General features: G+C 53.9%; 2 protein-coding genes across 4 annotated transcripts; one reads left to right on the top strand and one right to left on the bottom strand.

Annotated features, from left to right (window-relative positions):
• The first annotated feature begins 5,867 nt into the window (after window positions 1-5,867).
• Window positions 5,868-23,964, top strand: CHST12 (carbohydrate sulfotransferase 12). 3 transcript variants are annotated; one of them, XM_079945782.1, is made up of 2 exons: window positions 5,868-5,943; window positions 22,226-23,964. In XM_079945782.1, the coding sequence occupies exon 2, from the start codon at window positions 22,300-22,302 to the stop codon at window positions 23,566-23,568; it is 1,269 nt and encodes a 422-aa protein (XP_079801908.1). In that variant the 5' UTR covers window positions 5,868-5,943; window positions 22,226-22,299; the 3' UTR covers window positions 23,569-23,964. The 3 variants fall into 3 exon arrangements, with proteins under 3 accessions (XP_079801908.1, XP_079801907.1, XP_079801906.1); XM_079945781.1 differs by having other exon boundaries at window positions 5,869-5,922; XM_079945780.1 differs by lacking the exon at window positions 5,868-5,943 and adding an exon at window positions 21,621-21,827.
• Window positions 23,965-53,551: 29,587 nt separating this feature from the next.
• Window positions 53,552-57,951, bottom strand: GRIFIN (galectin-related inter-fiber protein; the record flags this gene model as incomplete). Its single annotated transcript, XM_079945505.1, has 4 exons — window positions 53,552-53,722; window positions 54,241-54,400; window positions 54,497-54,737; window positions 57,840-57,951. 4 exons carry the CDS (start codon window positions 57,949-57,951, stop codon window positions 53,552-53,554), a joined length of 684 nt encoding a protein of 227 aa, XP_079801631.1.
• Between the last annotated feature and the right edge of the window lie 12,028 nt (window positions 57,952-69,979).

Raw genomic sequence — 69,979 nt, 5'->3', positions numbered from 1 at the left:
TGCCTCGTCACCTTCCTTCGTTGTGCTTCTGGCGCTCGAGGCAGTTTTCAAACTGGCGGCCTCATCCCTCACTTTCAGGAGCCGCCTTGTTTGGAGGTCGTGGGGTCAGCCACACCCCCTGGTGGCAGAGCCACACCCCCTGGTGGCGGGAGCCACACCCCCTGGTGGCGGGAGCCACGCCCCCTGGTGGCAGAGCCACACCCCCTGGTGGCAGGAGCCACCCTGGGCAGAGCACGTCACGGAAGGGAGGTGGCGGCCTTCATGTCTCCTGTCGCTAGTGGGAGGTGGGGCGTCTTTGCCCTTGTGTGCACCTGGCACGTGGCAGGCACCCCACGAGCGTGTGACCTGCACCTAGAAGGCCGCGGCCTGGCCACCTCCTCGTAATGCCTGCTGTCAAGGAAGACGTGTTAGGGGCTTCCTTGAAGCCATGTTTTCCTCACTGGAGGAGTGTGTGGAGGTGGAAACGTGGGTCCCATTTATCTTCAGGGCCTCTGCCGGCTGCTTTCTGCAGATCTGCTGTGTGGGCACCGTCCACTGCCCACTCCCCTCACCTGGAGGGAAGTGCCGAGGCCACCGCGGGGAGGGACGCCTTCTGCTTTCCCGTCCTGGCCCCAGAGCCTGGGAAGAGCAGAAATTGCCGATTGCTCCCTTTTATCTGCTCTCTTTCTTCCGTGATAATAGAACCCCAACTTTTAGCTGGCCACAGCTCCCAAAATACTCTGTCTCCCAGCTTCCTTTGCAGCTGTGTATGGCCCCCTGACTAAGTTCTGATCAACGGGATATAAACCAGAAGTGGCTGCTTCCAGGACTCTTTATCATAAAGGATAATAAGCATGTTCCTCTTACCTCTTTTCTTCTTCACTTCCTCAATCCTGCTGCCTGGAATTTGAATGTGATGGTTGGAACTCTAGCCACCATCTTGGGGCCATGAGGGCAGAGGCCACACCCTACAGAGGATGGAGTGGGAAGTTGGAAGGAGACTGGGTCCTCAGGGAGCAGAGATGTCTCTCAGCATTGTTATTACATCCCACCACCAGACTTTAACCTGAGAGAGAAATAAACATCCATCCAAAGCCACTGTGGTTGGTGCCGCTGATCCCAAGTGACACATAAGGGGAAGCTCAGGCAGTTGGCAAGTCATGGCTGGAGAAGATCCTGGTGCTTTTGTGGAGTGACCGCGGGCGATTAGAGATGGCAGCGTGGTGGCGCAAGGCTGGTCTTTCTACACTCTGTCTTGAGTCAGGTGAGAAAGTTGGCCAAGAAAGAGAGCTGGTGGATCTCGGGAGCAGGGTCTTCACTGTGAAGCTGTGGAGTGGCCCATGCATTAGAAGTTGCAAACTTGTCTTTCCCCAGTTACCAACGCTTGCAAACCTGGGCCCACCATGCCATGCACGCATTTTGGAGCTGTTAGTTCTCTTGACCAAATTTGTGGCATCAAATTGCCTTCAGTGGCCGCACCCAGAGCCTCCTCCTCCCTCGTCCAGCGCACGGTGGGTGCCTGGATGGGCAGCCTCCTTGGCGTGGCCGCCCCGCTCTGCGCTGGGGGCTGTGTCCGCGGCTGCAGCTCTGGAGCCCCTCGCACTGCTCTCTGAGTTTCAGTTTTCTTCAGCTGTACAATGGGGACGCGGTTGAGACTGAGCCCTGCAGCGTGGCAGAGCTGCATCCCATGCTTGCATTACACGTAGGACAAAGCCAGGGGGGCTCGACATTACCCTTGAAAACCTCTCACATCACCTACATGGCGCCGCACTCATTTTGCTTGAAAGGCCGGCCCTTTAAGGTAATGCAGCAAACGTGACTCAGGAAGGCAGCAGAGGAGGTGTGGGTGTTCCGGCAACTTTAAGAGAACTAGCAGGGCTTCCCTGGTGGCGCGGTGGTTGAGAGTCTGCCTGCCGATGCAGGGGACGCGGGTTCGTGCCCTGGTCCGGAAGATCCCACATACCGCGGAGCGGCTGGGCCCGTGAGCCATGGCCGCTGAGCCTGCGCGTCCGAAGCCTGTGCTCCACAACGGGAGAGGCCGCAACAGTGAGAGGCCCGCATACCGCAAAAAAATAAATAAATAAAAAAGAGAGAGAACTAGCAGGTGCTATCGGGCACTGGTGCTTTGACGGAGAACGTGTGATGACCCCTGAACTGCCCCTCACGCCTGTGGCGTGGACCCTATCCTGGGACCTCACCCAGGTCCTGGCATCTTGTACAGGGTAGAGGCTGAACGTGCAAACGAGGTGACTCCACTGGGAATGTCCTGTGATTATCACGGTGGTTGTTCTGAGGCTTCGTTGCAAGAGGAGAGAGATGGGCAAGGAAGCAGAGCCCTTTGGCAAATGGTGGAGAGGACTATGGGCGAGTTTTCCCAGGGAGGAGAGGCAGAAGGTCTGGGTGGCCCAAGTGTAGGGAGTGAGCTCCCCAACTTGGAGGTGTGCAAGCAAGATGAGCCCCCTCGTTAAGAGCATCTTGTTGGTGACAGATGCCACCAGGTGGCAGGAGGTTTAACATCTCCCAGGCTCCTTCCTGAGAACAGCTCATTCTAACTCTGCGAGGAGGCTGGTCCTTTCTGGTTTTGCATAGATCACCCGGACTCAGCCAGTGGCTTCCTCTCCAGGGGTCCCCAGGCTTCCTGTCCGTACCCCCAGGATAGCCTTGAGCACGTCGATTTGGGGGGCTGGGTTTTGCTCTTCCAGCTTCTCAAGCCAGACCAGGGTCCACTCTCCCTTCCCTCTGGGGGCTCTTGCTGCCCCCAGAATGAAATGTAGCCTCTGTGGCATCTGGGCCCTACTGGCCATTCCAGCGGCCAGGAGGGTAAAGCAGGAGGTGGCAGAGAGGGTTTGCCAGGATTGGGGGGTGGGGGAGGTGCAGGGACTTGGCGTGGTGGACCCCTGGGGTGAGGGCACCCACTTACAGCACCTCTGACGCTCCCACCTCCAGCCTGCACCCCTTTTCCTGAGTCCAAGATGCAAACATCCAACTGTTTCCCTGATGTGTGTGCTGTCACTCTGCACGCAGAATACCAGGTTCACAAGATTCGCTCCCCAAGCTGTTCTCCTCTGGGCATAGTGGCACCACCACCCACTCAAATGCCCACCTAGAAATCGGGCATCACACTCGACCCCTCCCTCCCCTTCTCCCTCCATCAGCCTACCCTCTCCGTTCTGTCCGCCCTTTCCCAAATCTCTCTTGATCATCCTTTTGCCCCCACCTCCTTTCCTACCACCATCTGAGCCTAAGGCACCATCATCGACGCCGGGACCGCCGCAGTGCTTCCCAGCCGGTCTCCCAGCAGAAATGCCGTTAGCGGCCAGCACTCTGCACACACCCTTTCTCTCATCATGTGTAAACGCTGTGGGAAACGGGCGGCATTATTTCACGCCTTATACAGATAAGGGAACTGCAGCTCGTGAGAGGCTGGGAGACCTGCCACGTTCACACTGCTGCGTTGTAATCGCCTTAGCATCCGGGGTGGGTTCCGACCACTTCTGCATTACTCCACACCACCCACGAGACGTCTGAAACAGAAACACGGCAGTGAGGCTGGGATAGGGCTGAGGGTGCGTGAGTTCAGATTCATCAGGAAGGTTCACCTGTCCATTCTCCTGGATTATCTTATCACCTGCAAAGGAGGTGAGGGGAATTTGCACTTCTCATACCTCTTCTTCTACTACTTCTTCTTCTTCTTTCCCTAGCTGCCTCTAACGGGAGCAGCTGACATTTCCCGGCCCGAGCCACAGTTACGCCTATCTTCTTCCATTGCAACACTGCTTATGAAAGCAGAAATAGCTGTAGTCGGTACAGGACATCATGATAAACTAAATCATGGAGACTGGGCCAGGCTGTGGTCAGCCCTTGGGAGGCTGTGGCCTTTCCAAAGAGGCCCAGGGGTCCTGAAGGTGGGCCGCAGTCAACGACGTTGCTGTGGGGAAAGATGGCCAGCTGGGGTCCACCAGCTTGAAGCAGCTCGGGGACTGGAAGAGGGGAGACGAAAGTCACAGTGGACGGGAGCTGGTCTGCTCACAAACCCCTCACAGCAGGTGCCCTTTCATCAAGGAGGTCACTGGGGTGCAGTGGAGCTCTGGCTCTGGAGCCCCAAATCTGACTTCCAGTCCCAACTCTGTCACTTACGCAGCTGTGCGTCTTCTGCTAGTTGGTTAACTTCACTGAGCCTCTGCTACCCTCTAGGTAAATGAGGAGGTAATATGTAGCTGTTTCAGAGAGGGTAAGTAAAAATGTAGGTTGCTAATGTAAGAACTGGTTTTTCTTTTAAGGGAGGTGAAATTGACTTAAGATAAAACCAACCCTTTTAAAGTGAACACATCAGTGGCATTCAGGACGTTCGCAGTGTCGTGCAACCACCAACTCTATCTGGTTCTAAAACATTTCATCACCCCAAAAGGGGGCCTGGCCCCATTGTGAACTTGCTCCACCTTCCTTCTCCCCACTCCCAGGGAAGGGTGGTATTTATCTCAGCTCCAGGTCCAGTCAGCTGAGACCCTCACCCGGCTTCCTGACCCTGAGTCCTGGCACACACCCAAACAACCTTGGTGCTCTGTTCACATTCCCAAGAAGGCTTCTGCAGTGTGAGGTTCTGGCTCCTGGGCACCTGAACATCTACTTAATTCAAAGAAGCCTTTACCGACACCCCCAGGGGTTGGGCCTGGGGAATTCACGGGGAAATTCATTACAATTCACAACATGCTTTATCCTGGCAAAGGGTCTGAGAAGTCTGGCTGCAATTAAACATTTAAAACTTTATTTCCTGTGCCCTGCTCTTATTTGACCAGAGAACCCTTTCACCTTATGAAGGGGGCACCCAGAACCTTCTCTGCAGGCCCCCATTTCAGGGTATATGTTGGGAATTGCTGGCCTAGTGGAAACGTTAATTGAGCGCCTCTGAATGCCGTCCTCTGGGTAAATGAGTTCATCTTCATTATGCACCACTTCTTCATAATTAGCAAAATCTTGGCTGGAGGAAATTACATTTTAAAAGTTTTTTTTTTAATGGAGGTGTAATGTATATATAAGCAAAATGCATCCTTTTGAGTGTAGAGTTTTGGGAGTTTTGACAAACATATACAGTCATGTAACCACCACCAACACCACAATCAAGATAACAGAACAGTTCAGTCACAACTGAAATTTCCTCATGGCCCTTGTTAGCTTTCCCTCAGAAGGCAGCCCACCCCCACTGGGAGGAACCATGAACAACTTCACTGACAGAAAAAGTTCTGTGGACAAACAGTGGAAACGGCTGCACAAAATCTGAATGTGCTCAACGCCGCTCGGCACACTTAAAAAGGGTTAAGATGGCAATATGTTACGGGCGTTTTACCACAAGTTAAAAAGCCAGTAAGAACCCCGATGGGAGTGCTGACGACGCATCAGGCTTCACACGCTTCACACGCACCCTCTCACCTGGTGTCACTATAGCTCCCTGCAGGCTGAAGTCACGACCCTACTGATGGACTTGGACACAACCTCAGAGAGGTTCAGCCACTTGCCCAAGGCCACACAGGGCCCGGCAGCAGGATCCTCAGCAGGCAGTCGGTGCTCGCGAACGGGTCGTGTAGACAGCAGGTGCTGCCTAAGTGCTGGCCCGCCGGACCCGAAAGGCTGCAACGCCTCGCTGGTCTCGGGCGCCGGGCAGCACAGGATTGGCCGCTGGGAGGGGGCGGGGCTCCCCGCGGCCGGGGGCGGGGCCGTTCCCGGCCGTAAATACGGCGCCACATGGCACTGGTTGGGGAGGCCCGGGGCGGTGCGGAGGGCGCAGGCGCACTGAGGGGGTGATCCTCGGCCTCCGTGGCCTCTCCGTGGGCCACGATTTCTCGCGAGAAGAGGGGCGGGGGGCGGGGCCGGTGGAGGGGCGGCCTCGAGACGGTCCGCCGTTCGTGAGGTGGTGGAGGCGCGAGCTGCGGTGCGAGGTCAGGGAAGGTGAGGCGAGGGGCGCGCGAGGTGAGGCGAGGGGCGCGCGAGGTGAGGCGAGGGACGCGGGGCGAGATGAGGGGCGCGCGGTGAGGTGAGGTGAGGCGAGGGGCGCGGGGCGGGGGTCCCGGCGGCGCGGCGGGTCCTGCCTCCTCAGCCGCCTGGGCGGGTCCGGCGCGGCTCCGGGCCGAGTCCCCGCGCCGTCGCTGTGTGACCTTGGCCGGGCTCGCACCGTCTCTGAGCCCCGGTCCTGTGGGGATGAGGGAGACCTGGACGGGGCGTGGGGCGCCCGGCGCGCCGCCCATCCGCGGTGGGGCTCGCGGCTGTGGTCAGCTGCCGCCGTCGGGGCTGGTCCCCGCCCGTTTCTGGCCGCCCGGCATCTGCCCTGCAGGGGGGGCGGCGGCGGGGCGGGGATCCTCCTTGCACGCTTGTCAGCTTCCCCCTTGGGCTGTTCGGGAATGTGGAGGGAGGAGCAGGCGCGCGGGGTTCCGGGGAGCCCTTGGGGGGTCTCCGAGCGCGGGGACCGCGAGTGGACGCCGGGGCGCACGGGTCCCTCCACCAGCCTCGTGCAGGGGGAGCCCCCGCCCCGGTGCCCTGGCTCGCCCGAGGCCGTGGGCACTTCTTCGTCCCGCTGACCGCGGACCTGTGACTGCGGACCCGGCGGATGCGGGCGCGTCCTGGAAGAGTACCACTCAGATGACGCTTTGCGCCAGAAGCAGCGAAAGGAAGCCATGTATTAGTCGCTAACAGTAGGACTTATATCTTCCATTTGGGCTCCTAGCCACCAAGACATGTCCCGCAAGCCGTTGGCTGGAGCCGAGGTTCCGTCTGGCGCGGAGCACAACAAGCCGTAGTGTTCCCGCGATTATTGAATTATTTATGTTATAATTCGACGCCGGAGAGACTCAGGAGACCCGGGATGAATGACAATGTGGGCTGGGGGCAGAGCGGATGCAAGCGCATCTTTAAGGGTGCTGTCCCCACACGTGTGGGTCCGGGCAGGGGGAAGCTGGGAAACAGCTCGGCTGGTCCTCACCTGCCCCCAAACCAGGGCACAGTTCAGCCCTTCTCTGTGAACACCTGGCTTTGGGAAGGTGACTCAGGGCTGGTGTCAGTGTGAAAAAGGAGCTATTAGGAAAACTTTTTTTTTTTTTAGTGGTTTGAGAGGCGGCAATTTTATTTATTTATTTGTCTGCCTTGGGCCTTCGTTACTGCGTGCGGGCTTACTCTAGTTGCAGCGAGCACTCTTCATTGCGGTGTGCGGGCTTCTCATTGCGGTGGCTTCTCCAGTTGTGGAGCACGGGCTCTAGGCGTGCAGGCTTCAGTAGTTGTGGCACGTGGGCTCAGTAGTTGTGGCTCGCGGCCTCTAGAGCACAGGCTTAGTAGTTGTGGTGCACGGGCTTAGTTGCTCCACGGCATGTGGGATCTTCCCCGACCAGGGCTCGAACCTGTGTCCCCTGCATCAGCAGGGGGATTCTTAACCACTGCACCACCAGGGAAGTCCGGGAAAACTTTAAAAAATTGAAGTATAATTGATTAGCGTTGTATAAGTTTAAGATGTGCAAAGTGTTGATTTGATACACATATATTGCAACATGATTACCTCCAAAGTGTCAGCTGACGCCAAGGCAAGTGTTACCTGAAGGTAGCGCTACTGAGAACTTAGAGAGTGCCTGCATGGACACACGTGGATGTTTATTTTTCTTGCCAGATGGTTTGTAAGACTTTGGGCTGTTATTTTCAGGCCAGCAGTACTGTTCACTGTTAGTCAGTGTGCGCCTACTTCATTACCTGAGCAAACGTTGAGCCTCTCATCATTTGTAAGATGCCACGTTGGGCTAGACGCTGGTAGTATGATTAACCTGACTATAATACCATGTGATTAGTGCTGTCATCTAGGTGTTTACAAAGTGTGAAGAAAGAGGGAGCAGCTAAACTTGTTTCTTGGTGTTGTAGAAGTTTCCCATAGTGGAGATGACATATGAATTGGACCTTGAGAGACAAGTGAAGTTTGGGGAGAACATTCCAAGTAGAGGCAGCAGGGTATGTGGAGGCGTGGAAGTGAATGGGACGTTTGGGGGGAGGGAGCAGTGAGTCCCTGTGTTCATTGTGGGTTGGGGTTTGAGGATTGAAATGGAGGCTAAGACCAGAAAGAGGTTTCTGACCAAAGGGCCTTGCATGCCGTGCCGGGGAGTTTGGACTTTTATCCTTCTGGTGAGGAGTAGTCAGGGTTTTGGGTGGGATGTGAGAGATGCGTTTTAGAAGAGTAACACTAGTGAGAACAAGATCCAGGGTATCAGGAGATGGAGACTGAGCTGGGTACGTTTGAAGAGGGTGTGGGTCAGGACAGTGGCTGAGAGTTGAGAAGGGCGTCAGCTTGAAACAAGCAGGAGAATCCACAGTGCGATGGCGCTCTGTGGGATGTGGTGAAAGGGAAAGGAAAACGGCAAAAGTAACCAAGGTTCTCACCTGGGTGCTGAGGACGGGGCTGGTACCTGAGATAAGGAATACTGGAGCAGGTTTGGAGAAGGAAGGGGCTAAAATGCGTTTGATTTTTAGGCTTGTAGAATTTGCAGTATTTGTGGGCCATCCTGGATGAGATGTGCTCGTGCAGAGAGAGAATGTGTCTGGGGATGGAATCCTGGGGAGTCCAGCGGGAAAGCGGTAGATGGCAAAAGAAGAGCATGTTGGATGGCTGATGGTGGGAATGCAGTTTACTGTCATTACCATACAGTCACCAAGGCTAGTGGGTGATTCTCTTCTGGAAGGGTCTCCAGGCTGAGGTGCCATTCCTGGATGAGAGACTGTTACTGATAATGTACTGAAACAAATGCTGCTAGTTTATAATTTGTTTTAAACTTACATCTTTAGTTTCAATTTTGAGATTGTTTCTTTATCTTTTTCTTCAGAAAGTAGTGGTTAGTTTCACGCTTACTTAGTGAGTCTGTGGCTGCAGCCAGGGCTGATGGTTCTCCAGTCATTTGCCAACACATGTGCTTAATGATAACTGACTCAGTAACTCAATACTTCCTGTAGTTAACCAAGGTGGTGGTTTCTGTAACTGTTTAGAGAACTTTAAAAGTATTTCAGAGAGGAATAGGAAGCACCAGGTGCAGCTGAGCGGGGCAGAGGGGCTGGACTGCTGTACTAAACCCAAGCGGATGAAGCGAATGGAGCCTGCTTGGCTCCCAGAACACTGTCAGTTGGTACTTTTCCTTCCAGACAGGACAATGGAAGAGTCTTTGGGGAAAGTGAGTAGTCTGAGAAAGGACCTAAAAATAGTGACATCAGGGGGTCCACAGTAAGGAGGCCCAGTTGGATCACTCACTAATGAAGCTCATAATTAATAACCCCTTACTAGGGTCCAGAGCTTCCAAGTTCTTTTAATCCCCTACCCCTTAAATAGGAATAGATAACCAAAGACAAGTGAAGAAGCCTCTGATTTGGAAGATAGAGATCATAACACACACTTGGAAGCAATAGAGAGCGTGCAGGAAGCACACTTAAAAAGCATACTGTCACTGATACACACATGGAGATAGAAAATATCGCATGCAAGAGACAAGAACAGGATGCTCGTTTTTTTAAAGAAGCATTCAGAAATCCAAAAAGATAACACATGGATATAAAAAATACAGTGGAAGAAATAAAAAACTCAGTAGATGAAAAGGTTGAGAACTCAGGAAATAGAACAGAAAAACAAAGAGATGGAAAATGAGAGAAAAAAGAAAAAGCATCCGATTAGGCGATTGACAGCTGAATAATAACAGTTTCAGCAAGAAATAAAATGGGATAAAATCATCCACAAAATGATAAGGGAAATCCTAGAACCAAAACTTTCTGCCTTTTTGAAGGGGCCCACTGAGTGACCGGCACCATGGATGAAAATGCAGGTATCCTTCACTCACCTGTCTATTCAGCTCCCAGTTTGGATATTCAGAGTGTGGGGGGCAAGTTTGTATAGGGAGGGATACCGAGTTTCTGATAGTGGCTAGTAAGAGTTTGGGAAGCAGGTTTATTTGGAAGTGCATCTGAAGCTGTTTCAGAATTTGCATAGTGAGAGTTCGCATGGAGAGAGAGACGTGCACACTCGCTCCAAGACACGTTGTTGTGAAATTTCAGAACTCTGGACAAAGAAGATCATGCTAGCTTCTCGGAAAGAATAAAGACAGGCCACCAACAGGTCATCACGGGATGAAGCAGAATGGCTCCGAACCCATCTTTAGGAACATTGGAAGCTGGGAGACAAGAGAGCATTACTTTCAAAATTCTGAAGGAAAATATTTTCCACCTTGAATTCTAAACTCAGACAAAGGAGGATATAATAAAGATATGTGCACAGATCCTCCAAAGATTTGTCTCATGTATTTTAAAGAAGTGACTGGCAGGCATACTCTCCCAAAATGAGGTGGTGAATCTGGAAAGACAGGCTAGAGGAGACAGGGTTAGCCTCAGAGGAGAGGTGAGAAGAATCTGCTGGATGAGATGGAGAGGCTGGGATGCCAGCCAGGCCAGGTACCAGGTATGAGAGCAGGTATCTTGGGACCTGAGCCTCGAAGTTTCCTCCAAGAGATTTTTTGGGGAATGTGAAATTGATGGGGCACCTGATGCTCTGGAACATCTGGAGAGGAGATTTAGACAGTTGGCAGAGTTGGGGCTGTATTAGTGATTAAGTACATAGAAAGCAAAGCAAGCGAAAACACAAGACTGTTAACTAGTTCCAGGGAAAATAAGCCGTTGTGCAGGAAAGAAAGATAATTACGGTGTACTGCAAGGCTCAGCTGTGAATAGCCTTTGTGCAATGATAATAATTTATGTAAACATCGAATATTGCTCTAATTAAAATGCTGATGTGCCTGTCTGGAGGAGGCGTGGAGATGAGAAGGGCATGGTTGTTTGGAGGGCCCAGGGGAAGAAAGAGAGACTACCTTTCTGCCAGCTGCCTGCCACTGTTTGAGGAAGTCAGTAGATGACGCTCAAGCTGAACCATCGGTTATCGCCCAGGGCTATTGCTTAGAGGTAGGTGGTGACACCGAAAGATTCAGCTAATAAGAATGAGCGAGAAAGATGGAGGTGGGTAATGAGAAAGAAAGGGACTGGGGACTGTGTGCGTAGTAAACTCCTGGGACAATTTAATCCTTTAGCATACATGCATAATGTTGATCAAAATAAAGAAAAATCAGTAAGCTTCCAACTCTGATGAAGGAAGAGGCCAGACTCTTGCCTGTTGTGTGTGCAGCTGGGCCACTCACCAGGCTGTCTTTCTTATCAGGCAGAGTTTACTTGTTCTTATTTCCTTTCCATTATTGCCATTGTTCTCTGTATCCTGTCTCTTGCCTGTGGTCACATATTGGAGATTTGGTGCTTTCTTTAGCTTTTTCTTTTCTTTTAACTTGTTATAAAGGAATTGTAAAACATATCCAAAAGTAGAGATAATAGGGACTTCTCTGGTGGCGCAGTGGTTAAGAACCTGCCTGCCAACGCAGGGGACACGGGTTTGAGCCCTGGCCCGGGAAGATCCCACATGCCACGGAGCAACTAAGCCCGTGCGCCACAGCTGCTGAGTCTGCGCTCTAGAGCCCGAGAAGCACAGCTACCGAAGCCTGCGCGCCTAGAGCCCGTGCTCCACAACAAGAGAAGCTACCGCAATGAGAAGCCCGCGCACCACGACAAAGAGTAGCCCCAGCTTGACGCAACTAGAGAAAACCTGCGCGCGGCAACAAAGACCCAACGCAGCCAAAAATAAATAAATAAATAATATATTTTAAAAAGTAGAGATAATAGTTTTATGAACTCTTCTTTACCTGTCACCCAGTTTCAGAAATTATGAAATCAGGGTCAGTCATGTTTATCTGTTTTTGTTAGCATAACAACTCTTTATTGAGTACCTACTGTATGCCAAGCACTATTCATAGCCTTGAGGCTACAACTATGACAAACTTTGAAGGGTCAAGTACCTCCCTTCTAAAGTTTATATTCTAGTGCAGATAGACCATAAGCAAGTAAGCCAGTGAATATATAATGTTGGAGGTAATGACAAATGACATGGAGAAAAAACAGCCACGGAGGATGGGGCATGCAGGGTGGGGAGTGATCAGGGAAGCCCTCACTGATGAGGTGAGCTTCAGGTGCAGATCAGGAGGTGCCAGGTTGAGCCACAGGATTCCCTGGGTGTGTGCGGGCCAGGGGGTGGGAGCCTGGTTGGTATAGATGATGAACAACAAGGAGGCCATTGTGGCTAGAGTGGGGCCAGTGACGGGGAGTAAAGGGGATGAGAGTGTGGGATCCCAGTCATATAGGGCTTGTCATGGGCCATTGTAAGGACTGGAAATGGGAAGCTGTTGGACTCCAAAGATTGGAGGGTTTTGAGCAGAGCCATGACATGATCTGACTTTTAGCAGAAGAGCCATGGCTACTGGGTTTAAAGAGGATAGTATGGGCAGGAGAGCGGAGGCGGGAGAACAAGTTGGACGCTGTTGCAGTAACGCAGGTGAGAGCTGGTGGTGGCCTGGGGGGCAGGGTGCACACAGGAGGTAGGGAAGTAGAGGGGTTAGGGTCTGCATATATTTGAAGGTAAAGCCCTAATCAGGTTCTTAAGCTAATCATAGTGAAATTTATTATCTATTTTCCCTTGAAATAATTTCTTTGAATTGACTTAACTCTGGGAAATGAGTTATTTGGATTCCAGAGTCAAATACCATGCAACAAGTGTTTGAGTGTTGTGAGGAATATAGAAGATATAGTAGACGTGATCCCTGTCACCGAAGAACTTGAAATCTAGTTTGGGAATATGGGACTCGTGTGCCTACACTAATACCCTGCCTACTTGTGAAGTACCGACGGGGCTTAGAGACCAGGGACGAAGACGCCAATGTGAGCAGATAGCCAGGTGTGCTGTGGGCCACCTCTGTGGGAAGTTACTTTATTTCAAAGGCCAAGTTTGGGCTCAGTTTTCATTCAGGTCTTCTGGGACGTACATCAACCTTTCATTCTCATCAATGTGCCCATTTATTACTTATTTTTATTTGGATACACTGTCAGATTTAGTTCTCAGGGTTAACCAAATACAAGTGAAGTAATTTTATAAGCAAATAAACCCCCAGTGCTGGTGGCACGGAAGTGAAAATATACCTTACAGTGGGGGTTTTAATCCAACACCAAAGCATCAGTTGCAGGGCTGGGCCATACAGGGTGCAGAGAGTAAATGTTGAGACCACTAACAAACTTTCCAAATTTCTGTTGACTACAGTGATGAGACCCTCAGTGAATTATTTGCCTTTGCAAAGCTGGAAAAGAAGTAGGTAGTTTCTGGTCTCTTTGCCAGTAGCATAAATGAATAAAACTTGAAACATTCTTGGACTTCTTAATGAAGGTCATGCCACTTGATTTAATGCTCAGAAGTTGGTTATTTGGACAAGGAAAAGCAAATTTTCTCAGAAATAAAGGTAATAAAAATTTGAGTGTCTAGAAAAACCAACCAATTCTGCATTAAATATTTACTGTAGAGGCTGGTAGACTGTAGTGTTTGGGAAGGTAGGCTCTCAAATCAGTTGTTCGAATGCCAGCTCTGAACAGTTGTAGCTGTGTACACTTGGGTAAGTTGCTTGGCTGTTTTTGTTTTTGTTTTTGTTTTTGCGGTACGTGGGCCTCTCACTGTTGTGGCCTCTCCCATTGCGGAGCACAGGCTCCGGACGCGCAGGCTCGGCGGCCATGGCCAGCCGCTCCGCGGTATGTGGGACATTCCCAGACTGGGGCACGAACCCGTGTCCCCTGCATCGGCAGGCGGACTCTCAACCACTGCCACCAGGGGAGCCCCTGCCTGGCTGTTTTGCCCCAACTTTATCACAATTACTGTGAGGATTAAATAAGTTAAGATGTGCAAGGCCTATAACAGCACTTTGGAAAACATATTAGCTATTGTTATTATTATAAATTAATTGAAATCATAACATTCTTCTTTGCTGATAACTGGCTATTGGTAGAAAGCATGAGTAATAATAAAAATAATGTTATATTTATATGATACAAATATTTGAGGGCCAGATGAAACAGAACGATAACTAAGGCCAATGGTATAGTCTAAAGAACATGCTTTACTATTTTACAAAACACTTAGCTGATATGTTCTCATTTTCATCCTCTCAGTAGCTCTGGTTAGCAGAAAGACCTTGATTGTTCTTGTTTTATAGGTGAAGAATTGAAACTCACACTTAAAGGGATATCCTAGGCCACTCAGCAGAGACTGGACTTGGCCTCAGAATTCCTTTCCTTTTCTTCCCAATCTCCAGATGTCTGTGTAGGACTTCAGTGCTGGTGTTTTTATCCTGTGTTGTAGAAATCAGTGACAGCTGGTTAGTTCGTAGTGTTTGTGCTGAAGAGAAAAGTTTTAGCTTCTGGTGATTGACTTAATAAGACTGCTCACATATTCTTCCCCTTGAAATCAAATGTATCGAGGTATAATTTACATGCAATGCAATAAAATGCACACATTTTAAGTGTAAAGTTCTGTGAATGTGGACAGATATATCTACCTGTGTAACTGCCACTACAAACAATATAATAGAACATTTCCATCACCCAGATTTCCTCCTGTCCCTTTGCAGTCTATGATTTCTGTCACTATTTTTGCCTTTTATAACCTTTGTATAAATGAAATCATGTGGTATGTACTCTTTTGTGTCTGGGTACTTTTGTTTAGTGTAATATCTGCAGGATTCATCCATGTTGTTGCATGTATTGATGTGTGGGTCCGTGGTTCACTCTTTTTTATTGTTGAGTAGTTTTCCACTGAATGAGTACACCACAGCTTGTTTATTCATTCACTTGTTGATGGACCTCTGGGTTCTTTTCAGTTTGTAGCTATTTTGAGTAAAGCCACAATGAATATTCTTGTACACATCTTTTTGTGGACAGTTATTTCATTCATGGATATCGTCTTTGATGTTGTGTCTAAAAGGCATCACAATACACAAGGTCATTTAGGTTATCTCCTGTGTTACCTTCTAGGAGTTTTATAGTTTTGCATTTTACATTTAGGTCTATTATCCATCTTGAGTTAGTTTTTTTTTTTTGCGGTACGTGGGCCCCTCACTGCTGCGGCCCCCCCCCCCCCCCCCCCCCCCCGCCGCAGAGCACAGGCTCTGGATGCGCAAGCCCAGCGGCCACGGCCCACGGGCCCAGCCGCTCTGTGGCACGCAGGATCCTCCCGGACCGGGGCACGAACCCACGTCCCCCACAGTGGCAGGCGGACTCCCAACCACTGCACCACCAGGGAAGCCCTTGAGTTAGTTTTTTTGAAGGTCTGTGTCTAGATTCTTTCTTTTAATTTTTTTTTTAACGTGATATCCAGTTGTTCCAGTACCATTTGTTGCAGAAACAGGCTGTCTTTGCTCCCTTGTATTGCCTTTGCTCCTTTGTTAAAAATAAGTTGACCATATGGGGGTCTGTTTCTGAGCTATCTGTTCGGTTCCAGTGATCTGCTTCTCCATGCTTTTGCCAATACCACATCATTTTGATTACTGTAGCTTTATGGTAAATCTTGAAGTCGGGCAGCATCAATCTTCCAGCTTTGTTCTTCTCCTTCAATATTGTATTGGCTATTCTGGGTCTTTGGCTCCTACATATAAACTTTAGAAACAGTTTGTTGATATCCACAAAATAACTTGCTATGATTTTGGTTGGGATTAATCTGTAAGTTGGGAAGAATGGATATCTTGACAATATTGAGTCTTCCTATCCTTTAGCACTTTGAACATGGAATATCTCTTCATTTCCTTAGTTCTTCTGATGATTTCATTCATCAGAATTTTGTAGTTTTCCTCATATAGATCTTGTACATATTTTGTTAGACTTATACTAAGTGTTTTTCTTTTGGGGGCTGCTCATAAATGGAATTCTGTTTTTAATTTCAAATTCCACTTGTTCATTGCTGATATGTAGGAAAGTGGTTGACTTTTGTTTATTAACCTTGTGTCCTGCAAACTTGCTATAATCACTTGAGCCCGTAAAATTTTATAATTGGAAAAGTATTGATAATCTAAGATTTATACATCATATTTTGATGGTCAGTTGGGTCTTTAAATAGAGTCCCTAAGCTTTATTACAGAACATCTGCTGTTGTGGATCTTACAGAACCTTCCAGGAGGTTAAAAATCCGCTTGATATTTTTTAATACAATCTTTTTGACTTTTTGAAAGTCTCAGCATAAAAAAAAACTAGTCTGTATGCAAAAAAAGTTGACATTAATTTTTTTCATAATAGCCAAAAAAGGGAGCTAACTCCAAAGTTCATCAGTTGGTAAATGGATAAACAGATAGTGGTATATCCATATAGTGGGGTACTGCCCAGCAATGACACAAGCAACAACTTGGACAGATCTCAAAAGCATCTTCCTAAGTGAAGGAAGCCAAATACAAGAGGCGACTTCCTGTATAATTCCATTTATGTGACATTCTAGAAAGGGCAGAACTATAGAACTATATACTGCCTGGAGCTGGGTGTTGGGGGAGGATAAGGGAACTTTGGGGGATGATGAAGATGTTCTATATCTTAATTATAGTGTACATTTGCCCAAACTCATCAGACTGTACAGTTAAAAAGAGTGCGTTTTATTGTGTATAAATCATACCTCAATAAACCTGACTTAAAAAGGAAAAAAAGCGAGGTGCTAAAGTGATTTAATCAGGAAAGAACCGTCTTTTAAACAAATGGTGCTGGAATAACAGGATATCTCTATGGGAAAAAAATGAATCTCAACCTCTCCCTCTGGAATACTTGTATTGGATAGTGGCTGAAATTCTCTGCATTTAACATTCCTTTCCACCATGGCAGATACACTAATTTCCATTTATTACTACCCACTGTTTAATTCTCACTGGTTTGATCACTTGTATCTATAATATGTAGTAAATACACACACACACACACACACCACACACACACACACACACACACAAACACAGACACCCCAGTCCATATGACAAAATAAATATTGATATATTAGTGAGGGTTCTCCAAGGAAACAGAGCCAATTAGGTATGTGTGTATGTGTAAAGGGATTTATCATGAGGAATTGGCTCACAGGGTTATGGAAGCTGAGTAGTTCAGGCCCCGGAGAGCTGACGGTGTGCTCCAGTCTGAGTCTGAAGGCCTGAGGACCAGGAAGACTGCTGGTGAGAGTTCTAGTACTCGTCCAGGTCTGAAGGCATGAGACCCGTGTCCCGGCTCAAGGACAGTCAGGTGGAGAGAGGGAATTCTCTCTTCCTCTGCCTTTTTGTTCTATTTAGGCTTTCAACAAATTGGATGAGGCTATCCCACACTGGGGAGGGCCATCTGCTTTACGCAGCCTACCGATTCAAACATTAATCTCCTCCAGAAACACCATCACAGACATACCCAGAATGTGTGACCAAACTACCTGGGCAGCCATAGCTCAGTCAAGTTGACACGTAAAACTACCCAGCATATACCACCTGACCTTTTTCTACTGTTGTTGTCAGTTCTGCTATCAAATTTTGGGACGTGCCCTTATACGGGTCTTAGTATGGGTCTGGCCTTGTGGCCCTCTATTCTAGATATGTCAGGATGACACACATCTGAGTGTGAGGGAGGTCAGCCCTCAGCTGCACACCACCCCATCTTCCCGGATTCTTGCCTACTATTGGTGTGAAGGCTCCTTGAGACCAGCAGCCTTATGTGGGCGGCCAGCACTGGGTGCTTGCTTCCTGGGGCTGCCAAGCTGCCCTTGGCATCCTACCCTGCCATGTGTCAGAAGAAATGTTTAACTCCACCTTGAGCTAAGAAACAGCTCTGCCTAGCCACAGTGTTTTGGTTTAAACCCAACCTAACTCTTTCATCAGTAGTGTTTACAAGGGCCTTTGACAAAACCCTTGTAGAAAACCAGCCCCCCAAAGATGAAACTTCTGGATAGACTTTGCTGTCAGTTCTATTGCTGCGGGCAGAAGCCTGAGACTGATACGCAGCGCCAGTCGTAGATCACTTCCTCTGTGAAGGTTCTTCTTGCTCTGCTTCTTCAAAACTTGGGGGGCTTTTTGTTGACTGCGTTTTGAAATAGTGGGAGATTTATGTTCGGAAACAATGCCCTTATTTTTGAATGAAAAATTACTTTATGAGGTCATCGTTATTCCCTGACACGTTTCTGAAGCAGTCTTCGGTTCTCAGCTGGCTTTCCCCACTGTGCTGCTCTCACCCCCAGAAGACAAGGAAGTGTTACCCAGACTGTCCAGCTTGAGCTGCCCCGGCACCTGGACCAGAAATCCCTAGATGTCTTACTCCCTTTTAAAAAGTAAAACTTGTTGCTGGCGATGCTACGTGGTAGTCTTGGCTCTACTCTCCACTCTTCCGAGAAGCTGGGAACTTGTGCTCCATGAATATTTCAAAGGAGCCACAGCCCTTTCTTCTCAAAGGACTCTACTCTCACAGGCCGTTTCATACACTCAGACAGTCTTGTTTCCATGCTGTTTTTGTGGCATGTTTGAGGTTAGAAATGACAACACAAAGGACGGCCCTGTTCCTTGATGTTAAAAATGAACCATGGCCTCAGCTTCATCGGTAAACGCTGCCTCAGCTTGGTGTGTAGGCGCTCATCCCCTTGATTTAGAAAGGCCTGGAAGGGGCTGTGACGTGGCAGAACTCCAGGGCAAGACAAGGCTCTTGGGACCAGTCTCCCCACTGAATAGCCAGACAGGTTTTTGGCTGTCCCAGGGGAAGACCTGTCTTGCTTCTGTGCAACAGCCCCCCAATTATAAATTTTTAAAACTTTGCTTAATAAGCAAATTGCAGGTGAAGTTGGCTTGTGGAGCTTTTGCACAAGGTTGTAAGGGTAGCTTGTGGCTTCGGCAGCTGGCTCCAAATTTAGCCTCTGTACAGCTCTCGACCATATTTAGCTTTGTTTATTTTTTACACACTGTCCTACATTTGCCTTATTCATTCGACAATACCTCTTGGAAATTCCTCCAAGTCCACTGTTACAGCTCTAATTCATTTTTTTCCCTCCAGTTTGTTTTTATTGTGGTAAAATACACGTAACATAAAATTTACCACCTTAAAAAAAAAAAAATTTACCACCTTAACGTTTTTTTTTTGGCGGTACGCGGACCTCTCACTGTCGTAGCCTCTCCCGTTGCGGAGCACAGGCTCCGGACGCGCAGGCTCAGCGGCCATGGCTCACGGGCCCAGCCGCTCCGCGGCACGTGGGATCTTCCTGGACCGGGGCACGAACCCATGTCCCCTGCATCGGCAGACGGACTCTCAACCACTGCGCCACCAGGGAAGCCCAACCTTAACCATTTTTAAGGGTACAGTTCAGTGACATCGAGCACATTCATACTGTTGTGCAACCATCACCACCGTCCATTTCCAGAACTCCTTTTATCTTCCCAAACTGAGCTCTGTCCCCATTAAACACTAACTCCCCATCCCCCTCCACAGCCCCTGGCCCCCACCTTCTACTTTCTGTCTCTATGAATTTGACTCCTCCAGGGACCTCATATAAGTGGAATCACACAGTATTTGTCCTTTTCTGTGACTGAGTTATTTCACTGAGCATCATGTCTTCAAGGTTCATCTATGTTGTAGCAGGCGTCAGAATTTCCTTCCCTTTTAAGGCTGAATAATAATCTGTTGTATGGATGGACCACATTTTGTTTATCCATTCACCCATTGATGGACATGGGTTGCTTCCACCTTTTGGCTACTGTGAGTAATGCTGCTGTGAACATGGGTGTATAAATATCTCTTCAAGACCCTGCTTTCAATTCTTGTGGGTATAGACCCAGAAGTGGAATTGCTGGATCACATGTTAACTTTATACGGCAATTCTATTTCTGATTTTTTGAGGAACCTCTATACTATTTATGCAGTGACTGCAGCATTTTACATTCCCATTAACAGTATACAAGGGTTTCACCACCACCTCATCCTCACCAGTACTTGTTGTTTTCTGGTTTGCGTTTTTTTTGCTTTTGTTTTCAGTAGCCATCTTGGTGGGTGTGAGGTGGTGTCTCCTGTGGCCTTGATTTGCATTTTTCTAATGATTAGTGACATTGAGCATCTTTTCATGTGCTGATTGGCCTCAGTTTCTCAGCTGTAAGAGGATTATGCTGCACCCCCACCCCAGATGGTGTGCAGAGGGCCTGCAGTAACATACGTGTGTAAAACGCGCATCTTAATGCCTGACACACAGGAAGAGGTCGATAAATGGCTGCTGCTATCAAGATGTTATCAATATATAGTAATTCTCCAAAAAATATTTGACCATGTCTTTTCCTTGCAATTAAATTGAATTCTTACTAAATTATTAGTAAAGAGAGTCAGAGTTTTTACAGAATGTTGTAGGCACTGGCATTTATTAATGTGCATATACTACTGCTTGGCTGAAAAGTAAGTCAAGGTATTTAGGCTATCAGGCCAGGTAGTTCTGGTACTTAGCATTATAAGTATGTGGCCGATAGCACGATCCTTGATCTGTGGCTATGCCTGTGTCCACAAGATGTAACTGTGATGCTGCGTCACCTCTACTCTGTTTATTAGTCTTGATCTTAAAATTGAAAACTGATCTCTTAAATCACTCAACATTTTAAGTTACTTTTTCCCTTTGCTGCTTTCTCAGCCTTTGGCAAACTTTTTTTTTTAATATGGTTTCACCTTCATCTTTATAAACTGTTCGCCCTTGCACATCCTTGAGAAGGGATGGTCTTGAAAACTTTAATGACATGGGTGCTTATGATCTAGTTTTAAAAATAGGCTGTAACATTTTGTGATCCTAACCGTTACCATTAAAAGCGTATTAAAACCTGTTGCAGCATTGCTTGTTCTTATTCCACTCACACCCGCGACCCACTCGAAGGAAATGAGCGAAAGTACCAGCAGCAGTTGTGCAAGACACAGCAGGGTATTTCACCTGTAATCCTGTTTCCTAATGTCCATAGTGTGCTCATTACCTTTATAATGTGTAATAATTATATAATAAATATATAACATATAATAAATATCTAGCTGTGTGACTCTAGCACATGGCCGACAGCCCTGAGGGGGTGAGAGGAGGTGTGATCGCCACCCCTCAGGGTAGGGGTCACCAGATTTTTCTGCTCTTCCTTTTTCTGTGGGAGCACGTGACGAGCTCTTAGGGCTCAGGAAACACTACATGAAGGTGACGATGACCAGAGAATGTACTCTTCTCTGTCAGATGGTCGTTGCAGCTCCTTTTGTGTAAAAGCCCACCCCACCCTTTGTCTGCTGAACTGTTTGCCATAAGTATGTATTAATTTTTCCATTCAAAAAAGTGAATTAAGAGTAAACAACAACAAACAAGAGTAAACAACAGCTGCAGAGGTGGATAGAGATTGCACCCAAATTGCTGCCTAATGAACTTTAGGTTCATTTTATGAAAATGCATTAGATACTAGGTACATAGTCGAATGCATACGAGGAATATAGACTCAGAAGTGTACACTGGGAGATGTCCCAGAGGGTGCACAATGCGGACCCTCCCCTAGAACACCCCAAGACGTGCTCCATCTGTCTGTGCCCCGATGCCTGCAGTGATAGAAGTCCTAGTACGGCTTCAAAAACAGCCCGTTCTTAAGTGGTTTTGGCCCACTTATAATTATTAGTGTTCTTTCCTTAGGCTCGACTCAGTCTCTGAGTTGTATCTTCTGAAGCTGCTCTCTCTCCCACGTGACAGCCCTCCAGATAGCTGAAGCCCCGACACGAATGTCACTTCCAGCCTGCACAGCCCCTCCTCGTACAGGTGCTGTGGACCAGGAGGCTGAGAGCCGGCAGCAGCCTGCACCGCTCACAGCACACAGCACGCTGTCGGCCTCACACGGGGGCCCGTCTCAAGTGTTTGTGTGGATGACGTGTGCACAGAAGAAGGGGTTTGGGCGGGAGAAGGGGTGAGTTCAGCATTGCACTGAGCTTTAACTTTCTTGTTACCGTGTTTTGTTTCGCTGCGCCTCTCCTTTCATTCTCACACCCACTCTTCACGAGGGTCTGCGTTCCCGCCCGGGGGCTGGTCTGGGTCCGGCCTCCCCCTTTCAGTGCGGTGGTAAGGGGCCTCCAGTCACCTCTCCAGTCACACTCACCCTCTGGGCCTTCCTAAGCCTCATGGGTCACATCACCTGGAGAAGCTGAAGCTCCCCATCAGGCAGCCCCCAAAGTCCACCTCACAGAGGGTGGAGGAGGGAGGGAAAAGCAGGGCCACTGGGTCTGAGACGGCAGCAGGCACCATCCTCTCAGGACCGCAGGCTGCGAGAGAACCCTAGCCTTTAACTTGGTTTCTGTTGCCTTCCAGCTTCCTCGGAGGGCAGCGTCTGGTCTCTACAGGAAGCTGAAGTGAAAGGATCCGGGGAAGAGGCCCCCGCATCCATGGACACAATGACCAAAAGCCGGTTCTTCCGCCTGTGGCTGGTCTTGGGGTCCGTCTTCATGATCCTCCTGATCATCGTGTACTGGGACAACATGGGCACCGCCCACTTGTACCTGCACACTTCCCTCTCCAGGCCTCACATCCTGCAGCCCTTCCCCAGCCCCAAGCCAGGGGACGGCAAGTATTTCACCGCCAGCATTGAGGAGATTTTGGAGAAGCTCCTCAGTGCTCATGCGAAGCAGAACATCCTTCTGGGTAGAAAGGTGGAGCAGCCCTCCCTGCTGGCCTCCAGCAAGCCTGTGCTCAGCAACATGGAAGAGAGTGTGAGGGGCTACGACTGGTCCAGCCACGACGCCCAGCAGAGCCCGGACCCGGACGGGCGGCAGGCCGAACGGAGGAGCGTGCTGAGGGGGTTCTGCGCCAATGCCAGCTTTGTGTTTCCCGCCAAGGAGCGCTCTTTCGATGACATTCCCAACTATGAGCTGAACCACCTCATCGTGGACGACCGCCACGGGGTCATCTACTGCTACGTGCCCAAGGTGGCCTGCACCAACTGGAAGCGCGTGATGATCGTCCTGAGCCAGAGCCTCTCGGACCAGGGCACGCCCTACCGTGACCCCCTGGACATCCCCCGGGAGTACGTCCACAACTCCAGCACCCACCTGACTTTCAACAAGTTTTGGCGCCGCTATGGGAAGTTCTCCCGCCACCTCATGAAAGTTAAGCTGAAAAAGTACACTAAGTTCCTGTTCGTGCGGGACCCCTTCGTCCGCCTCATCTCGGCCTTCCGCAGCAAGTTCGAGCTGGAGAACGAAGAGTTCTACCAGAAGTTCGCCGTCCCCATGCTGAAGAGGTACTCCAACCACACCAGCCTGCCCAAGTCGGTCAGCGAGGCCTTCAGTGCAGGCCTCAGGGTGTCCTTCGCCAACTTCATCCAGTACCTGCTGGACCCTCACACCGAAAAGCTGGCGCCCTTCAACGAGCACTGGAGGCAGGTGCACCGCCTCTGCCACCCCTGCCAGATAGACTACGACTTTGTGGGGAAACTGGAGACCCTGGACCAGGATGCCACCCAGCTGCTCCGGCTTCTCAAGGTGGACAGGCTGCTCCAGTTCCCCCCAAGTTACCGGAACAGAACTGCCAGCAGCTGGGAGGAAGGCTGGTTTGCCAAAATTCCCCTGGCCTGGAGGCAGCAGCTTTACAAACTCTACGAAGCAGATTTCGTCCTCTTTGGCTACCCGAAGCCTGAAAATCTACTTAGAGACTGAAGGCGTTAGGGGAAAATCCTGAACACCAAAAAAAAAAAAAAAAGTGCTTGTGTTGTTACTTTAAACCTGAACGAAGGGCCTGTGGTACCGCGACCATCTCCCGGAGGATGGAGCAATGCGTTGCCGCATATATTTTTATATGGCTTTGTTTCTCTCCTGGTGTGACACATCGCAGAATTCCACAGTGCTCCTGTTGGCGAGTCAGCTGGAAACACCTGGAATTGACCACACCCACACTCTCGTTTGTAAAATACCCTGCGATTTTGCAGTCTAGACTTGCTGTTTACTCCCTCCCTGTATTCATTGAGTACTGTGTTAATATTGTTTTTTAAGATTAATATATTTCAGATATTTAATATGAAAAGTGGAGAAGGAAATGGTGGAGTAAAAGGTTACATCTGCTCCTTCTGCCTGCGCTTGTGGTTATTTCGTTGGAGCGACAGATGCTCATTCAGGGGCTCCAAGCGGCATAATGGCTGACGCTTAGGCCTCAGAATCTCAATTTCAGGAAGGGAGGGTTCATGGTCGTCTTCAGCAAAAAGGAGGAACTTGAATTTGAGATCAGGCGTTACTGTGTGTTTGTGCAAGGGTGGCAGACAAATCCTTCAAAAGTGAAAGCTCTGTTATTAGGTGATACATGTGAAAAGGGAAGGCTATTAATAAGGGTTTCATACTTGAGATCATATCGAAGGTAAATCGTACATCCAGGTCACAGTCACAGAGGCTGGATTTTAACTCCAGCTGCCTCCTTTAATTTGTCAGTCACGGACGTAAGGATTTGCAGTAGCAGGGACTGAGTTTATCCCTAAAATGCGTCCCCAGCATCAGCAGGGCGAGGCGCAGGTGGGAGTCTCATTGCCAAGCTGGCTGGTTCGATTCAGCTTCAGGGACGTTCCCTCGAGGACATGACTGACACAGGGATCTTCATGTTCGATGGCCCTGCCTTGGTGAAGGTGTCTGCTAGTCCAGGAAGGCTCTTTTTGAACATCTCGTTCAAATTCGTTTGCAGGTTTTGCTCTGAACCCGTAATTGGTGAGAAGCGTGCGGTCATTTTGTGGCGTTTGGGCGTCACATTCGACCGTGTCTTCTTGATCTGTAGCATTTGGTCCTAGACGCCGAGTTCCTGAAGAGCTGGCAGAACACGTGGAAGGCCTCCCCCCGGGTGTCCTTGGCGGGTGGTGGCCCTGCTTTTCCCAGCTGCGAGGTGGTGCTGTGTGTGGCTGGAGCCCGGGCCTCCGGTGCTCACCTTGCAGCTTGGAGCTCCACAGTATTAGAAACCACCACTTCCTTTGGAAGCTTCCCTTGTCTCCGTAAGACAGTCGGCAGCCGGTGCACAGACTTGAGGAGTCCAGTTTCAGAGTGCTTGTCTGAAGAGGCACCTGCCTCTGTGGGGAGTGTTTCACTGAAGTGCGTTCGTTTCGAGAATATTCAGACACATGTCAAAACTCATTGGGTTGTGAGCTTTTTAAGGGCAGGGCCACATCTCCTTCTTTCTATATTCCTGGTTCTTTGCATAGTTACCCAGCAGGTCGGTTTCTCTGGGTGTCGGAGGCATGTTTGCAGGGATGTTGAGGCCCAGGGACTGTTGGAGTGGGTGCCAGCTGCATCCACACAGCCACCCAGATTCCTGTGCCAGGGCCCCAGCTGCTGTCTGCGCCGGGGGGACGACTCAGGATGTGATGGCAGAGAAGGTCCTCCTGGTCTGGGGGTGTGTGCGGGGGGGTGAGACAGGCTCCAGGAGGAGAGGGGAAGCCCGCACCTCGCCTCTTTCTGGGGCGTGAGCCTGAGAACTCATTCCTTCTGTTCTGTGCCATTTCCCTGACCCACACAGTAGTATCTTGTAGAGGAATTGGGCTCCATGTTTTTTTCGGCTAAGATACTATAAAAACTTTTAAATGGATGCTGTACAATTAGACAATTTAACCAAACAGTTCCATAAACTTAAAATTCTTTATTCTGCCTCCGTCTTCCGGCCCTCATCAACACATTTACCCACAGTCCTAATAATACCATGGTTTTGTGGTACAAAATCCTCTCTCGTGTCATCTCTGAACCTCCAGGGCGCTGTGCCTGTTTGCAGTCAGGGAGAGGGCGCAGGAGACTCGCCCAACACGCAAGGCTGTGGGCGTGCGAGCCTGCCCTGGACTTGGGCCTCCTGCGCCTGGTGCTGTGCGTTTTCCACCTCACGCAGGTGTTCAGCACACTTGTTGGGGGCGGGGCGGGGCGGGTCTGTGAGAGGGGTACTGTCGGTCCTCTTTCCTCTAAAAGTGTCTGGTACGCGTTTTCACGCACCGATACGGCATATCCACCTATGGCTTCTAGTGAATATTTAGGCAGTGTTCTGCCGTATTGCTTTTACCATCTATTTTTAAGGAATTTCTACTATTTGGAGAATTTTAGGCTTGTTTCTCAGCAAGGGCTGGGATCTCACTTCTCTCCCCGGTGCAGTTAGTGTCACCTGCATCCATACTTTGGCGAAGGAGGGACTTTAACCCGACTCTGCCGCTAATGGGCAGTGAGAGGGGCTGCCCTGGCCTCCCCAGTGCAGGGGCTGCCCTTGGGCTGGTGAGCAGGGAGCACAGGGCTGGAAGGGGCAGGGCAGGCATTCCCATCCTTGGGATGGGGCAGGAGCCTAAGGGAAGGAGGCCGGGCGTTTTGGGGACAGAGCAAAGCAGCAGCTGTGGGAAGCATGCCTGTCTGGCCCGCCTGCCCTGGGAAGCTCCCTTCTGAAGCACGTGGAGCCCACCTGAGGCTTCCAGGACTGCGCTTCCCTGGGTTTTATTAGAGGCGAATCTCTGCACTCAGACGTGGACACTGCTAACCCCTATCGCAGCTTGAGTCTCCTTCCCATTCATCCCGTGCCTAGAGCAGGGCCTGCACTCTGTGGGCACACGGTAACTGTTTACTGAGTGAGTGAGGAGATGAATGATGCTGCGTGAGCCTCGTTCCGGGCCGCGAGCCAGGACGGCTGCCATCCTTCTCCCCACGTGTTTAATAATAAGGTGGCCAGGGCTGGTGGCGGTTCGGTGACGGACCCTGAGTGGGCTTAGAGCTCACTCCCTGTGACTTCTAGCACTTTCTGAGCGCCGTGTTGTCTGTGGGGCTCATGAGGACAGCTGGCACTATTTCTGGGGAACTAAGTGTTCACCTCTGGTTCAGAGAATAATAACGTGTCTGTATTCCCTTCCTGTATTCTCTCTTTCCTTTGGAGGGTGCTGTCGCTTGCCTTTTCCTCTCAGAGAGAACGAGGATTGCTGTATTCCACGCTTGGCTCCCATGGCCCTCTGCTGAGGGAGGCCTGTGTCCGTCAGGAGTCGGCCAGGCTGCCCCGTCCCTTCCCTGCCCCTCACCCCCTACCCTCTTGTCACCTCGAGAGCCTTCGTGGGCTGGAGACCAGAGTGGAGGAGAGAAGCAGGCTGGTCCGCCCCTGGCGCTGGCTGGGAGCTCGTGGATGTCTCCCTCGTGTGGTTCCAAGCCCCCGCAGGTGAAGCGTGCAGCCTGTGAGCATGCTGTGTCGTTCCCCAACAGGCACGTGTGCCCAGACATCTGCCGCCTTGGCTGCGCCTTTGTGGGGGGGACCTAGCTCTGGACCAGCTGTGCCGGCCCTGTCTATTAAACATGGCACCAGATGGGGTCCCAGCAGCAGGATTTCAGGGGATGCGCCGACATCCCCAGAGCCGCCGCCTTAAGTTTCTCGGGAAGAAGTTCGGTTTCTGGTGGGATTTGCTCCTCAGCCTGTGCTGTCCCCACGTGGACGGTAGAGCGTCTCAGAGGGGTGGCGTGATGCTCTTGACAGAAGGTCCAGGATGGTCTGTTCTCCTCAACGGCCCCATCCTGCAAAGTAACAGGCTCCCAGATATCATGCAGACCCGAGGGGGTCAACTCACCCGAGCACATTATCTGGGGGTAATTATTGCCTATTTATTGATCAACTACACTTCCTTTTCTGCCCACCCCACACTCCAAAACCTAAAAATATGAACAGGTAATACTTGGATAACACAGACATAATTCATCTAAAAATGTGAAGTGCTTCTCCCAAAGGGAAGTTTGGAAGGACTCTTTCTGGTCAACGTCTGTTGTTTTTTGCCGACACAGGTTCCTCCTCCTGGTCAAAGAGCCCATCACTGTCTCCCTCACTCTTAGCCCAGGAGACTTGAGCAAGGCCATCCCCACCCATGCCTTAGCGCTGGCTAGGCTGCCAATGCATTCTGAACCCATCAGTCCCAGTGCCCTCTGCTGGAAACCTCTGGGTGGGGGCTTTACCAGACTGGAGGGACAGAAGCCACTCCTAGAAGAGCTGCACCGAGACTCAGACCGCACGGTGAGGGCACAGGGCTGGGAGGAGTGCGGACGGCCTGGGGGACGTGCCCTGAAGCTGGTCCACCTGCGCTTTGCAGGTGTTGGGGGGGGGGAGTCGTTTCCACTCGCTTAAGCTCATTTGAGCCGGATTTCTGGCATTTAACGTACAGGATCCTGACTCGCTATTTAATCTCTACCCTGGATCCGACAAACGAGGGTTAAAGAGGGCCCGTTAGTGAAGAGAAACCATTGACCTTCTGAGCACCTACTGGCTGTTGTTCATGTAGGTGTGAACAGTTTATCAGCATCACGAAACTTTCTAGACGCTCCCTTACTCTACCAAGACCCAGTGGCTGGCAAAGGGCCCCCCTGGGATGCCAGTTCAAACAGCAGAGAGATGAAGGGACCGCGGGATATTTTTTCTTTGGGGAATTATTTCATCATGCATCATCTGGACGGAAGCTAATGAGGAAGACACCTGCTTTGAACTCATCTCTGCCTTTGCCCTTGGGTGCTTCAGATGCAAACCAAATGTCGTCCGTCAGGCCTGCCCGAAACGATTCAACTTGGCTGTCCTGGGCACCATCTGGAGGGGGTGTGCTCACGGTGACGGCACCATCACGCTGGCGGGCAGGGGTCTGTTGGGTGACTTTGTCGGTGATGAATGAACACGCCCTGTCGTACTGCGTCTGCACCTGACAGATTTTGAGTGTGCGAGCTTGCAGTCCTGGTTGGAGGCTGGCAGGACCGTGAGCATGTGTGCCGGGTCTGAAATGTATAGCTCAGATCTTTGGGGAGTGCTTGACCCAACTCAGAGCCCAGGCATCCAGAACTTTCCTGCTACTTCGGGGACTGAGCACACTTCGGCTGGGTGCAGGTTTGAGCGGGATGGTGCTGACCTTTGAGGGGAAGAAAGCTTCCTCGGAGGGGGAAGGGGACGTGCTGGCCCTGATGGTCAGCGGGGGTGCCTGGAGCAAAGGGAGCTGCAAACTGGTCTGCGAGCGGACTTCTTATAGTCCTTTTCTTGTGTGTGGTGATATATCGACACACAAATGGAAGGTTTTTGTATAATCAAAATGCAAAAGAAGGCCACTGCCGCTCAGGTAGATCTGATAGAATACACCGTTTGACAGAGGCCTGGAGACTGTGCTGCAGTTCTGTGTCTCTTTGTGGCTTTGTGTTGGGCCGGGGGAGCTAACAATACATTTTGCGCTTTCATGGCTACTATCGTGTGAAACTACCACCTCTGAAGCGGTAGTGAGTCTAAACTGCTCTGAATCCTTGCATGAAAGGTGAGGCTCCACCTCTTTCCCTCTCTAAGCACCATCCAAAGCATGAGGTTGGTTAGCAGAGACGTGGCTGCCCTTCCTGGATTCTGGGGCAATATTCTGCTTGTGTCTCAAGAGCTTCCAAGTGCGAGGGCCTGTGCTCAGCGAGTGCCCTGGGCTGGGTCAGCAGAGGCCGCTGGCCGTGCTCGTCTCAAGAATTCCCACAGGCCCAGAGGGAAGACCAGAGCCGGAGGGGAAGAGCGTGTGATGGCCGGGTCAGCATCCAGACCTTCCCAGATGCGAGAGGCAGGATAGCTGCCGCGGGTAGCATGCTCACCCGCGGCCGAGCTCAAGTCCCAGCCCTGCAGGACCCAAAGCCATGTCCAGGGGGCAAGCGAGGGGGCTGGCAGGGACCTTCAGTCTTAGGGCTTCTGCCCTGGGCCAGAGTACATCTTTTAAGCAAGTTTGGAGTAGGAACCTTTAAAATGCTTTTTTCACCCAGTAAAATAATAATGGTGGTAATAAAGCTGTTTATTTTATCATTAGATGGCCGGCCATCCTATTTAGGAAAATGGGTTTCTCAAAAGAAAAGAGAAAGTTGACCTTGTGAATACATTTTCTTGGATGAATTGGGGTGTTGATGTGATGGTTTCAACTGGTGTTAAAATCTTTTAAAAATTGTGGTAAAATACACATAACATAGTATTTACCTTTTTTTTTTTTTTTTTTTTTTGCGGTACGCGGGCCTCTCACTGTTGTGGCCTCGCCCGTTGCGGAGCACAGGCTCCGGACGCGCAGGCTCAGCGGCCATGGCTCACGGGCCCAGCCGCTCCGCGGCATGTGGGATCTTCCCGGACCGGGGCACGAACCCGTGTCCCCTGCATCGGCAGGCGGACTCTCAACCACTGCGTCACCGGGGAAGCCTCCAGTATTTACCTTTTTAAAACCACTTTAAGTGTCCGGTTCAGGGGCATTAAGTTCGTTCCTATTGTTGTGCAGCCATCACCACCATCATCTCCAGAGCACATTTCATCTTCCCAAACTGAGACTCTGTCCCCATTAAACGCTACCCCCCTCCCCCTCCACAGCCCCGGGCACCCACCCTTCTACTTTCTGTCTCTATGAATCTGGCTTCTCCAGGGACCCCATATGAGCAGAATCCTACAGTGTCTGTCCTTCTGTGTCTGGTTTATTTCACTGAGCAGCGTGTCCTCCAGGTTCATCCACGGCAGAATTCCCTTCCTTCACAAGGCTGAATCATATTTCATTGTATGGCTGGACCGCACTTTGTCCATCATTTGTCCATGGAAACTTGAGTTGCTTCTACCTTTTGGCTACTATGAGTAATGCAGCCATGAATGTAGTTGTGCAAATAGCTGTTTGAGTCCTGCTTTTAACTCTTTGGAGTATAGATCCAGAAATGGTAAATCTGTATTTAATTTCTTATAGAACTGCATTTCAATTCTTTTTATTGCCAGAAATGCTTACAGATGATAATACATGAGCGTAGAACATAGTAGGTACTCCACAGTTGGGTTGGCTTCCTTAAGTCCACGTAAAATTACAGTAATTAAGGCAGAGCCGCTGCCGCCGGCCTTGCGTTAGCTCCGATGGGGCGGCCCCGCCGTTCACTGCCTGGCGGGAGGGCAGGTGTGGTGCTGTGAGCGGAACACCGGTCTCATGGCCCAAACCAGGGTGGCTTCTGGTCGTTCGTGCAGAGGTCTCGTCTCTTACCCATCGAACTGCAGGCTGTATGTCTCCTCTGAAGATGGCATCTTTGCTGCCTCATGGGGGAGAGGCCACTCCTGACACACAGATGGCTTGGGAGACCCGACCTGGGTGATGCTGCCACCAGGCTGGGAGTGCCTGGCACACCGGTGGTCTCCTGGCAGAACCGGGAAGTCTCTCCACCCTGAGAGAAAACAGGCGCTGTAGGAACACTGACGGTCAACTCCAGCCCAATGAAAAGCATAAGGAAAGTGGGGTAATTTAAAACCCAGGATGGCGACTACCCTCGGACCGCAGACCTCTCCCCTCGCTAACCAGGGCTCCCACGCGGCCCCCGTACTTCTGTGTGTCCTTCACTGCTCCTCACTCTACATCTGCCTCGGTACCACGAGCTGGGGGAGTGGTGGCAGCAAAGAGCGGAAAATGCAGTCCCCCCAGACCCAGGACACAGTGGTGTTTACTGGGCCTGTCGGAGAAATGAAAACGGTGAAGATGAGAAATCAAGTGACAGTTTCAAGTGTGGGGAGATAGGATTTCTACTACTCATCTCTGCACAGTCCCCGCCTTGCCCACCTGGGACCCATGGTCACTGAGTTCTGGTACTTTGTGCCCCTTCCTCTGGCACCGAGGCTGAACAGCCCACTGGGACGCCAGAAAGGACGAGCCACGGGCTCGTCGAGACAGATTCTGATGCCTGCTTCTGGGATGGGTTTTTCCGCCCCAGTCACTAGAGGAAAACAGTATTGGGCAGAAGATTGCTGGGTGGAGAGTTTGAGAGAGAAGTGGGTAAAGCAGAAGGGCCAAGACTCCTCCCAGGAGCCGACACAGCCCCTGTTTACACCTTGATGTGTGTCCTTAAGGAACAAGCAAGCACTGCTGTGAACTCAGTTCAAACGTCTGAGCTCCTTCCCAGGAAAGGTCTAGCGGAAACTCTGGCTTTGACAAAACCGCTTTTACTTCAAAGCAGTTTACAGAAACTGGGGGCTTAAAAACAAGCCAGATGAAACCGTTCTTGCCATTTTCAATTGGTTTTCTTCCAGAGTATCTTGCTTCCAGGAGGTTTCCAGAATATTTTGGTTTCAAAACTTTGGGGCACAAATTCGAAAAGTGGATTTAAAGTGTCGGGTTTCAAAGTAGGTCGGCTTTGAAAGTGGTCTGGGTTTCTAAAAGGTTTGGTTGAAAAATGTTTTGGTTCTAAAATCTTCCAAAAATGTTTCCCAGAGCACAGAGCTCTCACAGCGCTTTGGGAGGGGGCAGGGGTGTGGAATGGGGACTGTAGTGAGGCATCATGGTGGGTGGACCTGGGTGAGCAGGGCCATCCCGGCCTCGGGAAGTTCTGTTGCTCAGCCCTCAGTCAGGTGGTGGAAGGGGCTGGGCACCCCTGGTCTCATGTCTGGCTCAGAAATCCGCCCCTGTGTGTCATTTCTCCTCCAGCTGTCCCCTGCAGGGCACTCTGCTAATGAGTGCTTGTCTCTTTGTGAGGGGCCCTCTTTCATCCTGACCTCAGGTGGTCCATGGCCATCACACTCCAAGGAGAAAGTTGCCGTGAGACTAGACTTTCCAAGGAAGGAGGACTAATTTGGGAAAAGCCATATTGCTGGAGGTGCTGGGGCTTCGTGCGAGGGTCTTGAAAAGTCGTGGGCTGAACCAGAATCCATAATCATATGCATTATTGGCACTGCTTTCCAGATGGGGAAATGGGGACCCAGCGAGGCTGTGATGACCTGTTCAGGCCCCACAGTTCTCAAGAGCCCAGGTGTTGTGCCCCTAAGGCCCTGCTGAGCCCAGCCCTTATGCGCACTGCTCAGGAGCGCTGCCTGCCATTGAGGCGCTTGGCCCAGGCCCTCCCCCACCTGCCCTGTCCGCATCAGCCATGTGTCAGTCCAGCAGGCCTTGGGGGCTTTGGTGTCAGGCCCAGCCTTTCAGAGAAAGCCAACCTAGGATGAGACAATGGCTGGAAGGAAGGTGACAGGCAGGGCCTTGGGGTGCCTTGGCCCTCAGACTGGTGACGATGGAAGAGTGGGGAGTGGGTGGGAAGGGCACATAGCTGACAGCCAGCCGCAGGTCCTGGTGGTGGAGTGATGTGGGCAACTGAGGGTTGGCAGAGAGGCCCAGAGCAGAGGGGAGGAGAGGAAAAATCCAGCGGAGCGGTCCCACCCTGGGCAGCAGCGCCTGTCTGGGGAGCCCAGAAAGTCTTTTTTTTTTTTTTTTTTTTGCGGTACGTGGGCCTCTCACTGTTGTGGCCTCTCCCGTTGCGGAGCACAGGCTCCGGACGTGCAGGCCCAGTGGCCATGGCTCACGGGCCCAGCCGCTCCGCCGCATGTGGGATATTCCCGGACCGGGGCACGAACCCATGTCCCCTGCATCGGCAGGCGGACTCTCAACCACTGCGCCACCAGGGAAGCCCCAGAAAGTCTTGCTTGAAATGTGTTAATTAATTTTGGGGCCCCTTCCCCGCCAGCAGAGCTCACGCCACTTGGGTGGCAGCCAGGGAGAGCCAGGCGCGCCGTGCTCAGTGTTGCTGGTTCCTTATTTGCCGAGATGACGGGGATGTCTGAGGCCTCCGGCTCTACCTGTGGCCGTGAGCTCCCCCCAGAGCCAGTTCTGATGCCCCTTGAGGGACAGACCTCAAGGGCATAGTCAAAAGGAAGGCAGTCCGGTACAAAGATCTTTGGGCAGTGCCAACCAAGGGAACAGTGGGTGCCCCGCCATGTCCGCTACACCCTTACATCCTCCTGGGAAGTGGGACCCTGTGCCCACAGCCGATGGGAAACCAGGCCGCCCAGACTCTCCATCCCCAGCCCTCCCCTCTCCGAGCTGAACTTCTTCCAGCCTGGCTGATGGACCCACGTAGCATGGTAGTTACCTGGCCTGGCCTGGAGACGGGCCCAGGTGCCAGGTAGAGGTGAGATGCAAGCCTTGAGTCGTGCTGCTAAGATGGCCCAGAGACATGGACTTCCCAAGTTCCTCAAGGCTTCGGGCACGGGGTCAAGAGGGTCCCCACAGGGCCTCCCTGCCGCGGCCCCACATGCTGTGGGTCTGGGGCTCGGCACTGGGCTGCCTCCCCAGGGTTCCTAGGACTCGGCAGAGCAACTCCAGACGGCAGCCGGCGCCTTGCACTGGTTGTGATCAGGGAAGCAGGGAGAACAAGCAGATCCTTTCCTCGGGTATGTGGACAGAGGCTTGGGGAGTCCACATGCAAAGGTGAGTGCGGAGCATCAAGAGACACTGTCAGCTGAGTGAAGACAGCCCACGGAATGCGAGAAAATATTGCAAATCGTGTATCTGATAAGGGAATAATATAGAGAATATATAGAGAACTACAATTCAACACCAAAAAGGAGATCTCATTCAGAAGTGGGCAAATGACTTGAACTGCCATTTCTCCAGAGAAGACACAGGAACGGCCAGTAAGCGCATGAAAGCTGCTTGGCATCACTAAGCCTCAGGGACATGCCAACCGAGACCACGGTGAGGGGCCATCGCACACCCAGTGTCGGCGAGGAGGTGGCGAAGTCGGACCCGTTGTCAGCAGTCAGTGGGAACGTAAGACGGAGCTGGTGGATCCACGCGTGCTGAGCCCAGCAGCCTGGCATCCAGGGCTCAAGAGGGGTGGGCTTCCTGCCCCGCACAGCTCAGCCCTCAGCGGTCGGGCAGGAGGTTTGTCTCTGGCTTCGCCTGTGCCCAGCCCCGCTCTGGAGTGTCTGTGGAGGCCGGCAGGGAGCCGGCGGGGGGGCCCGAGGGGGGCTTTGTCCCCACGCCTGCCTCCAGTAACTCAAGCTGGGGGCCCAGTGCCGCCCACACTCTCCAGGACGTTGTCACCAGGCTGGCTGTACTCGCACTGCCGTGTGCAACGAGGCCAAGAGTGTGCCCGGGGGTAGGGTGAGCGCTGCCACGGAACGCAGGCTTCCTCTCTAGCACTGGCTCGGCCTCCGGCGGACTCTGTGGTCTCACGTGAGGAGACCCTCAAGCCCCAGCTTCTTCACTCGCGGGCTGGCCATCACAGCACGGCCCAAATCCCTAGTGGGAGGGAGGAGGGGAAGGGCTCTGCTGGCACGAGGGGAACTGTGGCTCTAACGCCTTCTGGGAGGGGACACCTCTAGTGCAAGGTTGTGTCTACCTGGAGCGACTCTGCCCCCCCCACCCCCTGGGGCAGCCAAGCTCTCCCCCCCAACTGGCATCAGCTCCCAAGAGTTTGAGTGACAGAGCTGGGATATGGGAGACCGCTGCTGAAACCTGCTGCGGGGAAGGGGTCTGGGAGCTGCCCTGGCCTTCTCTAGATCCTGGCCTTCAAGATGGCACTACCTCCTCCTAGAAGCCTCCCCTGGTTTCTCTCCCTATTCCCCTGACAGCTGGGACCTCACCTTTCCTCGAATCTCCCCACACTTGACCTCCACTCCTCCCCGACTTCAACTTCCACCTGTGGCTTGCCTGCCCCCATGTTGGACAGTTCCAGAACTCACCCAGGCCCAAGTTCTCATGGGGCTCCATCACTTACTTTCTGCCTGGGAGGAAGGTCACTCCCTGCTCTGGCCCCTCTTGGGTGATTCCAGATGTGTGGCTCAGTCTCCTCCAGCCCCTTCTGAGGAATGAAAGCAGCATACAGTTCCTTCTCTTTTTGTGTTACCCAGAGCACGGGGCCAGCAGGATGGGGCTGGACAGGTGGGCTGTGAGAGCAGTGGGGCTGGGCCTCCTGATCTCGGAGGCGGTGTGGCCGTGAGGTGTGCCCAGCCCTCCCTGCTTCCCTTGGGCACAATCCTTGCCGCTGGGCCTGGGGGCACAGAGCCCCGCTGACTCATAGGACAAAAGGAGGCACATGTTCCTCAACTGGTGACTTTGATTCAAGTTTTGTTAAAAAAATGTTTTCATGAAAAGAAGCACAAGAATAGAATTCAGAGTTACTCTGAGTTTTTCAGGTAAAACACAAGATTTTGAAGAAATTCCTCCTTTTAGCGGCCACTCTGTGCTAATAGGAACAGGCTTGGCCACCTTTTATCAAGGTTTACTGGTCACCAGGTACCATCTCGTTGAATCTTCCCAACAACCCTTTGGGCCTCATGTTAGTTTAAAATTTTCTGGTAACCTCCCTAAAAACTAAACAAACAAGAAGTGAAATTAATTTTAGTAATATGTTTGACTCAATATATCCAAAATATTATCATTTCAACTTGTGAATCATATAAAAATTACTTGTAAAATACTTTACAGTCTGAGTGACTGGGTGTTTGTTTTTTGGGGTTTTTTCTTTTTTGTACTGCGGCTTCAAAATCCAGTGTATATTTTACACTTACAGCACATCCCAGTTCCGACTAGCCACCTTTCCAGTGCTCAGATGGCCACAATTGGCCAGTGGCTGCCATACTGGACCACATGACTTTGAGGAGTGGGTTCCGTAGCTATTCCAATTTTACTTCTTCAGATAAGGAAACTGAGGCTAGAGAGAGGTTTGACCAAGGTCGCATGTCCTCGAGGACTCTGCCCAGCACCTACTCCAGGATCGTGGCTCTGTCCCAGGCAGGGGCCTTGCCAGGGGCACTGTCCTGGCCCCTTTGATTTGGGGCCAGGCGCTGAGCCTACCCTGCAGCCCTGGGAGTGGCCCCCAGTGCTTTCCCTGCCCCTGGGGTGGGGACCGGGCTGGTGCCCCCTGTCCCGCTGCCTCTGGGGAGGGGTCCAGTTCTAAATCGGGGCTGCAGCCAAGGCAGCTGGGGTTCCCAGAGGGTCAGCACAGGGCTGGGCTTGCCTGGTTCTCCGCGCCTCCCACCAGGGGGCAGCCTCGGGTCAGGAATACCGCCTACAGGCGGGGCCTTTGCTCGGGAATCCTAGGGCCTTTCCACGAGCGTGTCTGTGCCCAGGACTCACTGGTCAAAGGGCATGGGCAATTCCACGGCCTGGTCAATCTTCCTGCAGTGATGGGCCCAGGCCTTAGGCCGCCTGGGATGAGCAGACGATCTTGAAGTCCTCTGATTGGCCGAGCCTCTATCACAGGTGGTGGCAAGTCTCTATCAGGGGTGGGTGGGATGTGCCCTGCCCAGAAGCCAGGTAAGGAACTGGCCGGTAGTGAGCACAGGAAGCTCAGAGCCCTGGCTGGCTTTGCCACGAAAGCCCGCAGGGACCCAGTGACCCCATTGAGGGTTAGGGGGCTAGTCGCCCAGGCCTCTGATGCCCATACATCCCCCATCTTCACGGTGGATGCTCCGGGGTCCCCCACACCCAGAGCAGAAGCTGGCAGGAGGTGGCCTCCCCCAGGCTGTCTGGAGGGTGGGGTGGCCCTCACCAGGTCCAAGTTCACGTTCAGCTCCATTACTTGTCTCTCTGAGGAAGGTCACTCCCCACCCTGGGCCCCTCCTGGGGGATCCTGGAGATGTGTGGCTTGGCCTGACATGTCCCCAGGACCACCAGGCCCCAGCCTGTCCTCGGGCCTCCTCTATTCTAGAGGTGACCCAGAATACAGACGTGCGCACACGTACGCGATGCTGCCGGGATGGGGCAGGACGGGGCTCCATCCCGCCCTGGGTTGGGGGACTGGGGCCACCCTCCAGCACACACTTGTCCACTCGCGGGGCCTCGAGAGAAGCGTCTCTGTGTCTTTTCCCAGCTACTAGGTAGATTTTTCTCACGTAGAGCTTTGAGGGTCCTTGCACACTCTAGACGTGGGTCCTTTGTAGATGTGTGGCTTTTTGCAAATATTTGCTCCTCTTCTGCAGCTGTCGTTTTGTCCTTTAGGAGGGTCTCTTACAGGCAGAAGTTTCTTTATTTTGATGAGATTCAACTGATTTTTTTCTTTTAGAGACCATGACTTTGGTGTCTAGCCTAAGAACTCTTCACCAAGCCCTGGGTCCCGGAGATTTTCTCCTAAACTATCTTCTAAAAGTTTTGTATTTTACATTTAAATCCGTGGTTCATTTTGAGTTGATTTTAAAAAATAAGTTGTGACGTTTAGATTGAAGTTGACTTTTTTGCTTGTGGATACTCAGTCGTTCCAACGTTGCTTATTGAAAAGGCAATCTTTCTTCCACTGAATCGCGTTTGCACTCTTGTCAAAGCTGGCGGTTCTTAGGCAGGGCTTTTTCTGAGTTCTCTGTTATTCCCTCAATCTGTGTGTCTACCCTCCGCCCACACCATACAGCACTGATCACTGTTGCTGTCTAATAAGGCTTGAAACTGAGCAGAGTAATTCTTCTCACTTTATTCTTCTTTAAAATTGTTTTTTATTCTTCTTTAAACTTAGTGAGTAATTCTTTAAAATTTGAGTTTGTCTTTCCACATAAATTTTAGCATAATCTTGTCTATTTCTACAAAAAATATTGCTGGGATTTTTACAGGAACTGGATGAAGTTTGTGTATCAGTTTGGGGAGAAATGACATCTTTACTATGCTGAGCTTTATAATACACGAACAAGGTCTGTCTCTCCATTATTTAAGTCTTTGATTTCTTTCTTGGGCGTTTTGTAGTTTGCAGTATAAAAGTCCCATACATGTTTTCTTAATTTGCACCTAGATTTTTTTGTTTTTGTTTTTAGTGATTATAAATGGTATTGTGGGTTTTTGGGGGTTTTTTGCGGTACTTGGGCCTCTCACTGTTGTGGCCTCTTCCGTTGCGGAGCACAGGCTCCGGACGTGCAGGCTCAGTGGCCATGGCTCACGGGCCCAGCTGCTCCGCGGCATGTGGGATCTTCCCGGACCGGGGCACGAACCCGTGTCCCCTGCATCAGCAGGCGGACTCTCAACCACTGCGCCACCAGGGAAGCCCTGGTATTGTGTTTTTAACACAATAAAATAATACAACAAACACAGATACAATAATAGCACAAAAATAATAAATGTTTGTTTCTTTAAAAACAGCTTTGTTGATGAAGTAAAATTAACATCGCAGAAAAATTTACCCTTTATAAGTGATTTCTAATAAATTTACAGGGTTATGCAACCATCACCTCAATCAAATTTTGGAACATTTCCGTCATGCCAAAAGTTCCCTCGAGCCCATTTAGCCAATCCCTGCTTCCACTGGAGCCCCAGGCAACTAACTACTGGCCCACCTTCTCTCTCTATTAATCTACCTTTTCTGAGCACTTACAGAGCTGGAGTCATGCAGTATGTAGTCCTGTGTGTCCGGCTCCACGTAGCATCATGTTTCTGAGATTCATTCTTTTATTCCATTGTCTGGATGGACCTCGTCTTGCTTAGCCATTCCCCAGCTGCTGGGCATTCAGATGGTTTCCAGTTGGAGACTATTACGGAGATACCGCTATGAACATCCATGTACCTCTGTGTGTGGACATACGTTTTCATTTCTCTTGGGTAGATTCCTGAGAGTGGAAATTCTGGGTCGTATGGAAGTTTATGTTTAACCTTTTTAAAGAAACTGCCAGACTGTTTTACAGAGTGGTTGCACTGTTTTGCATTGTCTGCGACTACGCATGCGGGCTTCAATTTCCCCGCATCCTCACCTACGCTTGTTAGCGTCTTTCTGATTCTAGCCAGCCTAGTAGGTATGAAATGGTATCTCAGTGTGGCTTTAATTTGCGTTTTCCTAATGACTAATGATGTTGAGCAACCTTTATGTACCTATTATCAATTCACATATCTTTGATGCACTGTCTATGCAGATCTTTTGGCCATTTAAAAATTAGGTTGTCTTCTTATTGAATTGTGTTTGTTATGTATTCTAGGTACTAGACCCTTATCAGATATACTCTCTGCAAATACGTTTTTCCCAGTCTATGCCTTGTCTTCTCGTTTTCTTTTTTTTTTTTTTTTTTGTGGTACGCGGGCCTCTCACTGTTGGGGCCTCTCCTGTTGCGGAGCACAGGCTCCGGACGCACAGGCTCAGCGGCCATGGCTCTCGGGCCCAGCCGCTCCGCCACATGTGGGATCTTCCCGGACCGGGGCACGAACCCGTGTCCCCTGCATCGGTAGGCGGACTCTCAACCACTGCGCCACCAGGGAAGCCCTCGTTTTCTTAATGGTGTCTTTTGAAGAGAAGTGTTTATTTATGATGAAGTCCAGTTTTCAATTTTTCTGTTGTGGATTGTGCTTTTGGTGTCATATCTAACCCAACATCACAGGGATTTTCTCCTATGTTTTCTTGTAGTTTTAGCTGTTACAGAGAGTCCTCTGATGCATTTTGAGTTAATTTTTGTATTGGATTGGTCAAAAAGTTCGTTCAGTTAGTGAATACCTTGTTCAATACAGTTCTTGGTGAAAACGAAAAATGTCTTTTATTTTTGCTTAAAACCAAACGAGCTTTTTGGCCAACGCCATACATGTTGTGAGGTTTTACTGTTGGCTCGTGTTTGCAAAATCCAGTTGTCCTAGCACCATTTGTTGAAGACTGTCCCTTCACCATTGAACTGTCTTTGTACTTTCATTGAAAATCATTCGACCATAAACACAATGCTGATTTCTGGATTCTCAGTTCTGTTCTGTTGATCTCTATTCCTATATGCCACTGTCTTAATTACTGTGGCTTTACAGTAATTTTGAAATTGGGTGTGTAAGTTTGAAATTGGGTCGTATATGTTCTTTTGTTCTCTTTCAAAACTGTTTTGGCTATTCTAGGTCCTTTGACTTTCCATATAAATTTGGGACTGTCAATCTCTACCCAAAAGAGCCTACCGGGATTTTGATAGAGATTGTATTGAATATACAGTTCAATTTGGGTAGAGTTGAACGTGGACTGTCTCTCCATTTACTTAAATCTTCTTTAATTTGTCTCAACCATGTTTTGTCATTTTCAATATACAAGCCTTGCACTTCTTTTGCTACATATGTTCTTAAGCATTTTGTTATTCTTTATGCTACTGTGAATGGAATTGTTTTCTTAATTTCATTTTCAGTATGTTCATTGCTAGTATATAGAAATACAACTGATTTTTGTGTCTTAAATCCTGCTACCTTGCTAAACTCAGTTATTAGTTCTAATAGCTTTGGGGGGAGATTCCTTAGGATTTTATACATACAGGAGTATGTCATCTGTGAACAATGATAGTTTTACTTCTTCCTTTGCAGCCTGAATGCCTTTCATTTATTTCTTTTGTTTTATCTCATTTTAGTTTTGCTTATTCCACTGGCTGGAGCCTTCAGTATAATGTTGAATAACGGTGGTAAGAGCAGATATCCTTCTTTTGTTCTCGGCGTTAGAGGGGAAATGTAGTGTTTCATCATTAAGCATGGTGTTAGCTGTAGCTTTTCATAGATGCCTTTCAGTTTGAGGAAAGTCCCTTCTATTTCTAGTCTGTTGTGAGTTTTTGTGTTAGGTGTTAGATGTTAGACTCTGTCAAATGCTTTTCCTGTATCTATTGAGGCGATCCTGTGGGTTTTGTCTTTTATTCTGTTAATGTGGTATATTACATGAATTGATTTGTGACTGTTAAACCAACTTTGCATTCCTGGAATACATCCCACTTGGTCGTGGGGTATGAGCCTTTTTACGTGGCACTGCATTCAGTTTGCAATATTCTGTTAAGGATTTTTGCATCGTGTCCATGAGGATGTCGGTCTGTAGTTTTCTTGTGATGCCTTTGCTTTGGTGTAGGGTAATGCTGTCCTCAGAGAATGAGCTGGAAAATGTTTCCTCCTTCTTTATATTGTGAAAGATTTGGTTTTATTTCTTCTTTAACTGTTTGGTAGAATTTATCAGTAAGGCCATCTGGGATGGACTTTTATTTGTGGGAAGATTTTAAGTTACTAATTCAATTTCCTTGCTACAGGTCTTTTCCAATTTTCAATTTATTCTTGTCAGTTTTAAAATTTTTAGTCTTTATGAGAATTTGTCCATTTCATCTAAGTTGTTTATTTTGTTGTCATAAAGTTGTTCATAATATTCTCTGATAAGCCTGTATTTCTGTAGGATTGGTGGTATCTCCTCTTTTATTCCTGAATTTGATAGTTTATGTCGTCTGTCCTTTTTTTTGGTCAGTCCAGCTGGAGGTTTATTATTTTTTTTTTTTTTTTTTTTTGCGGTACGCGGACCTCTCACCGTTGTGGCCTCTTCCGTTGCGGAGCACAGGCTCCGGACGCGCAGGCTCAGCGGCCATGGTTCCCGGGCCCAGCCGCTCCACGGCATGTGGGATCTTCCCGGACTGGGGCACGAACCCGCGTCCCCTGCATCGGCAGGCGGACTCTCAACCACTGCGCCACCGGGGAAGCCCTGGAGGTTTATTTTTTTAATTGATATTTTCAAAGAATCAATTTTGGCTTCACTGCTTTTCTTTTTTTTTTTTAATTTTTTAAAAAAATATTTATTTATTTATTTATGGCTGTGTCAGGTCTTAGTTGTGGCACGCGGGATCTTTCGTTGTGGTGTGTGGGCTTCTCTCTAGTTGTGGTGTGCAGGCTCTCCAGTTGTGGCACATGGGCTTCTCTCTAGCTGTGGCGTGCGGGCTCAGTAGTTGCGGGGTGCAGGCTTAGTTGCCCCACGGCATGTGGGATCTTAGTTCCTTAACCAGGGATCGAACCTGTGTCCCCTGCATTGGAAGGTGGATTCTCAACCAATGGACCACCAGGGAAGTCCCTTCATTGATTTTCTCTTCTGTTTTTCTGCTTTCTATCATTGATTTCTGCATTAGTCTTTATTATTTCCTTTCTTCTGCTTTTGCTTTGGGTTTAATTTACTCTTCTCTCTCCAGCTTTTAAGGTGTTTTCTGATCTAGGTGTTCAGAGCTATAATTTCCCTCTAAGCATTGCTTTAGTTGCAGTGCTGGATATGCTGTGTTTTAATTTTCATTTGGTTTAAAATATTCCCTGTTTTCTCTAGCGATTTCTTCTTTGACTATGTTTTCTTGAAACATGTTGTTTATTTTCCAAATATTTGAGGATTTCCCAGATTGTTTTCTGTTGTTTTTTTCTAACTTAATTCTGCTGTGGCTGGAGAATATGCTTTGTGTGTTTTCAGTCCTCTTAAGTATATTGAGACTTGATTTGTGGCCAAGCACATAGTCTATCCTGAGACTGTTTCAGGTGCAGTTGGGAGAGACGTGCTTCTGCCACTGCTGGGTGGAGTGTCTGTACGTGTCAGGTCTAGTTGGCTGCCGTGTTGTTCAAGTCTTCTCTGCCCTTCCTGATTTTCTGACTAGTTGTTCTATTGGTTATCAAGTGTAGGGTATTGAAATCTCCAACTGCATTGTTTAATTTTTTCCTTCTCGTTCTGTCAGTTTTTGCTTCATGAATTTTGAGGCTGTTACGTTAGAGATGCATGCACTTTTAATTGCTATATTATTATTTTTTTTTTACCAATTGCTATATTATTATGAAATGTCTCTAGTAGTATGTCTTATCTTAATGTCTATTTTGTCTGATATTAATACAGCCACCCCAGCTCTTTTATGGACAGATGTTTGCATGTGTACCTTTTTCTGTCCATTTTCTTTCATCTATTTGTGTCTGTGAATCTAAGGTTTAGACAGTATAGCGTTGAATCTTGATTTAAAAAATTTTTTTTGTAATACAGTCTGAAAACATCTGCCTTTTTAAAAATTTATTTGTTTATTTATTTGGCTGAGCCAGGTCTTAGTTGCAGCATGTGGGACCTTTAGTTGCAGCATGTGGGAGCTTTAGTTGTGGCATGTAGGATCTAGTTCCCTGACCAGGGATCGAACCCAGGCCCCCTGCATTGGGAGTGCAGAGTCTTAGCCACTGGACTACCAGGGAAGTCCCTGAAAGCATCTGCCTTTTGATTGGGGTGTTTAGACCCAAATTCACATTTAATGTAATTATTGACATATTTCGTATCTATCAACCTAATTCTCTGATTCTCCTACTCCAGTTGGGTGTACCAAATTCGGTTCGATCCTGACATGAACCACCTGGAGTCACAGACCCACAGGTGAAGTGGACTCCATCCCGTGAGGCTGCCCCCACTTCAGACACCAGTTGCAAGCTCTGGGTCCCCAGGCTGCCCTCACTTCTGTCTGACTTAGCTACACGTTCAGAGGTTCCCACAACCCCTGTCTCAGGTTCAGTAATTCACGAGAATGACTCACAGTACTCAAAAAAGCACAACACTGAGGATTACGGTTATACTCCAGAGGCTGCAACTCAGGAACAGCCAGATGGAAGGATGCACAGGGCAACATACAAAGAGAGTGGGGATGGGGGTGCGGAGCTTCGTGCCTTCTCTGGGTGCACCGTCCTCCAGGCACATCGATGTGCTCACCAGCCTGGAAGCTCCCAAACCCTGCTGTTTGGGCTTTTTAGACGGTGTTCCATTACCTAGGCATGGTTGATTAAATCATTGGCCATCAGTGATTGAACTCACTCTGCGGCCCTTTTCCCCTCCCTGGAGGTTGTGGGGAGGCGGCTGAAAGTTCCAACCCTCTGGTCATGCGGTTGGTTCCTTGGGCGCCCAGCCCCCATCCTGGAGCTGTCCAGGGCACCGCCCCATCAAGGTCCACCTCATTAGCATAACCTCAGATCTGGCCCCGGAGAGCTTATTATGAATAACAAAAGGCACTCTTAACACTCAGGAAATTCCGAGGGTTTTAGGAGCTCTGCGCCAGGAACCAGGGACACAAAACAAGTTTGTGTTTTAGTATTCTACAATTAGGTTTACATTTTTAATTTTGCCATTTATTTTCTATATTTTCCTGACGTTTTTCTTCTTCAGTTCCTCCCTTATTAACTTCTTTTATGTTAAATAACTATTCTTTTAGTGCACCACTTTAATTTCTCCGTTGACTTTTTTAAACTAGATGTTTAGTTATTTTCTTAGTGGTTGCCCTGGGGATTACATATGCATCTTATCAGCATCTCCTTCTGATTAATACGGACTTAATTCCATAAAACTTATAACTCCATCTTGCCCCATTTTTTTGTGTTACTATTGTCATATGTGTTACATCTATATACATCATAAGTACAGTGGTAAAATTATTATATTAAAAATAGTGTTATACTTATTTAGTTATACAATCTTATGTCTTTTAAAGAAGTTAAGAAATCAAAATATATTTACATGGTCTTTTACCTTAATACACATGTTTACCGTCCCAGTGCTTTTCATTTATTTCTATAGATTCGAGTTACCATCTTTTGTCATTTCTTCTCACCCTGAAGGACTTCTTTTAGTATTTATTGTAAGACAGGTCTGCTAGCAATGCTTTTCCTAAGGCTTTTTAAACCTAGAAATATTTTTATTGCGCCTTCATTTTTGATTGTTTTGCTGGATATAGGATTCTGGGTTGATTGCTTTTCCTTTCACCACTTTGAACACGTCCTTCCACTGGCTTCCCTTGGTTCTGTTAAGCAGTGAGCCATCATCCCGCTGTTGCTCCTGTATATGCAAGAGTTGTTTTTCTCTTGCTGCTTTCGTATCTTTTTTAAAGATTTTTAAAAAACAATTAGACATTGGATTTTATTTTTATTTTATTTTATTTTGTGGCATCTTAGTCCCCTGACCAGGGACCCAACCCGTGCCCCCTGCAGTAGCTCAGGGTCTTAACCACTGGACCGCCAGGGAACTCCCTGCTTTCCTATTTCTCTCTTTGTGTTTGATTTAACCTTGTGGCCACCACATTATGGCCGGTGCAAGCAGCAGACCCGTCCTCGCATCCTTCGTTCCAGACCCAAGTCCTGGCGGACGTCGCCAAATGGCCCATCCTTGGCCGTTCCAAGGGGTGAAGAGGGGTCCAGCCAGAAGACCCTCCAGATACCTTCAGCCTCTGAGGTGGGATCTTCTGCACCCCGAGACCACACTGCGCAGGGGAGGGACAAGTCTCCAAAGAGAAGTTGCTGTGTGTTTGGAAAGGGACAAGCGAAGCTTTGTCCCTTCTCGCTGCACGGGCAGGAGTTAAGGAAGGTGACAACTTATAGGGAAGATTTGTGCCCAGGGATAGAATTGGTAGAAGGACATTTAGGCAGAGTGGTCAGTGGGAGCAAAAGCTTGGAGACTTGAGGACGTGCGAGCAGCGCGGACTCTGTCCGCCGGGGAACAGGAACTGGTGAAGCCGCCAGCGTTGGCTTGGATGTGTTCGTGGTCCAAGTCACAGTAATACTGTCCCTTTGCTGACGCTCCCTTGCAAAGCCGGGACACCGCTCCTTGTCTGACTGCCTCAAGCCCTGACTCAGAGCCTCGGCCAAGGCCGGCCCTGACTCCGCAGTGCCCTTCTCCTCCAGGCCTCCCCACCTTCCAAAGCCAGGGCCGCTCACCGCCGCAGGGCTGCTGAGGGGCGGCAGCGTGGGAAAGCACTTGTCAGCGTGCCAGCCCTGGCCCTTGCGTGCTCGCCACACTCTGACTCCCAAACAATGCCAGCCTCTGAGCAGAGCCATGGGTGGGCCGTAACCATGGCGAGGGCCCTGCCAGGCAGCAGAGCCAACTGCCCGTCCAGGGTCAGCCGGGCCTGGGCCCTGGTTACCGCTTTGTCCCGCAGGCTGGAACTGGTCCCGGCTAGCAGGCTCTGAATGGCTGGCTGTCAGGGAGGGCAATGCTCACTGCAAGGAACGAAGCTCTTGGCTGGAGAGAGGGCTGGGCTTGAGGTGACGGTAGCTGAGCTGCCTCCAGGGTCCTGAGACCACAGCCAGGTTCAGGGGGGAGCACGGCCGGGTCACCGTGCTACGGGCAGTGCCTTCCCACAGGCCCCAGGAACACCTCCACCCCTCCCCCGCCGCCACCCTCTGCGCTGCCCCCTCCACAGGCGCAGAGCCTGGTGCCCCCGGAAGGAGGCTGCCCCCTTCTCCAAATTCCGGGATGTGCCGGGCAGCTGGCCAGGGTACGCAGGGTCCCCTCCAGCCTTCCCCTGGGCGCCTTCACAGCCTGGATGCGTCACGGCCACTGGCTCTGCCCGCTTCCCACTACCTGCCTGTCCCAGTGGCTCCCCTCTCCGCCTGGCAGGAACTGGGCATGAGCGTGTGGTCAGAGTCACCCTCCCCAAACTGTGTTTACAAAACCCACATTTGCAAACTCGAGGCCTCATTTTTAAAAAAGGAGTAAGGAGAAAAGCAATACAAATAGCACTGAATATATATATATATTTTTTTTTTCCCCCAACCACACCCACACAAATATCTAAAAGACTCGGGGACCAGATTGCCTGGGTTCAAATCCCAGCTCTGCCAAGGACATGCTGTGTGACCTTAGGCCGATGTCTTCCCCTCTCTGTGTCTGAGATCCCTCATCTATAAAAATCAGCAACGGGACCAATAAGATAAGAGGGGTCAACCTCTAAGCGTTTAGAAAGAACATCTGCTCTGCTGAGTCCCTGGAGGCCTGGCCCCATGACCCAACCTGCACAGTTCTCATACTTTTCATGAGCGAGCCCCCTCTCAGCAAGGTGAGCCCCCGGAGCTGGGCTTCCTTTAACCCCTGAAATCATCGCTAAGACCCCAAGTGGGGAGGGACAGTGAACAGAGAGGGAAAGAGTGTGGGGGGTTGGGAGTGTGGCCCAGACTCTGGAGGAAAGCTGCCCCTCCCCCAGGGAACAGGATGTAACTGTCAGAGGTGCTACCCCCCCCCAAGCTGGGAATGGGACCCTGCCCCACTGGAGGGGCCTCAGAGGAGGGGGGAGGGAGGGCCTCAGGGGGAGGGCTGGGGGGGTGGCCCTTGTCTGTCCCAGTTTATCTGCTCCCTGCTGTTCTCGCCTCTACTTGGAGCCTCCTCAGCCCCCCACCCAGGTGCTCTGGGCTGCTTTGCCCGTCCTGGGGAGGAGTGCTGGGACCCAGGCCCTGCCAGAGGGCCAGGGAGGTCTGGGGAGGGGACTTTCCTCCCATCTGGTCTCCCTACCCACGGGCACCAAAAATGGGGCTGGGGGGTGAGGGCTGCAGCGCAGTGACGCCAGCAGGACCCCCATCTGCAACACAGAGGCAGTGACCCTCACCCAAAACCTGGGCCACGACCCAGACGGGAGGCTGACCCCCTTCTCCGTAGGACCCCACCGCCATGGGCCTCCCATGGGGACAAGCCAGGCCCCCAGGACTTGCCGGGCTACCTGCCAGAGTGGACTCTCCCAGGGTCAGGCACCCCCACCAGCACCTGCTCAACCTCCCACAGGAGAACCAGTGGACCCGGAAGACAGGGCTGTGGGCTCAGTGCCCACTTGAGGAGCCCCACCTCCTACGAGTCAGCTGACGTCCATGAGACACCCTTCAAGGAAGGGCTGCTGCTCATGGGGCTGGGGTGGGGGCTTGACCTTGCCTGGGACCCTCACCCAGGGGGCTGGAGCCGAGGGCCTCTTGGTGCTGAAAAGACAGCTCCAGCCCACGGGGTGGGGAGGCGGTAAGCTCGGGAGGGACACGCCTCTTACCCAAGGCTGTGATACACGGGGACTGGGGGGGTCAGGGGCCCCAGCCAGCGGGGGGAGGGGAGCTGGGACAAGCAACAGGTCTGACCACAGCCTCCCACTAGTGTTAATACCTTGCCCTGCTTCGCCGCTCTCCACGGGCCAAGTGTCCTCCGCCCGGCAGCCCTGGGGCCCCCACAGGCATACAGGGATGGGTGGTTACCCCATTTTGCAGAAGGCAAAACTGAGGCTTCAAGAGAGAAGAGCCCTAAACAAGTAGTGAACTTTAGTTAAGGATGTCCGTGCTGAAGTATCGGGGTGAAGGGCTGGTGTCACCCGTTACCTTGAGATGTATGCGAGTCCAGGACGGACCCATATGCGACAGAGCCGTGGAACAAAACGTTAACTGTCGATTCCAGATAGTGCGTACTTGGGTGTTTGCCGAAAATTAGTTCAACTTTTCCACGTGTTTGAAAATTTTCACGACGAGATGTTGGGGGGAATTAAAAATGAATATTTAAGATGGGTGCTCCAGCCTGCTCCAGCCCAGCAGGTCCCGGTCACCTGCAGCCAGGTTTCCCAAGTCCCTCCAGAGACGGTCAGTCATGTTGAGCATCTGCATAGCTATACTTTTCGTTTCACTGATGTAGCAGACCTTGCCGCATAGGGGCTGCTCCCCTCACTGCTGCAGCCAGCAGCCCTGTGGGACCCTCACACTGTAGGCGAGTCCCTGCGTGGGACCTCTGGCCACAGAGGGCTGCAGGGCCCCCAGTGACAGGCAGCACCCACACCACTGGGACCTACGAGTCACTTCCCTCCTCCTGGGAGCTGCCCTGGGGGTCCAAGGTTTGCCACTCAAGCTCGGCTTCTGCCCTAAGCAGAGAGGAACCGCACTAAGGGTGTCACTGTAGCGCCCTAAGCGTATTGCCCTGGTGGCCCCCAGCCCTCCTGGGTCAGGCTGAGACACACTTGGAGCTCAGAGTCAGCCTCTCCCGGCAGCCCCCGCGCTCGCTGTGGCCGTAAAGGAGCCGTGGCAGCCATTCCTCGGCCAGAGGCAGGAGTCAGGTGAGCCGAGGTACAGGAATTCTGGGGTGTGGTGTGGGAGGAGCCCTCAGCTGTGCCAGGCCAGGCTGGAGACGTCCACGGACCCTGGCAGGGAGCAGCTCCGGCCCGACCCTGTTCTCCTCCATGGGAGGGCCAGGGGTCACGCTGACCGCATCCTGCCGCACTTGGCAGGCCCCACCCACTATGCAGAATTGGAAACTGAGGCTCAGAGAAATTGTAATTTGCTCAAGTCCATCATTCAGCCCAGGACCAGGGCCTGGGTTCTGCAGTCAGTAGGACAGGGAGGGCCTGGCCAGACCTGATTCTCCGTGTCTCAGCATCTGGCCTCGGGCCCAGGCTCTCATTCTGCAGGAACTCAAACCTTGAGCCCAGGAATGCAGACCCCACCCTGTCCCGGCCCTGGAAGTGGGTCTCTGCAACCTGCAGCTGGGGTTGAGGCAAACCCATGCCTGGCGCCCTCTGCTGGTCTGTGTGTTCCTCACGGGGTGGAGAGGCCTTAAGAATGTGCGGAGGGAGGGCAGGAAGGCGGCTCCCCGCCCCAGGTGACCTGTAACCCCGTCCTGACGGGACGACACAGGGCAAAAGTGTTGAACTAGTCACCCCCAGGGCAGCTCGGAGGTTGATACCTTGTTTAGTATACATAGTGGCCAGTATTTAGAAACAGGTTATCGGACAGCAACTTAACTTCAGGTTTTTTTTAAATCAGAATATCTGCCCACTCCGGACCCACGTTTTCCTGTGCGTAATTGGAAGGAGCTGAACACAATGGGGTAAGTCCTTTCCCATTAGCCACAGGCCCCACCAGTCCCTATTGCCCTATCTGCCTCATTTAATCACGTGGCCCCATGCGCATTTGAACTCTCTCCTTGACCATCAGAGAGCCTGGCTCCTTTGGCCAGTCGGTGGTGTTGGAAGCCTGTAGACCTAACTCTCCAAGGCCCAAGCCTTCTCACCAAGGCAGCTGTGACTCCTCAGACAGGCCCAGCCCAGTGGATCTGCCCCTCATACACACTACCCAGAGAACTGAGGGGAGGACAGGTCCTCTGAGAGATTTTATTTGGCTTGCCAGGAGCAGGGGCTGCCTGGGTTCACCTCTTACAGGTCCTTTTGCTGGAACACAGCACCCTGATGATGTCCTTGGATCTCTGTAGGGTGTCAAGGAATGTGTGGGCTCCTTCCGAGGGGCTTCTGCCATGGCACAGGGGAGGGACGGGAATGCATGGGGGGAGGAGGAGAATTTGCTTCCAGTCAGCAGGGAAATGGGCTACTATGGTAGGTAGTGAGCTGCCTGTCCCTAGAAGCGTTCGAGCAGGGTGTGGTTCCATTAATTTAATAGATATTTATTGGTGCCTCCAGTGTGCCAGGCTCTGTTCCAGGCATGAGAAATCCAATGGTGAGCACATAGGCCGGCCAGCCCATGTCCAGGAGCTGACTGTCCGGCTGGCAAACCTGTGAGCAGGTAGATCTGTGAACCATAATTTGCTGCTTGGGAACAAATGCAACAGCGATGGAGAATAAATGCAGCCAGATGCTAGAGGTCCCTCTGCGGAGGCAGCATCTAGAAGAGAGGCCTGTGTAATGAGAAGGAGCCGGCCAGGCTGAGCGCTGGGGAAGAGCGTCTGGGGGAGGTGCCAGTGCAAAGGCCCTGGGGCAGAGACGGCTCAGTGTGTTCCAGGATTGGAAGGAGGCGGACAAACGGGGAGAGCTGGAGCCGGAGGTGCGAGGCCTTCGGGCATGGAGGGGAGGGGTTGGGTTTGCTCTCATCTCCCAAGTGTGGGGACCACCTTAAACAAGGCGGGAGCCTGCAGTAGAGGCCTTGTCGGTCCACAGCCCCTGTTGGGAGGGCCATCGCTAACTTGTTCAAGGCTCGAAGTGGTTTTGTCCACGTCAATCATTCATTTATTCACTTACTTGTTCAGCAAACATTTCTAGAGCTAGATGTGCTCTGGAGCAGCTGGGGCCGGGGGTCTGGAGTGAGACCTGGTCCCCGACTTCCAGAAGAGGCAGTGTGATTAGGGCAGGAGGTAGAGGGAAGCAGAGGTCAAGGAGGGCTTCCCAGAGGAGGTGTCCTCTGAGCCGAGGGAGGAGCCGATGGTTCTGTCGAAGGGGCTGTGGTGCTGAGACGGGGCACAGTTACAGATGGGCACCTCCACTGTGTGCTGAGAGCAGTGAGGTCACGGAAGGGTTACCACATGGCGCGTAGCCCCTGCAGCAGGACCTTCTGAGACCGTAGCTGCCTGCACCCCATTTCGTAGCTGGGGAGACTGAGGCTCAAGGACGCAGTGGGCCTGCGGCCCCTGAGGTCTGATTTGCCCCCAGAAGGACTGATGCGAAGCTGACTCAGCTCAGGGCCAACGTCGAGGGACGGCGTGTGTGTGTGTGTGTGTGTGTGTGCGCGCGCGCTTGAAGCCTGTCAGATATTTGAGCTCCATTCCTCATCTGCTGAGCAACCCTAGGCAAGTCACTTACCCTCTCTAAGCCTGCTTCACATCTGTAAAAGGAGCGTGGCTCTCCATACCCGGCCAAGTGCTTGGGAGATGGTGCTGACCTGGCCCTCGGGTGGAGCCCAGCAAAATTCGGAGTCGGTGTGTCTGCCTCTGAGCCCAGGCTGTCCGCAGGCTCAGCAGCAGCCGCCCCAAACTGAAGAAGATAAAACCTGGCGTGTTCCGTCCTTCCCCCCCTCCCACCTTGCATTGCTACTGGGGAGGCAGAGTTTCACCAGGAGGGGAGCCTTTTGTCTGCAGGGAGACCGGGCCCAGAGAGGGTGAGTAGCCAGCTCAGGTCGCAAAGCAGGGGACCTGCACCACGAGCGGGGAAGCCCCATCGGTGGGCTCGGCGTCCCCAGGGGCAGGAGAAGCCTCGCCCCTTCCCTGCCAACCCAGTCCTTCCCAGGGCCTGGTTGGCTACCCATCCACCAGCCCACCGGCCCCCAGCCCCTCCCGGTTGACACAAAAGGCCAGGCCTCCTGCAGGAGGGGGCGGGAAGGGGCTCCTGGGCCAGCTGGGCCACGGACACAGACGGGGAAGTGAGCGGAGACAGGAAGGAAGCTGCACTGCTGGAGTCTGGGGCCGCCATTGTCTCACCTGGGGGCGGGGGCACCGCCGTCTCCCCTCTGCCCTGCTCAGCTGCCGCCCACCCTGGATGGTTCCTCAGCTCCAGAGGGCACTGGGTCGCTGGGCCCTCCCCTCCGTGGGCCCCACCCTGCTGCTGACTTCTTCCCCGACCCAGCCTCAGTTTCCCCAGCTGTAAAGCTTAGAGGGCAAGATGCTTGGGGCAGATGTGTGTCCTGCCAGGAATCCCACGGCAGGTGATGTCATGACGAGTGCCAGCCACTTCTCTAGCGCTTCTCCTGAATCAGCTCCTGGAGCCTCACCGTTCCCGATGACTTGAGGGCTCTCTTCGTGCCCAGAAGTTCAGGAACTTGGCCAAGGTCGCACATCAGGGCAGCAGAGCTGCAACTCAGACCGAGGCAGCCGGTTCTACACCCCACCCTTCTGTCTGTGATACCACTGACCTGCGACTTTTCTTTAAATAATTCACTTGTAAACGGTGAACACCGGCTAAGCCTCACCCTAAACTGTGACATCACCATTTTAATTGGGATGGACAGAGAGATGGTTGGGTGAGCTGGGCTCGGAAGCCAGGGGCCGGGGGACGCGCAGCTGTGCTCACTGGCCAGGGCTCCCTCCTCCCCCACCACACGTACAGAAGTGGGCAGGGACAGGAATTGCAGGAGGGACCCTTCCGTGTACCCTAGGGGAAGTAGGGCAAAGAGGAATCTTTGGGACCTCTCAGTAGACTGCCCTGGGCTGGGGGCTGAGGGCGGAGCTGGAGGGTATGAGTGTCCTGGGTGAACACCGGCTGGGACCTTCTGGCCTATGGCCAGGAGCCCTCCCCTCCTTGGATCTCATCACCACTCCCCACCTCCAGATAGGGGCCTCCCCACAAGCCTGTCCCAGCATCCCCCAGACCCTCAGTGTCCTGGGGGTGAGGTAAGGGGCTGGACCACCACCAGGACGTAGGTCTCAGGGACCCCTGACCCCTAGCCCTGGGGAGGATGTCCAGGGCTGCTTCGAATGGCCCCACCCCACCCCAGCCCATCACCCTCTCCAAGTAGCCAAGCTCCTGCAGCCTGCTTAAATTTTATTGAAGGTGGAGCTGGAGTGGGGGGCCAGAACCACAGGGCTCTCCCCACAGCTTCCCCAGCGTGGGTTTCACTGGGCGAGGGACGGCCGATGGCCAAGGCTCGATCCTGGGACTTCAGACACAGCTCAGTAGCCCACGTCCCTGCAAGCATCCAGGACACCCGCCTCAGCTCCAGCCCCACCAGATGGGGACAGGGCAAGCCCACAGCCCCCCCCAGGCAAGTGGGGCCCCGGGATAAAGGTGCTCTGGGGCGGGGCGGGAACATTACCCCCAGCTCAGGCCTCTCCTGGCCAGCTCCACCTGGGCCAGGCGGTGGTCACTCAGCACCTGCACCCGGGTGATGGCGGCCAGTGGCCTGTGGCGGTGGGAGAACTGCAGCACCTTGTGCTCCTGGGCGTGGACATGGAAGTGTTCCGCATCCGAGCTGACCTCCATCTGTGGGCGGGAGGCCAGTGACCCACGGCCCACTGGGCCTGCGACCTGCTCCTGCACTGAGCTCCAAGAGCTCTGAGTCCAGGAGGCATAGCCGGGGGGCCCAGGGTTCCCTGAGCACGTGGAACCGCCGTCATGCAGGCCCGCCCCATGGGAGTTCTGAACCCCCAGCTAGGAGTCCCTCCCTCTCTCCTCAGAGAGGTAGCTGGCGGCCAGGGGGTGGGCACCCTGTTGCACCCCCAGACCCAGCAGTGAGACTCCCGCACTGGCCCTTTTACCCGTAAGCATCTCTAATAAGCCCCCTCCCCCAGGGGCTCCCAGTGGGGACAGCAGTGCTGCTGGAAGCCAGGGATACAGGGAGCCCTAGATGCTACACAGCATCCTTCCCACAAAGCAGCAGGTGGCCCTGATGTGTCCACAGGCACCCCAACCCCCGCCTCCCTGCCCCTCCCCCTAGGGCCTCGCCCACCCCACCCCATGGGTTCCCCTGCCTCCCAAGGGCCTTGCCCCACTCCCGTCACCTCAAAGGGCTCCCCGAGCACCAGCGGGAAGACATTGGACACCTCCTCCTGGCCCCAGTGGCCGCCCTGGAAGGTGTTGGCCACGATGGTGGCACTGGAGAACCGGGGCTTGATGTGGAAGACGATGTCCCCTGTCTCAGACAGGAAGTTGATCTCAAACCTGGGGGCATCATGAGGTTCGTGAGAGCAGCGAACGGCTGGGTAGTCACCCACCCAAGGCCAAAGAGGGGACCCTGGGGAGGGCGATGTCCCTTACTTGTCCTCTCCAGAGTCAGAGTGTCCCTGGACTAGCAGGTTCCAGCCCGGGGCCAGGCCCCCTGCATAGAAGGCTTCAAACTGCAGGCAGAAGAGGGGACAGAGGGCCCTGTGTCTGTGGCATCCTCCCCCTCGGGTACTCCACTTGTCCAGGCGTCCCCCAAAGTGCACGCACTTTGCCCGGACCCTGGCCCTCTGAGCAGCATTCCCTCTCAGCCTGGGGGTCTCGTGGGAGGGCAGCTCTGTGGGGGAGGAGCACAGCTGACTGGGGGACCCTCCCCGCTGGCCCTGCTCCCTTCTCCCCAGGTCCAGGTCTCACCCACCTGCAGTGTCATCTCTCCAGCTTCTGCTGGGAGCAGCACAAGCCTGGGGATATAGGCGGGCCGGGCTGGGCGGGGGCTCGGGAGCCGCACCCCAGGGGCGGCTGATGAGGTCACTGTGCCTTTCCCTGCCCCCACCTCTCCCTCTGTCCTCAGCCTCTCGCCCTCCCCCACCAGCAGGTCCTCCATTCAAGCTCCAGGGACAGGGCGGGCGGCCCCTCCGCACCCCCATTGCCTCGGGGCCTGTCTGCCTCTCGAAGTTCACCTCGCTTCTTAGGATCCTTCAGGCTCCTGGGAAAGCAGCTTCTCCCCTATTTTTGCGGGAAGGGCGTGGTTGAGGCAGCCCCCCACCCCGCCTCCAGGATCTCAGGGACTCACACCCTCCCCTGTGGTCAAGCGAGGAGGGGCCGGGGGGACGCCTACCAGGCCTGCCCGGCCTTCGGGCCCTCAGACCACCTGGTGCCTCCGGCCTGTGCCCCCGGCCCAGCGCAGCCCCGCCTCCCCTGCTGCCCTGCTCCAGAGGCTCAGCTGGCCCCACGGGGCAGAGCTGGGATTAGGCTGGGCCGCTGCGGTCAGCACATTCCAGGACGCTGGCGGGTGGACAAGATGGGGGAGGGCCTTTCCCACAGCCCCTCTCCTCTCCTGGCCTGGCTCCTGGGCCCCGGCGCGGGGGAGGGGGCCAGACTGGGGCCCTCGGGGAGCGTGTAGCCGAGACAGGCAGAGTCTCCCCAGGCTTTGGGGACAGCCATGGGGGCCTCTTGGCTGGACAGTCCAGGGGGCCGACCCAGAGAGGAGCCAGGGCAGGCTCAGGGAGCACCGGGGCTGCTGTGCGCGGCGAGCGTGTACGGTGAGCAGGTGGGTGAGTGTGTAAGGGTGCAGGTGACGGGGGTGGTGTGGGGGGGCGCGGGGGTGGCGAGCGTGGGACCGGGCGGCTGGGGAAACGCAGTGTGTGTGACAGTGCGCCCACGGCGGTGGGAGGTGTCACGTTCGAGGTAAGCGCGTGCGCTGCAGGTGCCACTGCTCTTTCCCTGCCCAGCGAGCCTCGGCGGGGTGGGCATGCATCTGGCCCCCCGGGGCCTGAGGGGTGCTCGGCCAGGATTGCCAGCCCTGCGTAACCCCACCACTCCCCTCGGGCCATTCTTCCCTCCAGCCCCTGGTGCGTCCCGCCTGGCCTCTCCACCTGTGCTGGTGACAGGCGTGCGCCTGTCATTTTTGATGAGGGGGGTGATGCGAAGGCCAAGGCCGGGAAGGGCAGTTTCGGCCTCCCCGACAGGCATGGGACAGGGCTGGCCGGGCCTGCAGGGGGCAGCCCTGGGCAGCGGAGGCGAGGCTGCCTGCTATGGCTTCCTGCCTCCGACACCAGCCTGCCTGTATGCACATCCCTGTCCCAACCCAGCGTGGCCGTCCTGGGGACTGAAGTCTGCAGACCCCTCCCCCGTGCCTCCCCCCAATGATCACAGAGAGGGGAGCCCCTGCCACAGTGGCCCAGCAGGAGGGTGAGGCCCCTTGCTGCCTCTGCACATCCCTGTACCGTCTCCTGTCCAGCTGCCAGGTGGAGACGTGGATCCTGGACTCTGGGTACAGCACTGGCCGGTGCCCAGGGCCCAGTGAGGGGCAGAGCACACGGTCAGGGGAGCAGAACGGGCTGCCAGCTGGCTGGGCGACCTGGAGCTAGTAGCCTCTGGGCCGCAGTCGTCCCAGCTGCACGCGACAGTTCTGTTCCCCGTGCCTGTCTCCTGGGCAGGGGAGGGTGGCCTGGGGTGGCCACGGCCCTGGCTGGACGCAGCAACCTGGGCTGTGGTCTCCTGGCTTTGAGGTCAGCAGGGGTTCTGGCGGAGACTCCTTGGGAGTCAGTGGCCTGCAGCCCTAGCTGGGCATCGGGGGCGGGCCCTGGCCTGGGGGGAGGAGCCTGAGGACCCCTGATTCGGGCAGGCCTGTCCCGCTCTAAGCCTCAGCCTCCCAATCAACGGGGGACAATGGGGGCTGTGTTGAGGTAGCCCCTGGGCCGAGCCTGCCTGTTCACTCCAGCCTGGAGACCTCAGAAAGCCCAACTGGGATGATGCAGCTCTGGGCCTCCGCCCACCCCGTGACACCTGTGCCTGGCATGAGCCCACGCCTGGCCAGGGCTGTGGTCTCACCACCCCCTGGCTGTGGCTTTGGAACCTCTCCTACGTGGGGTGGGAGCCAGGAGCCCCCGAAGCTCTCAGCAGTGGGGACGGCCAAGGGCCCAGAAGCCCTCAGCGGGGCTGGGGGGATGGAGAGAGGGACACCTAGGCCGCACGTGGCTGGCCCAGCCCTGCAGGCACGCCCCAGCCAGTCCTCAGGGGCCCCTGAGGCGGGGGCAGTGGGCAGTGCCCCAACCTGGAATTGCTGGCCAGCCAGGGCTATGCTATGCTATGGCTTGGGGCCTGGGAGCAAACAGACCTGCCCAGCCAGACGATGCCCCTCTTCCTCCCGGATGTGCGATTTTGCCCTGGACTGTTGGTTTCCATAGGCTCCAGAGGAGGTAGCAGGGTCTCCACCCAGCTCCACAGAGGATCTTCACCAGCATGGTGGCCTGGGCTCAGAGGCCCGCCCTCAGCCCTGGGGCCACCATCGCCAGGTGGCGCCAGGCATGGGGCTGGTGCTCAGAGATACCCAGAAGAGAAATCCTGCCCCATGGCATAGTGATAACCACCGTCTACCCGGAGCTCACGCTGCTAGGCACTCAGCTAAGCTCTTTACGGGCAGCATCACATGTCCTGCACCGGATATAAGGGCACAGAGAAGTTAAGCAACTTGCCCAAGGTCACACAGCTAGGGAGTGACAACGCCAGATTTTGAACCCAGCAGTCTGCCCCTGGATGTGAAGTCCTTCACCAGACCAGGATGGGAGGTTATCAGGGTCGGCTTCCTGGAGGAGGAGGCAGCTAAAGCGGGTCTTAGGGAATAAGAATTAGAAGGTGGTAGGGAAGAGTGAGAGCAGAGCACCGGGAGGCAGGGCTGTGTAGGAGTCCTGTCAACGCCAGGCAGGGTCTGACACACCTCGGTGCCCCACAGACCTCGGGCACAATTCCCCCGGGACACTGACGAGGACTGCCTCATCTTTTGGGGAGGCCAGCACAGCTTTCATGGGCTTCGTGGAGTCAGGCGTCATTGCGCCGACTTGAGCAATGAGGAAACAGACAGGGGACACCTCCCCAGAGCCCCATGGCAAAGGGTGGCAGCATCAGGACGCGAGGGCTGCCTCCGGACTCCCAGCCCCATGCTCTTTCCAGCCCCCATCCTCTCTTGTCGTGAGCAACCAGCCTGGCCCACCAATGACCGATTCCGGGTCTGGGGGGGTCTCAGGCCGGGCCAGGCTGCCCTAGGAGCCCTCTTCAGATTCCAAGACCCTCCCAGGGCCGACCCCCGCCCCGTCCCCAGCCCAGGTCTGGAACCACTTGCTGACAGGTCAGCATGGAGATTCCCAGCCCCCACTTGGCAGAGAGGCGTAGTGGCTTCCAGGCAGGGGCCACACCTGGCCCGGGACACGCAGCTTCGGGCCAGCTCTCCCCCTGGATGGGCGCTTGGTGGCCTTTGAGCTTAGTGGCTCCCCTCTTCTCCCCCCTGCTGGGGCCACGGCGTGAGCGTGCCCTCTGGGTCAACGGAGAGTGAGGGCAGTTTGAAAACACCGTCCCACACAGGTGGGGAAACCGAGGCCCAGGAGGCGAGGGCTCGCTGAGAGGCAGCCTAGGCGGCAGCAGGGCCCTAAGCTCTGGCCTCTGCTGCCCCTTTGAGGCCCCTCGTAGGACCTTGGCTGTAAGGCCTGTTAAAGGCTGGAGCTGCCAGGGCTGCTTCTGGGAGAGGGCAGCAAGGTCCCGCACTCCTGTTGCTCCCTCCCCTGTCCCCTCTGAATCCTCTAACAGCTTCCCAGCCACCACCTGTCCCCAGTCCCGTTCTCTCAAAGCTTAGTCGAGTCGCTCATAAAAGCTTCCTGGGTCTCTCCCTCCTCTGAATTGCACTCGCTCACTCAGGACAGAAGTCATTTTCAATCCAAGCCATTCACTGAGGCCCTACTGCGTGCCAGGAGCTGCCTCGGACCCTCAGAGATCTATAGGGAAGGAGGCAGGTCTGAGCCTGATCCACGCGGGCACCTCCTCTCCCACCTCCTCCCTGCCTGCCGGTGCCCACGCAGGTCCTGGCACACAGTAGGTGCTCAAGAAAATGCCATGACCATGCGACTTGGGGCAGACAGAGGCCCCAGGCTCAGGGAAGGGAGATATGAGAAAGACCAAGGGAACTCAGCTCATCCTGGCCACGATTGCTATCACTTATCAGCTGAGCCCCTACTATGTGCTCAGTGCTGTGCCAGGTGTTTGTCGTGAATCCGTCTGCTGGGTGGGTTACCATCTGCACATCACAACCAGCTGCCCGTTCAGTTACTGAGCTAATGTTAGCTGAATCCTGCTCTCTGCCAGGCCCTGTGCTATGGGTCACAAGACAGACAGACAGACAAACAGTCTTTGCCCTCATGGAGCTTCCAGTGTCTGAGGAAGGGAGCGAACATTAAATGACAAATCCAACATCACGTTATTGAGTTATTATTACGATAAAAGCTCTGAAGGGAAAATATGGGGAGTGATGATCGTGTACAGGGGGCACTTGTATATGATATGAGCTGGTCAGGGGAGACTTCCTGGAGGAGGTGACATTGGAGCTGAGCCCAGAAGAGAAGGAACTAGCCAGAAGAAGGGGTGGGGGGAAGAGTGTTGCTGGCAAAGGCAACAGCATGTGCTAAGGCCCTGGGGAGGGAGAGGCCAGGATGGGGAAGACAACTCCCCAGCCAACCTCTGAGGCCTGGCTGAAGTCCAGCCCTTCCTGGCCTTCCCTGCCAGGCACCACCGTCCCCTCCCTAATTTGGCCCGGCATTGTCCCTGGCCATTGTCCTCGTCTCATTCTTTCTGCCCCCACATCTCTTATCATCCAGAGAATCTGCTCACTTGGGGACACACGGGGGCTGATAAGGTTTCACTGGAGGCAGTGCTAAGCAGGTGCTGCGAGATCTGACGCCGCCCCTCTCCCGGGCAGGGGGGGCCGGTGGCGGCCCGAAGGACCCTTGGCGTCGGCCTGGCCTTCCTCCCGCGCGGACCCCGCAGGGCCCACCTCTTGGGGCTGCCCCTCCTGCCCTACACCTTTCCCTCCACGCCCCTGCAAAGCAGAGCAGGCCCACCTGCCCCTGACCCCTCCCTGGGCTGCAGTTTCTCCATCTGAGGTCGCCAAGTGGGGCAATGAGCACAGACTGTGAGCTCAGCTGGGGACAGAAGCAAAGCCGGACTTGGCCCAAAGGAGGGACGTGGAGATGGGGCTCTGGGTGGGCCGGGCCACGGAGCCGCCACGCAGGTGGGGGTAAGGCTGGTGTTTCTCCAGACAGAGGCAGGAGCCCCGAGGGGGTGCAGAACGCACCCCGGGGCCAGGCCTTAGCTCCGGCTGGGCAGGGGGAGTGCTCCACCCCCATCCACTTTACCAGGCATTTTATAGGGCGGCGACCAAGGCTCATGGGGAGTTCGAGCTGGCCCAGGTCCACGCAGCCAGTCGCTGGTGGAGCTGCCGTTCTCAGTCACAACCCTGCAGGAGTGGGGCCAGGGTTTAGGGGGTAGGATAGAGGCCCCCCAGCTTCCCTCTGTCATTTCCCAGCTCCCACAGCTACGCTCCTTGCCTCAGCATGTGTTAGCAAGAGCCCCTCCCTTTGCAGTCCTCCAAGTGAGTTCACGTCTGCTCATAGCCCTGCTGGGTGAGGGCTTCCCTTCCCACTTTACAGATGGAGAGACCGAGGCCACTGTGGGCAGCGTGACCACCAGTTTCCCTGGTGAGGCGTTGCTGTGAACGACCGTCGAGGGGTCACTCGGAGCCCTTCAAAAGGATGTGCTTGAGAGACTCCAAAAGCCCTTGGTGGTGCTGCTCTGGGGGGGATGGGGGAGAGGGCTCCCTAATGGCCCTGGTGGGCTGGGACCTGGGTGGACTGTGGGACTTCTTGGGCCTTGGGCCAGTACCAGCCATGAGTTATCCCATGGTGGCAGCCATCGTGGAGGAAGCTCAACTAGTCCAGACACACCTATCAGAAAGGGGGCCACTGGCCGGGCACAACAGCCAATGAGAGGGGCTGGGGGCCAGCCGGGCTCGTCAGGGCAGGGTGGAGCAGCCCGACTGACATCTGGCCTGGAGGGGAGACTGTAAGGCTTCCTCCAGACGGGCTCTGTGCTCCGACAGCCTCCAGGGAAGCATCCTGCCCCAGGTTTATAAACACATGCAGCAGCAGCCTGGATCTGAGGACGGAGGGGCTGGGAATCCTATTAGATGAGACGGTGGCTGGGGGATCCTAGAGCTGGCCTGACGATGGGGCTGCCAGAGCCTCGAGGACCCAGAGAGCCCCGCCCCCAGCACCGGGCCAGACGTGGGGACACAGGACAGCAGGCGTGGGTTCAGGCCCCACTCTGTAGAGAGTGGACCTCCATGTGCTGCTCTGTGACCTGGGGCCACGACCCCTCCCCGGTGAGGGGTGAGGTAAGGGGAGGGGAACCTGACCCAGGCAGCCCTCCATCACTTGCTCCCAAACATTTACAGAGCGCCTGCTGCGTGGAGTTGTGGGGAGAACGACAGAACATGCATTGCGGTGGGAGAGACAGATGATAAACAGCTCAACAAATATTACACGTGGAATATTCTAGATGGTGAGTTGTGCTAGGAAGAAAGTAAAATAGGACAGTAGCATTAAAAAAAAAACTGTACCATCCAGTTCAATAGCCCCTGACTGCACTTCGATGTTGAGCACTTGAGATGTGAGTGTAAAAAAAACACTAGATTGGGAGTTCCCTGGTGGCCTAGTGGTTAGGATTCCGGGCTTTCACTGCCATGGCCTGGGTTCAGTCCCTGGTTGGGGAACAGAGATCCGGCAAGCCGTGCAGCACGGCCAAAAACATCCAGAAAACAAAAAACCCCACTAGACTTACAAGACTTAGTGCAGAGAAATGATGTAAAGTATTTCATTAATAATCTCATACTGATCACTTGTTAAATGATACTATCTTGGGTATACTGGGTTAAATGTACAAGATATTATTAAAATTAATTCTGCCTGTTTTAAAAACTTTTTTAACGTGGCCACTAGAAAATTTTTTTTTTTTTTTTTTTGGCTGTATGAGGGCCTCTCACTGTTGTGGCCTCTCCACGTTGCGGAGCACAGGCTCCGGACGTGCAGGCTCAGCGGCCATGGCTCACGGGCCCAGCCGCTCCGCGGCATGTGGCATCCTCCCGGACCGGGGTACGAACCCGTGTCCCCTGCATCGGCAGGCGGACTCCCAACCACTACGCCACCAGGGAAGCCCTAGAAAAATTTTAAGTTGCATCTGTGCCTGCATTCTGCTTCTCTGGGATGGCGCAAGCTGAGATGGTGGGAGGGGAGGGGTGGGGGCTATTTCAGCTGGAGCAGGAAGGAAGCTCTCAGGGGAGGTGACCACTGCCTTGAGACCTCATGCTGAGAAAGACCCAGCCTGGGAGACCCGGAAAGAATGCCCCAGGCAGAGGGAACTGTAGGTGCAAAGGCCCTGAGGTCAGAGCAGCAAGGGGGCTGGCGTGGCCGGGGTGTCGGGGGCTGGGGCGGTGTGAGGTGACATTGTGGAGATGAGCTGAGGCTACACCTGTGAGAGGGACAGGCTGGGGCTGGACCACGTGAGGAACCTCCGGCGTCCCCCTAAATGCTGGGGGCAGCAGCGTGGGGAATGAGCTGGTCTGGGTCTGCCCCCTCCCTAGAATCCTCCTGGGGCAGCTCTGGCCCAGCACAGCCAGGGAGCCCCAGCCAATGCCCCCGCCCAGGACACCGGGAGGTCAGTGTGGTCACTGTGTCCCCACACCATGCTCCCTGCAGGCCCCCCCGGGCCAGCCGCCACATGCCCCCCACCCGCTCAGGCTGACCTCCTCGAACGCTCTCGCCAAGATCATTGGGAAAGGCCCAGGGGAGCCGCCAGCTCCCAAAATAACCTCCCACCAGTTCCAGGACATCTGTGGGGGGCGGAGTCCCAGAACCCCAAGCTGAGAGCCCCGTGCAGGGTGGAGGCTGGGAATGGGGACACGGGTGGGGGCCAGGGAGGGAGAGAGAGGGACAGGGAGAGAAGAGGAGATGGACAGAGACCAGTAGAGACGCATGGAGGAACGGGGCCAGGGAAGGGGGCAGAGGCGGTGCGTGGAGCGTGGGGCACCGGCCAGCACTCGTCTCAGGCTGGGCAGCCCCCAGCCCCTTTAGAAGGGCGGGCCACGTGGGCCTCCAGAGGAGGGAGCGGCTGCACCCCTGAGATGAGGGCTGGCTGGGGGGCAGCTGAGCAGAAGGTGGATGTTGGGTGGATGAGCGGTGTCGGGAGCGGGGCCCTCACAGCCCAGCAGCCCCGTCTGACAGGTTGGGCCCCACAGGGCCTCAGAGGCTCCGAAGGAATCCTCTCTTAGGCTCTCTATTTTCCCAGGGGGAAACTGAGGCTCAGAGAGGCTGAGTATCTTGTCTGAGGACCACAGCACGCGAGAGGCAGGCGAGGACTCTTTCCCCTCTGTGTCCTTCATGTACTTGCTCCCCACTCCCCCAGCTGGCAAGCTTCCCCTGCCCTGGGTCACTCGGGGTTGGGGACTGTCCCCTGAGCAGTGTGGCCAGAACTAGCTGAACTTGTGGAATTCCCCAGCTCGAGGAGCAGCAGGGCGGGCGAGAGCCCCGGTGGGCCGGCACCTGGGGGTGGGGGAGAGACTGTGGCGGAGGGGGCTGCCCAGGGAGCCCGGCCCTCCCCGACCCAGGGCGCAGCCTGGAATTCTGGGAAGTGGGAACTGCGGGGTGGTTTCTTGACATTAAAGGGTCTTTACTGCAAGACCCCTAGTCTGGTCCGCACGGTCCATCCATCCATCCATCCATCATTCATTCAACAAACATTTAGTACATGCTCATTGTGTGGGGGGAGCCGGGTGGCCGCAGTGGGTGAGGGGAACAGTCTCGGTGGAAGACTGAGGCCAGAGCAGGTGGACCCTGAGGCCACCTGGACGCAGTGGGGGCCCGTGTGGGTGCACGGGGAAGTGGGCAGCCGTGGGCTGCTCTGGGGTCTGCAAGGTAAGGTCAGGGTCGGGACTCTGCAGGGTCTGGGGTGCCCCCAGCCCACACATCCTGGAGAGGGGTCGTGGTGTTTTCTACCCAAAACCAAGACTGTCCATTAAATGACCCCACCTCCACCCCACGCCATCAAGGTCCTGCTTGTTTTGTGATGGTGGGAATTTTGCAACGTATTTCTTGGACTAGAAAAGAATAACCACTTGTGTGTCTAACTCCAGTGGTGCTGGAGGGCCTTCTGTGCGATGGGGAAGCCTAGCAAGGGTCAAGTTCAAGAAGGGAGTGCCTAGCAGGTCCCTGAGGGGGCAGCGGACCAGGGGAGGGGCAGATCGACCCAAGGCAGGTGCCCACCTGTCCCTCGGGCCACAGCACGATGCTCTGGAGGAGGCCAGGGTGGGCGGGACTCCGGGGCCCAGGACAGAGGCCAGGCCACCCTCAGGGGACGGGAGAGGGCGCGGGGGAATGGTGCAGAGCGGAGGGCATGGTCGGCTGATCTCCCCATTGAAATGGTGGGAGAGGCCCCTGAGAGGGGCCCCAGCTTGGGCTTAGCCACAGGAGGCCTGGGGGAGGCAGAGGGCAAGGCCGAGTGGGCGGGGAGGAAGTGGAGACCCTTGCACTCCCCTTGCCTCCTTTCACTTCCTTGGCCTCTCCCCTCCCCCGCCCCTCCCCGCGGAGACACAGGCTCGGGGCCTGGGTGCAGCACGCCAGCTCACCCCGGCCACCCGGCCACCAGGGCCCCTCCACCCCGTCCCCTCTCTGACTGCTGCTCCCACTTCCCCAGGCTGGGACGGGACACGAGATTCTTTCAAAAACATTTCCTTTGCAAAATAATCCTTCGAAATATGTTTTTGGAAATGAACTCCTGATCAGAACAGGAAGAAGTTAATTACAGCCCCTCCCCAGAGGGGCGCGGGGAAGGAAGCCTGGTGGTCAGAAACACAAGTAAGGGCCAGGTTGGCGGCTCTGACGCCCCACCCACGCGTGGCCTCAGGCCCCCTTCCCCACTACCCTGCTGGCCCCTGGCCCCCCTCTCCCCTCAGCGCACAGATGGGGAGACGGAGACCCAGAGAGGCCCAGGGGCGTGGCCAGGGTCACAGGTTCAAGGCAGAGCAGGTCAGAGCCCCCTCCCCCTGCCACCACGTGGCGTCCATGTGAGAGTGCTGGTAGGCGTGTGCATACGCGTGTCCGTGTGCCTGTGCATGTGGACAGGAAGGTGAGCCGGGGCGTGCCTCATTGAGGTGGGCTGAGGAAAGCCTGCAGGTCTGCAGTGCTGGCTTAGCTGGAGCTGGGCCTCTGCGGGCCCCACTTCCTCATGGCCCCAGGCCCCCTTTCCAGGTGCAGAGGTGCTGGACTAGGGCCACAGGAGGAAGGAGATGGGGGCTGCTTTTCCGTGCCCCTGACCTTCAACCCTGAGCACCCTCCAAACAAGGGCCATCTGGGTTCCCCTAGGACCTAGACCAGGGCCCACTATGGACTGCCTCTGGGTGTTGCTACGTTCCTCTCCGTAAGCTCTGATGCTCACGTTCTGGGTTATGTCTTACAGGTACTAGGGCTCTGGTTATCTTGGAAGTTTGGGGCGTCTAAACCCTAACCTTTGCTTAGCCATTCGGCCAGGGGTCTCACCACCCAGCCCTCAGCACCAGGGTTCATTTAAGTGTAACTCTAAGGAATGAGCCCTGGGGGCCATTCTTCCACACACCCACCTGCCCATCCATTTATCTTATGTCCTTCTGTCCATCTGTATTAGCTTCCTGTTGATGTTGTAATAAATTACAGCAAACTTAGTGGCTTAAAACAACACAATTTATCATCTTACTGTTCTGTGGGTCAGAGATGGGTCTTGCAGGTTAAAATCAAGATGTGGACAGGGCTGCGTCCCTTCTGGAGGCTCTAGGAGAGAATCAGTTTTCTGGCCTTTTCCAGTTTCCAGAGGCGGCCTGCATTCCTTGGCTGGAGGCCGTGGCCCCCGTCTTCAGAGCCAGCAGTGATGTCACTCAGCCTCTACTTCAATCTTCACAGCACCTCCGCCTCCCCTTTTCATTTATAAAACCCTGGTGACTACACTGGGTCCATCTGCGTGGCCCAGGATAATCTCTCCGCCTCAAGATTCTTCACTTATCACATCATCAAAGTCTCTTTTGCCGCGTAAGGCAACGTATTCACCGGTTTCAGGGGTTAGGACGTGGGAGTCTTTCGTGGGGGAGGCGCTATTCTACCTGCCATCTCATCCTTCCATGTATCTGAGCATCTGTTCATTCACCCATTCATCCTCCTGCCATCTACCCACCTATGCACTATCTATCCATTGGTCCAGCCAGCCAGCCAGCCCGGCATTTATCCACCTGTCCTTCTTTCCTTCTTTCTATCCACCTATCTATCCTTTTGTCTATCTGCCGCCCCCATCCATTCATCTGATCATTCGTCCACCATCCATCTCTCCATCCCTCAGTCCTAACTTTGGTCTTTCCTTTCCATCCTGTGTCCGTCCATCCATCCATCCACTCACATGCACATCTGTCCATCTGTCTGTCCAGATGGGGCAGGATGCCAAAGGAGGGTCAGAGAATCACGGAGGATGTGGTGGGGACAAAGGGTGGGGCCCCAACCCTCCCAGACTCTGCCTGGCTCGGTTTTCCTCTTCCTCACAGCTCAGCTCCTTCCTGGAACCACCAGTTGTCACCACCACCCCCCCCAGATGAATGGCTTCCTCTGCCACTCCCACCTGCCCAGAGTGGGGCCTCTCGAGGCCACAGCTGACCCTCCCGGTCTCTGACCCAGGCCCCAGGGAGCCGGTGGGTGTTTGCTGAGTGGATTTGGACCCATTGTTATCAGCAGGGTGGGCGCCACCCCCTCCCATCTTCAGGCACAGCCCCGGGGGCCACAGAGGGGACCCCCTGCCTGAATGGACAGCCAGATGCAGGGATGAGCCGGTCCTCACTGCCTCCAGGCCCCGTTTCCCCTCCTGAGCTCAGCGCGGGCTGAGCCCTGGGTTCCGGGAGAGGCTGTGGGAAAGACCCCTTGCAGACCCTTCTCTGGCCTCAGGGTGTCTTGCGGGGGAGTGTTGGTCACCCCAGGGCTTGGGGAGAGGGCCCTGGACCAAGCCCAGGATGACTTGATGGGGAAAAAATGCCCCCAAGAGGAGTATCAGGCTTTGACTGCCAAGACAACCGTACTTATCACAGCCTCGTCCTCCTTATCTCCCTGCTGCGACAAGGGAGGGGGCTCCGGGCTCGCTGGGCCCTTGTCCAGGACTCCGACCCAGAGGGTGGGACCTTGGTCAACCTCACCCCGCTTTCTCTGAATCTCGTTGTCTCCGTGTCTCACTGTCTCTGTCTCTGTCTCTGTATCTTTATCTCTGACTCCCTCTGTCTCCAACCACATCCTTCCTCTGGGGGCTTCACTCTGCAACACAGCCCTGGAGTCTCACAGCCCAGGGTTCTGCCCTTGTGGCTCCCCCAACCCTGGCCTTGGAGACCTCCTCCCCAGGATGGCCTCCTAGTGGCTTCTACGGCTGACCTTGGTCTGGGCAGTGACCCCCACGCATGCTCCCCCAGGACCTGCATCCCCCCGCCCCCGCCCCGGTCTGCCTGCCCGGATGCTGAGGTGTGGCCAGCCTGGGGTCCTGGAACAGGACACCGTGTGTGGTCAGCCTCTCCCGGGGTCTGCAGCAGGCGCTCAGGTAGGAGCGCTGAGTGGGTGGGTGGGTGGATGGAGGGTACGTGGGCGGGTGTGTAGTAGGTGGGTGGGTGGATGTATGAGTAGTTGGCTGGGCTCAGACAGAACGGGTGATGGACAGACAGCTCATCCCGCAGCCCGGCAATGGCGGTCATCTATGCCCAGAGCCGGTCTGCTCCCGCCGGCCGGCTCAGTGCCCCAAGCTCCCCGCGTGACCTCCAGTGGCGCAGGCCAGAGAGGCTGCCGCCGGTTCCTGGCACGTGCCCTCCGGAGAAGCAGGCAGGAACGGGTGTGCCTGCCTCGTGGGCCAGGGCCCCGAGGAGGGGGGCAGGAAGGGAGGCGGGCTGTGCCGGCGGGCATCCCAGAGGCCAACCGGGAGGCAGGGCTGGGCAGGGCCAACAGCAGCTCGAGACCTCTCGGTCACCCCAGACCGCCTCCAGCCGTGCCTGGGCCCCCGGTCCTCCCAGCGGCCTCCCCCAGGGCCACCCACCCTGCTGTCCGGGACCCAGCCAGGTCTACGCCGGTCACATCCCTGAGCTGCCCTTCTCCAGGGGGACCTCCAGCAGCGTCACAGACGCAGTGGGGGAAGGAGCTGGACTCGGGGATACACAGTGTCAGGATCTGAGCCCTGACTCTGAGCCGTCTGTGTGACCCTGAGTCAGACAACGAAGCAGGGCTTCAGTGTCCTAATCTGTAGCAGGGGCCTGTGGCCGCCCTCCCTTCAAGGCAGGCAGGTCTCTTGCTCCCCCCCCGCCCCCCAGGGGTCCAGGCTCATACTGATGGGGCCTGAGAGTTCCAGCCCCCAACAGTACAAGACCTGAAGTCCCATCATTGTCACCTCTACTCACCCCTCGGGAGAAGCACAGTCCCCTGAGGCCCCTCAGCAGGGCCCCCAGGCTAGCAGCCCTGGCGAGGCCAGAGAAGCAGTGGTTTAACGAGGAAACAGAGCAACACGGCTGTCCTGAGTCTGAGGCCAGCCCTAGGGCCGTGGCCCCAGCATCCCTGCAGCTCCCGGCGGAGCTGCGAGGTCCCCCTCCTGCTGCTGCACCTGTGAGGCTGGTGGGGCCCCGGGGCTGGCGTCCAGAAAAGGAACCAGGCTGGGGGGCAGGGCGGGGTCTGGCAGGGAGGGTGCAGGCCCCTTCTCTGTCCCCAGGCTGCTCCCTGCACAGCCCGCTGCCCACACACAGCCCTGCAGCACACCGCGCACTGAAAATACTGGTTCTGGGCGGGGGTGGGGGGGTAAACCCAGGCTGGTGGGGGGCCCTCTGCCCCCCTTTCCTCCCCCAGGCACCAGCCCCGCTCTGCCCCCGGCTCTCCTGCCCACGGCCCACAGTGTACCGTGGGCCTGCCTGGGCCTCAGTCTCCTCCTCTGGGGGGCGGGCTGGGCTCCCGCGTTTCGAAGGGCAGCCTTGCGTCCCCCCGTCGGGAGCGTCTGGTTTATGCCCCTGCCCACCGCACCCCAGTCCCATTCTCCCTGTGGCAGGAGGAGGGGAAGTGGAGGTGCGGGGGCTACTTCAGCAGCCCTGGGGGCTCCTGGCCGGAGGCGGGGCTGTGCCGCAGGCCAGGCCTCCTCTCACCCGCTCAGGCTCTGCACAGGGTGCAGGCTGCGTCCTGTCAGTCTGTCCATGCTCCTAGGCCACCAGGGCCTGGCCATCCCACCCCCACTGCAGAGAGGAGGAGCCGGGCTGGTGGGGGTAGGGGGAAGGAGGGCCAGACCTGTTAACAAGCTTCTTCCCAGCCCCCACCCGCCTTAGCTCCCCAGGCCCTTCCCAGGCGGAAAATTCAATTAGTTTCGAGCAACTGCTTTGCTGAAGAACCAGAGAAAAGGGGCAGGAGAGAAAGCGGATCCCCGGCGGCTGGTGTGTGTGTCAGGGGCATGGGGGAGGGGGGACATGGGCGGCAAACAGCCCGCTTAGGTGTTTCTGCTGAGCCTCTGTTCTGTGTGTCTCTAAGTGCGACTCTCTGTGTGATCATGGGTCCCTGGGTCCCAGCGTGCCCACGTCTGCTCCCTGCGCAAACACAGCCTTCACAGACCTCGGCACCCCGACGTGTGCCCCCCACCTCAGCCATGACTGCACACCCCCGCCCTGTGTCCACTCCAGGCTCCGGGTTCTTGAGGGAGGAGGCCTGGGGAGCGGTGCACACAGAAGGGTAAGAGGTCCCCCGCCCCCCGCAAACTGCATCCTGCTCACCTCCCGCTCACAGTGTGTGGTGTGCCCCCACTTCCGTCTCCACACTGACCTCTTGTCCTGTCCTCGGATGCTCTAGCCTCCTAACCACAGGGCCTTTGCACATACCATCCTCCCATGCCTGGCAAGCCTCCCCTGCAAGAAGCTTGCCCCAGTGTGGGTCAGTCCTTTTCACTCTCCCATCATCCCTGGCTTCACGGCAAGCA

The sequence above is a fragment of the Stenella coeruleoalba genome (genome assembly GCF_951394435.1).
Source record: "Stenella coeruleoalba genome assembly, chromosome: 15".
Classification (NCBI taxonomy): Eukaryota; Metazoa; Chordata; class Mammalia; order Artiodactyla; family Delphinidae; genus Stenella; species Stenella coeruleoalba.
The sequence above is the reverse complement of the archived record's forward strand: the minus strand, read 5'-3'. Positions and strand labels throughout refer to the sequence as shown.

Bases quoted from the DNA above. Each gene is read 5' to 3' on its own strand.
- CHST12 (XM_079945782.1), top strand. From the start codon at position 22,300: ATGGACACAATGACCAAAAGCCGGTTCTTCCGCCTGTGGCTGGTCTTG.